The following is a 72,089-nucleotide window of genomic DNA, read 5'->3' as shown; positions in this document are numbered from 1 at the left end:
TCTCAACTGGATTGAGGTCTGGGATTTGAGTAGGCCATTCCGAGATTAGGTGTATTTCAGGTGCAGATGGCAGCACGCCAGGTCTAAAATTGTTGGCGTGGTGTGGGCGGGGAAGCGGACGAGACGGCAGGCCCGTCTCATTTATCATTTTCATCGCTGTCTTACAATTAGAGCTGCCGATGGATGCGCTGAAGTTATGGAGAGGCCGGTGCCTCTTCATAACTCCAGCGGATCCACCGCCAGATATAGGGGTTAAAATGCTGGTCCTAATAAATGTGCCCCTTATTTTTTTGCCTCAAACCACTTCAGTGCACCTTTAGCAGTACATTTAGGGACATTGTCCTGCTGGAAGGTGAACCTCCATCCCAGCCTCAAATCTCTGGCAGACTGAAACAGGTTTTTCTCCAGATTTGCCCTGTATTTGCTGCCACCTATTTTTCTTCTCCAACATCATGATTCACTGTGGGAATGGTGTTCTTGAGGTAATGGAAAGTGTTCGGTTTGCGCCATATATAACATGCTCCATGATAGCCAAAAAGTTCAGTTTTAGGGCCCATTCACATGACAGTATATTTCTTTCCATATCAGTTCTGCATTTTTGCGGATCGGATGCAGACCCATTCATTTCAATGGGGCCGCAAAAGATGCGGACAGCACACTGTGTGCTGTCTGCATCCATATGTCCATTCTGTGGCCCTGCATGTCCTATTGCTGCCTGTATTTGCGGACTAGTATAGGCACTTCTATCATGGAGAAGGATTTTCCATTCTGCAAAATTCTGAAGGCAAAAAGCCGGAATCCATGTCTTGCGGATCTGCAATTTGCAGTCAGCAAAAACTGATACGGTTGTGTGAATGAGTCCTTAATATCATGTGACCAGATAACCTTCCATTAGTTTAGTGAATCTACCACAAGCTGTTTGGTAAATTCTACGCAGGTTCTTGGGTTTTTGTTTCAGCCATGGCTTTTTTTTCTTGGCACAATTCCCTAGAGCTCCATTCTGGAGTTTAAAGGAAATCTGTAACCATTTTTTTTTTTTTTGCCTCTAGTTAAAACCAAATAGCAGCACATATCCTTTTTTTCTAATTGCAGATTTTTTAAATTATATTTACTGAACATGATTATGGGGGCTGTCATCTTGCTCGAACTGTTCTTAACAACACTTAGAAAGCATTAAGAAGCCCCGTGGGCCATAGATACAATGGTCAGGAGGGGACATGATAATGAGATCTGTAGCTGCAGTAAAGTGATCTGTACAGACTAAGATGTGGCACCAATTATTAGGCTTAGTGGCCAGAGGGAAAACTGCAGGATTTTATTTTATTTTTTGTTTAAATATATTGTAATGGAAAATAAGAAAATAAACACCAAAATAAACATAAATAAGTGGTTAGAATAATAGGTCATTTCATGATGACACATTCCTTTAAGGCTTATAGTGGTCAAATAGACTACCATCTCAATTGTGGATCTTTGGAGCTCCTTCAGTGTTATAATTGGTGTCTGATGAATCTCTGATGCCCTTCTTGTCCAATCGGTAAGTTTTGGTGGCTGGCCTTCTCTTGTCGTCAGGTTTGTAGTTGTGCCATATGATTTCACTGCGCTCATTACATGGTCCATCACCATGGTGATGGATCACGTGAGGGACCATGTGATGAGTGCAGTGACGTCACCAAAGGTCCCTTTTCTCCCTTTTGGGTATAAAAAGAGCTTCTCAGAGTGGCAGTGTCTCTCAGAAGCCAAGATGGGTAGAGGATCACCAATTCCCACAATGTTGCGCAGAAAGATAGTGGAGCAATATCAGAAAGGTGTTACCCAGCGAAAAATTGCAAAGACTTTGCATCTATCATCATCAACTGTGCATAACATCATCCGAAGATTCAGAGAATCTGGAACAATCTCTGTGCGTAAGGGTCAAGGCCGTAAAACCATACTGGATGCCTGTGATCTCCGGGCCCTTAAACGACACTGCACCACAAACAGGAATGCTACTGTAAAGGAAATCACAGAATGGGCTCAGGAATACTTCCAGAAACCATTGTCAGTGAACACAATCCACCGTGCCATCCGCCGTTGCCAGCTGAAACTCTACAGTGCAAAGAAGAAGCCATTTCTAAGCAAGATCCACAAGCTCAGGCGTTTTCACTGGGCCAGGGATCATTTAAAATGGAGTGTGGCAAAATGGAAGACTGTTCTGTGGTCAGACAAGTCACGATTCAAAGTTCTTTTTGGAAATCTGGGACGCCATGTCATCCGGACCAAAGAGGACAAGGACAACCCAAGTTGTTATCAACGCTCAGTTCAGAAGCCTGCATCTCTGATGGTATGGGGTTGCATGAGTGCGTGTGGCATGGGCAGCTTGCATGTCTGGAAAGGCACCATCAATGCAGGAAAATATATTCAGGTTCTAGAACAACATATGCTCCCTTCCAGACATCATCTCTTTCAGGGAAGACCCTGCATTTTTCAACAAGATAATGCCAGACCACATTCTGCATCAATCACAACATCATGGCTGCGTAGGAGAAGGATCCGGGTACTGAAATGGCCAGTCTGCAGTCCAGATCTTTCACCTATAGAGAACATTTGGCGGATCATAAAGAGGAAGGTGCAACAAAGTAGGCCCAAGATGATTGAACAGTTAGAGGCCTGTATTAGACAAGAATGGGAGAGCATTCCTATTTCTAAACTTGAGAAACTGGTCTCCTCGGTCCCCAGACGTCTGTTGAGTGTTGTAAGAAGAAGGGGAGATGCCACACAGTGGTGAAAATGGCCTTGTCCCAACTTTTTGGGGATTTGTTGACACCATGAAATTCTGATTCAACATACAGTGGGATGCGAAAGTTTGGGCAACCTTGTTAATCGTCATGATTTTCCTGTATAAATCGTTGGTTGTTACGATAAAAAATGTCAGTTAAATATATCATATAGGAGACACACGCAGTGATATTTGAGAAGTGAAATTAAGTTTATTGGATTTACAGAAAGTGTGCTATAATTGTTTAAACAAAATTAGGCAGGTGCATAAATGTGGGCACTGTTGTCATTTTATTGATTCCAAAACCTTAAGAACTAATTATTGGAACTCAAATTGGCTTGGTAAGCTCAGTGACCCCTGGCCTACATACACAGGTGAATCCAATTATGAGAAATAGTATTTAAGGGGGTCAATTGTAAGTTTCCCCTCCTCTTTTAATTTTCTCTGAAGAGTAGCAACATGGGGGTCTCAAAACAACTCTCAAATGACCTGAAGACAAAGATTGTTCACCATCATGGTTTAGGGGAAGGATACAGAAAGCTGTCTCAGACATTTCAGCTGCTTGTTTCCACAGTTTGGAACATATTGAGGAAATGTAAGACCACAGGCTCAGTTCAAGTTAAGGCTTGAAGTGGCAGACCAAGAAAAATCTCGGATAGACAGAAGCGACGAATGGTGAGAACAGTCAGAGTCAACCCACAGACCAGCACCAAAGACCTACAACATCATCTTGCTGCAGATGGAGTCACTGTGCATCGTTCAACCATTCGGCGCACTTTACACAAGGAGATGCTGTATGCGAGAGTGATGCAGAGGAAGCCTTTTCTCCGCCCACACCACAAAAAGTGCCGCTTGAGGTGGGCTAAAGCACATTTGGACAAGCCAGCTTCATTTTGGAATAAGGTGCTGTGGACTGATGAAACTAAAATTTAGTTATTTGGCCATAACAAGGGGCGTTATGCATGGAGGAAAAAGAACACAGGATTCCAAGAAAAACACCTGCTACCTACAGTAAAATATAGTGGTGGTTCCATCATGCTGTGTGGCCAGTGCAGGGACTGGGAATCTTGTCAAAGTTGAGGGACACATGGATTCCACTCAGTATTAGCAGATTCTGGAGACCAATGTCCAGGAATCAGTGACAAAGCTGAAGCTGCGCCGGGGCTGGATCTTTCAACAAGACAATGACCCTAAACACTGCTCATAATCAGGCATTTATGCAGAGGAACAAGTACAACGATCTGGAATGGTCATCTCAGTCCCCAGACCTGAATATAATTGAAAATCTATAATGTGAGTTAAAGAGAGCTGTCCATGCTCGGAAGTTATCAAACCTGAATGAACTAAAGATGTTTTGTAAAGAGGAATGGTCCAAAATACCTTCAACCAGAATCCAGACTCTCATTGGAACCTACAGGAAGCGTTTAGAGGCTGTAATTTATGCAAAAGGAGGATCTACTAAATATTGATTTCATTTATTTTTTGTGGTGCCCAAATTTATGCACCTGCCTAATTTTGTTTAAACAATTATAGCACACTTTCTGTAAATCCAATAAACTTCATTTCTTTTTTTTTTTTTTAAGTCTTTATTTCAATTTCATAGAAAGAATACATCCATAAAAAACACATTGCTCCAACAATAAGCAAAAATCTAATATTAACAATTAATAATTTCAATTGATTTCTTATTTCTTTCTCCCCTTTACCCTCCCTACCCTCAGGGGGGACGCGAGAAAGAAAAAAAAAAAAAAAAAAAAAAACACAACATCCGCCAACCCTAAAGTAACCACTTTTTCCATACTTGGTCGAGATTTAGTGACCTTTTAGTGTGATTCTTCATCACGCGTTCTTCTTTAATTAGGTTATCTATTACTTTTCTCCACTGTCCCACTGTCGGTGGGTCTGCCTTTATCCATTTTCTGAGTATAAGAAGTCTGGCCTGAAATAATATTTTATTCAAAACCAATCGTATTTTTTTTATTTAACTTCAAATGTTCAGTTGCCCCTAGAATACAGATTACTGGATCATTGGGCAACCGAACCTTCAGGAGCAAAAACACTGTTTCCATTATTTCTGTCCAATATCTATGAAGCCTGGGACATCTCCAAAGGCAATGTATCAAATCTGCTCTCTCCTCCCAGCATCTTGAACACTTATCTGTTTCTCTCACTCCCATTCTTTTCAACATCCATGGAGATCGATGTAATCTATGCACTATGAAGAATTGTGAGATCTTATGTGAGCCCCTATCCGAGATTGTCGCATCGTTTCTAAGGGCATCTCTCCAATTTTCTTCCGTAAAGGAATCTAGATCTTTCTCCCATTTTTTCACAGCAAGCATTGTAATCCTTTTTCTCTTTGCCTCCATCAAAAACCTATATTTCCTTGCGGTTATTCCTCCTCCTTCCCCTTCTGCAGTAAACTTATCCAGCCTGTCTGATTTTTCCCTTCTATACCTGTCCTCCTGTACGACTGTCCGCAGTGCATTCCTAAGCTGGAAATATTTATACATATCGCTGTGGGGATCCCAAATTCCAACACCATTTTGTTAAAGTCCTTCAGCTTATCTTCCTCAAAGATCTGGTCTAGATATTTCATTCCTTTTTTTCCCCAATCTATATAGTCCCTTATTTTTTCCAATTCCTTTAAATTAAGATTTTTCCATATCAGTGTATAATTCAAAAACCCTTTAATCTCCAATATCTTCTTAATTTCCCCCCATACGTATTCTATTAAGTTTAATATCCTATTATCAGTATTTTTTCCCCCAAAAACCTGACTCCAACACCTCTAAGTGGTTACATTCCTCTTTCCATCCCCATCTATTTAATTCTTGCCTACCCACCTGACTATCTAAACTACCCTTTATATTCCCGTATTGTGTTATTAAATAATAAAAAAACAAATTGGGGACCGCTAATACTCCCTCCTGCACTGGAAGCTGAAGGACTTCCTTCTTTATCTGAGCGATAGCACCCTTCCAAATCAAATCCCCCATTAATCTATCAAATAATTTAAAATAGTTCTGCGGTATTCTCGCTGGGGCATTTTGTAATACATAAAGTATCTTCGGGAGAAGGACCATTTTTATTAGATTTACCCTACCTTGTATTGACATTGGTAGTCTTTTCCATATGTGTATTTTAGTTCTTAATTCTTTTATTAGGGGAAGGACATTTAATTTTTCATATTCTTCTATATTTCCGGAGATTTGTATGCCGAGGAATTTAAAATTTTCGTGTTTTTTAAGAACGTGTACCCGTGTGTCTCCCTGTAATTGTCCATCTCCTAATAATAGCATATGTGATTTCCCCCAGTTAATATTTAGGCCAGAAAAAAAAACAAATTTATCTATTATCTCTATCACTTTATTAAACTGATCCCCAGTGTTTTGCAAAAAAAGTAAATATCGTCCGCATACATTAACAATTTTTCTTCCCCGCCCACATATTGAAAACTTTTAATCTCCCTATCATTTCTTATTATATTTGCCAAGGGTTCAATTGCAATAGCAAATAAGAGTGGGGAGAGAGGGCATTCCTGCCTTGTGCCACGAGATAGGGCAAACGGCAGGGACAAGCTCCCATCCACAACCACTTTAGCCCTAGGGTTTAGATATATTAACTGAATCCACCCTATAAATCCCTCCCCTATACCAAACCTCCTTAATACTGCCCATAGATACTCCCATTCAATACAATCAAATGCCTTTTGGGCATCCAATGAGAGTATCACTTTCTCCCCTGCATCTACTCTATTGGCTTCAATGTTAAGGAATAACCTTCTTATATTGGAGTATATTGTTCTACCCGGTATAAATCCTGTCTGGTCTTTGTTTATTATTACTTTGATAACCCTTGAAAGCCTATCAGCTAGGACTTTTGCCAAAATTTTAACATCCTTATTCAACAGGGATATTGGCCTATATGAACCGGGATCTGTTTGTTCTTTTCCCTTTTTTGGAATTAATGTAATAATTGCTTCCTTCATAGAGTTCGGTAGATCGCCTAATTTTCGAGCCTCGTCCAATGTTATTTTTAATTCTGGTACCAAAACCTGAGAGAAGGTTTTATATATTTCAAAAGGAAGCCCATCTCCACCTGGTGCCTTCTCAAGTTTAACCTTCCCCAGAGCTAGATTTATTTCTGCCACCGTTATTTCTTTCTCCAGATATTCTTTTTGGGCCTTAGATATCCTACTAAAAGCAATCTTATCTAAGTATGATTCTAACTCTTGTTTTGAGTATTGTACCCTGGACTTGTATAGCTCTAGGAAATACTCCCAGAACACATTTTTAATACCTTCAGGTATGGTAATTAATTTACCCGTTTTATCTTTAATTGCACCGATCCATGATTTCCCTTTTTGATTTTTCACTATATTTGCTAAATTTTACCAACCTTTTCACCCTCCGAGGCTAACTGGATCCCTTGAAAAAGCAATTCTTTCCTGCTTTTTTCTAATTGATATATCTTCAACTTTTCCTGTTCTTCCTCCCAAACTCTCTTATTAAGTGCGGTAGGGTATCTCATACATGCCATTCCTGCCTCTTGCAATTTTTTCTCCAGTACCTTCCCGTTTTCTCTAGTACTTTTTTTCCAATAGTCTACTTTTTTAAACAGTACTCCCCTCAAAAAAGCCTTGAAAGTGTCCCAAACCACAAGTCTACTGGCAGAACCATTGTTTTCCATAAAAAAAAGTTTTAACTCCTCGGTTATACTCTCTTTATCTGAGATCAATAATAACCAGTGGGAATTGAACTTGAACAACGGCAAAGTATTATTTTTGTTCAAGTCCAGCTCAATTACCATTGCATTATGATCTGACAGAGCCATAGGTATATATTTTATCGTGATCCTGTTTTGAGACATTAAATTTTTATTTCCAAAAGTCATATCTATTCTCGACCAAGTTTGGTGTGTTTTTGAGTAACAAGAATACATAATTTCATCCGGGTTCTGAACCCGCCAGACATCTACCCAATTAAATTCATGGGCTAATTTACATAAATCTACATTTTGTGCTCCTCCCCCTCTGCTAGACATCCTATCCCTGAGTGGATCCATAACCGCATTAAGACATCCTATCCCTGAGTGGATCCATAACCGCATTATAGTCGCCTACCGCAATCAATGTACATTCCTGTTTATTCAACATAAATCTATGCAATTGATACAAAACATCTGGTTTATATGGTGGTGGAATATGTATATTTGCGATTACAGTTTTAATCCCTTCTACATAACAATGTAAAAAAAGGTATCTGCCATAGCCATCGGCCTCGCATGCCAGAACTTCAAATTTAATCTTGTTATGGATCAAAATTGAGACCCCTCTAGAATAAGAAGTGTATACCGAATGATATCCCGCCACCATCCATCTCCTCTCTAACCACCTTACTGATTCCTTATCCAAATGTGTCTCCTGGAGGCAGATGATGGCTGTCAGAAACCTCTTCATCCACTCAAGGATAGCGTATCTTTTAACCCTCTCATATTCAATGAAAGGATCCTAACCATCTAACCGAGGGGGAGGGAGGAAAAAAAAAAAGTTTCCACGTTCCCCCCCCACCCACATCCCATATATACCCTCCCATCTATATAGTCCCCCCTTCTGCTAACCAGCAGTCCGGGCGACTCCATAACTTAGCATAATAACTCCTGTCGCCTCCTCCCCCCCCCAGCCTCAAAGGCCCTCTCCATCCGCCCATTCACTAACTTCCTCCGGAGTCTGAAAGAAAACAATCTTGCCATTGTGTTCCACCCTTAATTTTGCCAGAAAAAGTAGGCTATATTTTATACCTGCCTCCCTTAATCTTTTTTTGACCGATATAAATTCTCTTTTTTGTGCATTAGTACTAAATGAATAATCTGGGAAAAGTTTAACCTTTACACCCTGTATGTGATATTTTTCTGAGGTTCTAGCATCGGATAGTATTCCGTCTCGATCCTTAGATAGTAAACATTTCACCAATATCGGTCTAGGATAATCCCCTGGCACCCTATTTTTTTGTGGGGACTCTGTGTGCTCTTTCAATAGAGAATAAGGGGGAAAGAGTACCTTCTTTACTATTTTCCTTTAACCATTTCTCCATAAATTCAGTACAATTTTCTCCCTCCGCTCGCTCTGGGATCCCCACACATCTTATATTAGACCTTCTTGATCTATCCTCCTGGTCTACCAGTTTTTGTTCCATCTTGACATTTATTTGTTTTAAAAGAGCCACCTCCTTCTCTAGTTTATACACAGATTTCTCTAGGGTGGGAATCCTTTTTTCCATCTCTTGCAAACGCTGCCTTACTTTTTCCATCTCAGCTCGTATAACCATAACATCCGTTTGTACTGTCCCAAGCTGGGTTACTAAATACTTCATTTCACTTCTCAGATATCACTGTGTGTGTCTCCTATATGATATATTTAACTGACATTTTTTATCGTAACAACCAACGATTTACACAGGAAAATCATGACAATTAATAAGGTTGCCCAAACTTTCGCATCCCACTGTATTTTCCCCTTAAAATGGTACATTTTCTCAGTTTAAACTTTTGTTCCATGATTTATGTTCTATTCTGAATAAAATATTAGAAGTTGGCACCTCCACATCATTGCATTCAGTATTTATTCACGATTTGTATAGTGTCCCAACTTTTTTGGAATCCGGTTTGTATTTATTTATTTTTTTAACCCCTCCATCCCTATTTTACTAAGCATTCTGTATTAAGAATGCTATTATTTTCCCTTATAACCATGTTATAAGGGAAAATAAGAATGATCGGGTCCCCATCCTAATCATCTACTAGCAACCATGCGTGAAAATTGCACCGCATCCGCACTTGCTTGCAGATGCTTGCGATTTTCACGCAGCCCCATTCACTTCTATGGGGCCTGCGTTGCGTGAAAAACGCACAATATAGAGCTACAGCGATTTTCACGCAATGCACAAGTGATGCGTTAAAAATCACCGCTCATGTGCACAGCCCCATAGAAATTAATAGGTCCGGATTCAGTGCGGGTGCAATGCGTTCACCTCACGCATTGCACCCGCACTGAATCCGGACCTATTAATTTCTATGGGGCTGTGCACATGAGCGGTGATTTTTAACGCATCACTTGTGCATTGCGTTCACCTCACGCATTGCACCCGCCGAAAACTCGCCCGTGTGAAAGAGGCCTAACAGAGCGAGGAGCCTTTCAGAGTAGGTGTATTTATACTCACATAATGTGAAAGATCATATGATATTTTTATTGCACACACGGAGACCCACAAAAAAGTTAGAACATGCCCTGTTCTTGTCTGTTTTATGTACAGGATAGGAAATTTCCACTGAAGTAAAAAAAGAAAATGGCAGCATGCACATGGCCAGGATCCCCACTTTGTGGCCCACAAAACAGATACGGTCATGTGCATGAGCACTAATTAGAAGACTGACGAAAGATAACGATTATCCAAAACGCTTTGGAGTTATTTTGACACTCCTAGATACCTGTAATTCAGTTTAGTGACATCACAAAGCGCTCTGGCTTGAGCGCCGGTTAAACATGGAGCAGTGCCACCCGCCGGGCACGCTGATCTTCATGAGATTATATAGGGCTCCCTAACCCACCCTCAGGGCCATCTTTAATATTGATTGGACCCTGGGCAAGAATTTACTTGGGCCCCCTGGACCCCGCCTTCCCACACCCTAGCATGCAATCACGCCCTCCACAACACACACAAAAAAAATATAATCCACACACCTTGTAGAGTAGTAAACTTTAATAATGATGAGTGGCCACTAGAGGTGTTCCTTGGCAGTAATGTAAATACTGCCTTTTTTTCTGAAAAGGCAGTGTTTACATTAAAAAGCTTGCAGAGACATGCTATAGACACCAGAACTACTACATTTAGCTGTTGTGGTTCTGGTGACTATAGTGTCCCCTTATATAGAGGGGAAAAAAGAATCAGCACAAAAGTATCAAATAAAAGGGCTGTATCATTATTCTAAAAATTAAAAAAGCACAACTTCTGACACAAATATATAGTATTTTGCAGATACATATTTTTATTTTTACAATTTGCAGATAGTACTGTACTACTAACCCCTCCATTCACCCCTACATACAGGGTAATACAGAACCACATACCTCTTACATCCAATGACGTCTCTTCAATGAAGATGTTCTCTTTCCTCATCCTTTCCTTTCAGACCTTCAGACCAGACCACCATTTTAGCCATTTCTCGTCTCTGCCGTTTGACAAACAAAATCTTGGTTTACTACTTTTCCATCATCCTCCCATCTTCTGGACAAATCATCCTACCACCCCCAATACTGTGCCGCTGTGCTCCCCAATACTATACTTCAGAAACAGATAAACCCCTTGATAATAGTAGTACCATGCAGATAGTACTCCCAAAAGTCCCACCAATAGGAATAATTCTCTTCTAGAGCACACATGGTAGTAATAGTGCTTCTACAGTGCCCCCAACATGTTTCCACTGTGGCCCAGAAGTAATAATGCTCTCATAGTGCCCATACTAGTAATAATGTTCCCCATAGACCCCCAGCAGTAATAAAGCCCATCATAATGCCCCCCAGTAATAAGAATTCTCCTTATGTGCCAGTGCAAAAAATACCCCCTTTTAATGCCCCCAGTTGAGCTAATGTCCCCATAGTGCCCCCATAATGTTCCAGTATAAAATACCCCTATATAGTGCCCCCAGTAAATGCCCATAGTGCTCCTCTCCCCCTTTTTCTAGTGCCCCCTATAATGTACCAGTACAAAATGCCCTATATATAGTGCCCCAGTAGATGCCCTCAGTGTCCCCCATAATTTGCAAGTATAAAATACATAGAAACATAGAACGTGTCGGCAGATAAGAACCATTTGGCCCATCTAGTCTGCCCAATATACTAAGTACTATGGATAGCCCCTGGCCCTATCTTATATGAAGGATGGCCTTATGCCTATCCCATGCATGCTTAAACTCCTTCACTGTATTTGCAGCTACTACTTCTGCAGGAAGGCTATTCCATGCATCCACTACTCTCTCAGTAAAGTAATACTTCCTGATATTACTTTTAACTTCCTAATTTAAAACTATGTCCTCTTGTAGCAGTTTTTCTTCTTTTAAAAATTCTCTCCACTTTTACCTTGTTGATTCCCTTTATGTATTTAAAAGTTTCTATCATATCCCCTCTGTCTCGTCTTTTTTCCAAGCTATACATGTTAAGGTCCTTTAATCTTTCCTGGTATGTTTTATCCTGCAATCCATGTACCAGTTTAGTAGCTCTTCTCTGAACTCTCTCCAAAGTACCAATATCCTTCTGGAGATATGGTCTCCAGTACTGCGCACAATACTCCACTAGCACTCACTAGTGCTCTGTAGACCGGCATGAGCACCTCCCTCTTTCTACTGGTAATTCCTCTCCCTATACCCCCAAGCATTCTGCTAGCATTTCCTGCTGCTCTATGACATTGTCTGGCTACCTATAAGTCTTCTGAAATAACGACCCCTAAATCCCTTTCCTCAGATACTGAGGTTAGGACTGTATCACTGATTTTATATTCTGCTCTTGGGTTTTTACGCCTCAGGTGCATTATTTTGAACTTATCCACATTAAATTTTAGTTGCCAGATTTTTGACCATTCCTCTAATTTTCCTAAATCCTTTTCCATTTGGTGTATCCCTCCAGGAACCTCAACCCTGTTACAAATCTTTGTGTCATCAGCAAAAAGACACACCTTACCATCGAGGCCTTCTGCAATTTCGCTGATAAAGATATTAACAATATGGGTCCCAGAACAGATCCCTGAGGTACCCCACTGGTAACAAGACCTTGGTCTGAATATACTCCATTGACTACAACCTTCTGTTGCCTGTCCCTCAGCCACTGCCTAATCCATTCAACAATATGGGAGTCCAAGCCCAAAGACTGCAATTTATTGATAAGCCTTCTGCGTGGGACAGTATCGAAAGCCTTACTGAAGTCTACATAAGCGATGTCTACTGCACCTCCGCCATATTGTTTTAGTCACCTAATCAAAAAAATCAATAAGATTAGTTTGACATGATCTCCCTGAAGTAAACCCATGCTGTTTTTCATCTTTCAATCCATGGGATTTTAGATGTACCACAATCCTCTCCTTAAGTATGGTTTCCATTAATTTCCCCACTATTGATGTCAGGCTTACTGGACTATAGTTGCCCGATTCCTCCCTACTACCTTTCTTGTGAATCGGCACATTTGCTAATTTCCAATCTTCTAGGACGACTCCTGTTGCCAGTGATTGGTTAAATAAATCTGTTAATGGTTTTGCTAGTTCACCGCTGAGCTCTTTTAATAGCTTTGGGTGTATCCCATCAGGCCCCTGTGACTTATTTGTATTGATTTTAGACAGTTGACTTAGAACCTCTTCCTCTGTAAAGACACATGCATCAAAAGATTCATTAGTCTTCTTTCCTAACTGAGGTCCTTTTCCTTTATTTTCATTCATTTTCCTTCGTAAAGACTGAACAGAAGTATTCATTGATGCAGTCAGCTAGTTCTTTATCTTCTTCTATATACCTTCCTTCTTTTGTTTTTAATTTTGTAATTCCTTGTTTTAGTTTCCTTTTTTCATTTATGTATCTGAAGAATGCCTTATCGCCTTTTTTCCCTGACTGAGCTAATTTCTCTTCTGCCTGTGCTTTAGAAGCTCTTATAACTTGTTTGGCCTCTCTCTGCCTAATCTTGTAAATTAGCCTGTCATCCTCGTTTTTGTTTTTTTTTATAATTCCTAAATGCTATCTTTTTGTTTTTAATGATTTTGGCCACTTCTGCTGAGTACCACAGTGGTCTTTTCCTTTTTTTGCTTTTACTGACAAGCTTAATGCAATTTTCTGTTGCCTTCAATAGTGCCTCTTTTAAGTAGTCCCATTTCTCCTGGACTCCAATGAAACTGTTCCAATCTGATAGGGACTCGTATACCACTAATCTAATTTTAGAAAAGTCAGTTTTTCTAAAATCTAAAACTTTTGTTTTTGTGTGGTGTGACTCAGTCACTGTACTTATAGTAAACCACACTGACTGGTGATCACTAGATCCCAAGCTTTCCCCTACAGTAATATCATATACCAAATTCCCATTTGTAAATACTAAATCTAAAATGGCCTCCTTCCTGGTTGGCTCCTCAACTACTTGTTGTAGAGATAATCCCAGTAGGGAATTTAGAATATCTGTACTCCTGGCAGAACTAGCTATTTTGGTTTTCCAGTTTTCTTGCCTTCTTAGTGCCCTCCATAGATGAGCCCATAGTACTCCTCTCTCCCCTTCCCCATAGCACCGACCATAATGTGCCCCAGTATAAAATACCACTATACAGGGCCCCTCATATAAAATACCCCTTCTTTGTGGCCTCAGTAGAAGCCCCCATAGTTTTCCTCTACCCCCTTCCCCCATATAAAATGCCCCTTTGTGGCCTCAGTAGATGCCCCCATAGTGCCCCCAATAATGTGCCAGTAAGAAGTGTCCCCATGGTGCCACCCAATAATTTGCCAGTAAAAAGTGAAAACAATAATGTGTCAGTAACAAGTGCCACCATAGATGCCCCCACAGTGCCCCCCAATAATGTGCCAGTAAGATGTGCCCCCTTAGATGCCCCCAATAATGTGCCAGTAACAAGTGCCCCATAGATGCCCCAATCATGTTCCAGTAACAAGTGCCCCCATAGATGCCCCCAATCTTGTACAAGTACCCCCGTAGATGCCCCCCAATCATGTGTCAGTAACAAGTACACCCATATATGCCCCCCAATCATGTGCCAGTAACAAGTACCACCATACATGCCCCCCAATTATGTGCCAGTAACAAGTGCTCCCATAGATGCCCCCAATCATGTGCCAGTAACAAGTGCTCCCATAGATGCCACCCAATCATGTGCCAGTAACAGGTGCCCCCATAGATGCCCCCCAATTATGTGCCAGTAATAGCTGCCCCCATAGATGCCCCCTAATCATGTGCAGTAACAGGTGCCCCTATAGATGCCCCCCAATCATGTACCAGTACTAGTACCATATAAAAAAAAATAAACACTTACACTTACCTCCATCAGGCTGGCAGCGATGTGATGCAGGCCTCTTCCGGCCTGTGTCCCATGCTTTACGGCTTAGACGTGCAATGATGTCATCGCACCACCTGCTCCAGTCTCTGTTCCTATCCTTATAGTGGCTCACTGCAATATTGCCATGTATGTGCCTTCATTTATTTTACTTACTAATATAGAACCAACATATGTTGTCAGAAGAGCTTACAATGTAAATTAGTATATTTTTGGCGTGTGGAGGAAACCCATGTAAACGCAGGGAGAACATACAAACTCCATGCAGACGTTGTCTTTGGTCAGATTTGAACCTAGGACTCCAGCGCTAAGCACTGAGACCCCGTGCTACCAAGAGACGTTATATTCTCTCCTATAAGCAATGGTTTCCAGGAGAGAACAGCACCATAGTGTGGTGTTCACTGGAGCATGTCACCATTTCTAATCCATGAGAAGGAATCCTTAGAGTAAAATGTAAGATATGGAATAGGCCCATAGAAGTCTCACAATCGTCTGGCTCTAACTAAAAAGGACCCTAAAAGGTTGATACATTATATGGAAGAGTCACAAATGAAAGTGAGATTTACCTGCTTGTAGATTTTATCTGCAATGACTTACACAATAAAAAGTAAACATGGGAAGGAAATCTCTGCACGGAATTCTGCTTATGATAATAAAATACATTATTCATATTTGGCTTTATGCGCACAATTAGATGCTATGCAGTTCGGTATTTTGGTAACATGCTGGTATTTTAGTATTTTGTATGAGTTAAATGCCGCTATCGTTAAATCTCATTTTAATGCCCCGCTGTGACAAGCTTTTCACAGTTGAGGTCCACTTGATATATCATGTCTTAAAGGGGCTTTGCCATGATTGATGTAAAAAATTAAAATCAGACATCATATAGTACATGAAAATACCTTTCTAACAAAGTTAGAACCAGCCCTGTACCGCACATGGGTTCAGAGATCTCCACATTCACTTCTCCAATTGATCTGTTCGATTTACTTCAGGAAGCTCATGGGTGTGTCCTTTCTGCTGCAGCAACAGTATCTCCCTGTAACTGCCGTAGCTTCTTACAGAACATATGGCTGGTGGTAGCTTAAAATTTAGGGTCCATTCACATTCTTTTCTATGGGGCCGCATGATGTGCAGCCCGGATCCGGAAATGCGGACCCGTACTTCCTGGTCCGCAATTCCGTTCCAGAAAAAAATTGCGGACAAGATTAGGCATATTCTATTATACTGCCGGCACATTGTCCGTGTCCGTGTTTTGGGGATCCACGGATCCGCAAAACACACATGGATGTGTGAATGGACCCTTAACCTGTTACGGACACAAGGCGTGCAGGTACGCCATGATGTACTGGTACTTAAGGACACAGGGCGTAGCTGTACTCCCTGTGTAGTTCCTATCACCGCCGCACGGTGGGCGGTGATTGGAACTGGGTGCCTGCTGAAATCAATCAGCAGGCACCCTGGGTCAATGCCGAGGGGGGTCCTGTGACCCCCCCCCCCCCATATCAGCAATCGCTGCAAACCACAGGTCAATTCAGACCTGCGGCTTGCAGCGCTTTCAGAAGTTTTTTATCCCAGCGGTCAGTGACCGCGGGTATCAGAAATGGCAAAATGCTTTTTTTTTTACATTTATCCCCCCCCCCTCTGCAGCCCTCTTTGTGATGTGCCGGCTGGCTGTGGGGGGGGGGGGGGGGGTGCGATCATCCACCCGCCCCCTCTCTCAGGATGGCCGAGCTTGTAAAGCAGAGTGTCAGCACATTGCTGACACTCTGCTTGAAACGGCTGACATCATCACACAGATGTCAGCCGTTTAACCCCTTCCATGCTGTGGTCCGTAGGGACCGCTGTATGGAAGGAGTTAACAGGGAGGGAGCTCCCTCTCCCATTGGGGGCTGCTGTGCCTTTTCAGCCCCCGATTCTTGACAGGATCACAGAGGGAGGGGGCCCCCCTCCCTCCCCATCACCCGCTGCTCTGTTGTGGCAGTGAGTGATGGGTACCATGGCAACCGGACGCCTTCACAGGCTTCCAGCTGTCCATTGTGTTGATCAGACTTCTGCTAAAGGCAGAAGTCTGATCAGACTAAGTAAAATGAAAATACAGTACAGTACACTATATAGTGTACTGTATTGTATTATACAGGCATCAGGCCCACTGGATCTTCAAGAACTAAGTGGGTCTGGGTCATTTTTTTTTTTTTAAAGTGAAAAAAAAAGTTACAATAAAAAAACACATTTATCACTGATGTGTCCGTAACGATCTGATCTATAAAACGGTCATGTTACTTTCCCCGCACGGTGAACACCATAAAAAATAAAAATAAAAACTATAATGAAATTGAAATTTTGCCCACCTTACTTCAGAAAAAAGGTAAGTGATCACGCCAAAATAGTTCAATCAAACCATCACTTCATCCCGCAAAAAATGAGCCCCTGCATGAGACAATGGCCAAAAATGTTTTAAAACTATGGCTCTCAGACTAAGTTTCAAAAATGCTTTTTTATGTTAAACGTAAAAAAAAACAAAAAACAAGTTGACATATTAGGTATCACCGCATCTGTAAGAACCCGCTCTATAAAAACCTAAACCCTGAGGTGAACACCATAAAAAAAAATAAAATAAAAATGGTGTCAAAGAATCCATTTTTTTGTCACCTTACGTCACTAAAAGTGCAACACCAAGCGATCAAAAAGGCATATGTCCCCCACCATGGTGCCAATCTAACCGTCACCTCATCCCGCAAAAAATAACACCCTACATAAGACAATCGCCCAAAAAAAAAAAACTATGGCTCTCAGACTATGGAGATACTAAAACATGTTTTTTTTGTTTCAAAATATTATTGTGTAAAACCTAAATAAATTTAAAAAAGTATACACATCTGTATTATTGCCACATCTGTAAGAACCTGCTCTATAAAAATACCCCATGACCTAACCCCTCTGGTGAACACTGTAAAAAAAATACAAACGGTGTCAAAAAAGCAATTTTTTTGTTACCTTACATCACAAAAAGTGTAATAGCAAGCGATCAAAATGTCATATGCACCCTAAAATAGTGCCAATCTAACAGTCATCACATCCCACAAAAATGATACCCAACCTAAGACAATCACCTAAAAACTGAAAAAACTATGGCTCGCAGACTATGGAGACACTAAAACAAGATTTTTTTTGTTTCAAAAATGATATTATTGTGTAAAACCTAAATAAATTTAAAAAAGAATACATATTAAGTATTGCTGCGTCCGTAAGAACCTGCTCTATAAAAATAGCACATGATCGTTGTAAATAATAAAAAAAAACTGTGCCAAAAGCTATTTTTTGCCAAATTTTCTATTTTAATACATTTTTTCCCGTAACAAAGCAAGGCTTAACAGCCAAACAAAACTCAATATTTATTGCCCTGATTTTGTAGTTTACAGAAATGCCTCACATGTGGTCGTAAACTGCTGTATGGCCACACGGCAGGGCACAGAAGGAAAGGAACGCCATATGGTTTTTGGAAGGCAGTTTTTGCTGGACTGGTTTTTTGACACCATGTCCCATTTGAAGACCCCCCTGATGTACTCCTAGAGTAGAAACTCCAAAAAGTGACCCCATTTAAGAAACTACACCCCTCAAAGTATTCAAAACTGATTTTACAAACTTTGTTAACCCTTTAGGTGTTCCACAAGAGTTAATGGCAAATGGAGATGACATTTCAGAATTTAAATTTTTGGGCAAATTTTCCATTTTAATCAATTTTTTTCCAGTAACAAAGCAAGGTTTATGTCACGGCCATGGCCATGACCGTGACTCCTGAACCGCATGCGGTTGTCAGCGGTTTACTTTGGTTGTCAATCACAGGTGAGGGCTGTGGTATTTGCCTCACCTGTGGTTGCCGGTGGCAACGGTTTTTATGTGGCAGCATTGCAGCCTGAGCTGAGTCGTGGCTGCTTGCTGTCTTGTGCGTGCGGTTGCACTTGGCAACTTGTGTGTTTAGGTGTGCACTTCCCTTGTCTGGTGTGCACGGGGTTTATTTGTCTGTATTCCCCTTTAAGTTGCTGTCATCCCTCCCCTGGTAGTGGAAGGGTTAGTTCCCTTTCTGTGCTGTGTGAGACACTGGGTGTGTCTTTGTGGGTGTGGCCACTTAGGCCTTCATAGCCTTGGTGTTTGGCATGGCTCAGTAGATTGCTTCAGTCATGCTTGGCTGGAACAGCCTCCTGTGCATTCTACCTGCCAGTGAGAGCCACCCCTGTGGTCATAAACAATCTGTGATTCTCTAGTTTATGTTATGTCCACTTGATGTTTCCCCTGTTATGTTTTGCCCCTATGGATCTGGGTTCCTGTGTGTTTGTGTGTGTGCTGTGTCCACTGGTGCTTGGGTGTGGACACTTGCTGTATTGCACGGGATCCAGTCTGTGTGTCTGTGGCAGGTAGGTGTGGAAGTACTTTTCAGCCTCCTGCCATATCCATAGGCGGTTCATGTTCGTTTCCCAGCAGCTTGGCCATTGAGACCCCTGTCCGTCCGTATCCAGGAGGAACAGGGTGTCTACTCAGCTCCTAGCTCAGGGATCTGCGGAGGGTAAGTCAGGGCTCCGAGGTTCCTGAGCATGGGTCCTCCTACCATCAAGGTCGGCCCATGCAGGTAGGAGTTAGGGTCAGGTTAGGGACGCTGTAGGAGGTGACCTGCTCCCTAATCCTGTTCTCCTGGCCTAGCAGCATAACATCATCTGGCATCGCACGGCTGAGGGTTTCCCCCATCCTCAGCCATGACAGTTTAACAGCCAAAAAAAACCTCAATATTTATTGCCCTGATTAGGTAGTTTATAAAAACACCCCATACAGTGGCATATAAGCAATACGCCAGTCCTGTAGGGTGAGCGATTGTAACAGTTAACAGACCGAGGGTTGCTATTGGTACTCACAGTTTTAATATACCCTGGGCAGGCGTACAGCAGTGATGGAGAGGCTGGCACATAGATCCTCTGGGGCACTCTCTGGGTATAGGGACCAGGCCTGGTGGTAGGTGAGGTGCCCTGGGTGTTGTAGGTTTAGTGTGCCGGTGGCAAGATCCCTTATAGTTCGTGACGCCAGTGCCGGTAACGGTGGCACAACGATTTATTGTAGGAATAATTGAGGTACACACAGTTGTAGTGAACCAGAACTCCTTTTTACTGAACAGTTCAACTATATACGGGCTTCAGTTAGTTCCATATGCAGGGTCTTGGTAACAGGCAGGCTTCACATAAATGGCAGGCAAAGTCTTTGCAAGATACTCAGAGGTAATAACACTCACAGATCAGGCTGTACTTTCTTCAGATACTGTCGGGCTTTCTCCAAGGCCCGTATGCCCTATAGCTGGCTTAATCCTTGGATAGGGAAACCTTCCTCTTGTATAAATCCTCTTGCTGTAAATATCCTTCTGCCCTTCAGCTTTCTACTTGGCTGGATAAAATTAGCACTGCTTTGTACTTTACAATATGCTAGATATCTTCAGGAGGCAACTTCTTCCCCTGGATGCAAGCTAGGAACCTGGGCTATCTAGCTGCATGTTAGAAGCTGATCTTTAGCTGCTTTCTAGCTAAAGTGCACACTGGCTTCTAACCACACACTCCCTCTCCCTGGACTGGACCTGTCTATATATACTAGGGGTTTCCTTAGCTCCCTCTACTGCCTAGGAGGAGGAACTACACCCCTAACAGGCCTGGTACACAGGAGATAACATGACTACATACATTAAAATGCAATACAAAATACCATGACCATGTTCCACAAGAGGTGGGGAACAACGTGACCCAATTGACCCTTGAGTAGTGCCCACATTTACGTAGTGGGACACTACATATATAGGATTCTATTGTAAAAGAAAGTACACTTTTTTGCCGGACTCTGCAGGATACAAAAGCGTGGTGTATTAGTCAAACAGATAGTAAAAAGGTGATGTGAACCCACTCTTACATATGCAATGCCAGGATGGTCATGAAGAGGGGGCCCCGTGCAAAAATTTGCTGTGGGGCCCAGTCAGTTCTAGCTACGCCCCTGGGTGCTACATATTGAATAGCTCACTGGCTATACAAAATTTTCATTATATGCAATTACAAAAGGATTCAGATCTAGGTGCTGGTTTGAAAAATGTAGAATATGCTCCGTGACACAACCTTTTTAAGTTGAAATGTTAAACGTATTATTTTAAGAAATTAAAGGAGATTCCTAGTAAATATTGTTCAATTCTGTAGCCTTAAAATGTGCACAATGGCATAAAGACTTCTGACATATGGAGCAACAGCTGTCTACATGTCACTTGCAGACATTACATATAAGTATTTAATCAGCTGTCTCCTCTGCAATTGAAAGAGTAAAAAATTCCAAACTCTGCAACAGATTGTTATTGGGCGTGTTAATCCTTGTTCCTCTCGTCCTTCAGGCAGTACTGAATGGGTATTGTGGTTCTGCTTCTAATTAGGATAGAAGAAATCAATTAAAAATAGTCAAGCCTGGTCCAGCTGTCCCAACATAACCCCCGATACAGGAAAGAGGAGTGTTTTTATTTCTTCTGTTCTAATTAGGCTTCCTGCTGCTAGCTACTAGCTAATGGCTCCTGTTGTTCCCTCCGGTCTGGGGAGAGGTGCTGCTGTTGACTGTTTGTTCGGCTCCACCAGGTTGTGGCTAGGTTTCTGACCGCAACCCTGTACACGCCGATGGCTCCAGGAGGAGTGTGCCTGCATTGTTATGCCTCAGTATTGCAGGCCGCACCTGAGTAGGTCTCTCCTCTCTTGCAAGATGTGGGAGGAGCTATTAAGAGACTATGGCCTGGAATGTAAATGCCACTTACCTCAGCTTGCTAGGGGGAGGTCCGGCATCTGATAATGTTCTCTGAGCAGGCGCAGTGTAGTTCGCGCCCTTCTGGCTATTGAAACTGGCCTACTGCATTCACACGCTTGCACTTGCCAGGCAGCTGAGTCCTGTAGCTGTTAAGGTATTCTTATCTTGCAGCAAGGGATTGATTACTGGGAGCTCCTCTCTTTTCCATTGTGCCTTATAAAACAGTAATATTTATTTCTGTTTCAGATGGCCAGTGTTTCTCAGGGGAAAAAAATAAGAAAATCCAGACACAGGCTGTGTACCGAATGTCAACAGCATCTATCTAAAGATGCAATGAATATCTGCAGCCAATGTGCTGAGCATGTTTCAGCCAGTGAAGATCTCTTTGGTACCTCTTGGTTCTTGCACTGGTTTCAACAAAAACTAAATAAGACTTGAAGAAAGTCTGGAAAAAATAAACAAAAAATAACATAAAAAGCAGTCTCCCGCTTCCTTCTAGTGTTAAAGTAGTTTCAGAAGGGGAGGTATTTTCTAGTGACTCTGACCATGCTATATCAGAAGATTTCACGAGGACTTTGGATCAATGTTTCACACTATGTATAAAATTGGATCCTAAAGAGTCTGAAGATTGGAATATCTACCTAAAGTAGACATTCCTGTAGCTAAACTAGCTAAACAAAAATCAGCTTTTCCAGCTGATGAATCTTCCCTTCTTAAAGGTTCTCTTGACAGAAAAGCATATTCTCTTTTACGCAGAAATTATCAGCATTCTCTGCTTCACTTTGTAAGGCATCGCAGTTCCTGTCACAAGAGCCCTTAGACGTTGGTTAAAGGGGTTGTCTCATCTTGCTATCATCTCAAGTTAGGGAAAAGGCATATCTTGCTGTGCTACGCTGCTTTCATAGCTCTCATGCACCGCAGGGCTCTGCTGTTTCCTGGCCGGCTGGTGGTTGGGACTGTGTCTCATCTCGTCTTAGTAACGGCGAGATGAGAGCCCCTTCATGTCACATAGAATGTGACCTTTTGGGTGGCACCTCTAGGGAAAACATTTTTGATGACCTTTCATCCCTTAAACTAGTTAGTAAATTCTTCCGTGACTACCCTTGGACATGCTAAGATCATCAGTGAAAAATATGATGCTTTCAAACTCTGCAGTGCCTTGTGGATGAAATCTTGGGAAGGTAATGTGGCCTCTAAACATCACTTCTGTTCTTTACCTTTTTATCCATCAAGGTTTTTTGGAAAAATTAAAAGAAGTTCTAAAAAAGAAGGGGGTTCTTTTCCACAGCCTCCTAATAAACAGAAAACTCAAAATTTCTGGAATCAGACATAGAGAAAGGAGATTTTTTTTTTCCAACAGAGAAAGCAGGCATTCCAGATTAGAAAGAGAAGACTTCAACTCTTTCTCTTTTAAGAAAAATTTGAAAGAAAGAATTCTGACGCTGGTCTGATCCCATCCCCATTAAGCACCAGGTTTGCAGTATTTCATCTTCTTTGGCGCCGCTCAGCGTTACCTCTGACACCTGGGCTCACTCAACAATAAAAGGTTATTCTGAAGAATTTGTTCACCAACCACCAGACAAGTTTGCTGCTGTGTCATCCAAAAAACCTCACGTTATAGATGTCTTAACAGATTTTCTAAAAAAAAAAAAAAAAAAAAAAAAAAGCTCTAGAAGAAGTTCCAGAATTAGATAAAGGAAGAGGAGTATATTCATCAGTGTTCGCAGTTCCAAAACCAGACGGAAGGTTGCGTCCGTTAATAGATTTTCGTTATATAAACAGGTTTATAAGAAAAAGCAAGTTCAAAATTGACTCAAAGTCTGCCACAGCCATTACAGGGAGTGCAGAATTATTAGGCAAATTAGTATTTTGACCACATCATCCTCTTTATGCATGTTGTCTTACTCCAAGCTGTATAGGCTCGAAAGCCTACTACCAATTAAGCATATTAGGTGATGTGCATCTCTGTAATGAGAAGGGGTGTGGTCTAATGACATCAACACCCTATATCAGGTGTGCATAATTATTAGGCAGCTTCCTTTCCTTTGGCAAAATGGGTCAAAAGAAGGACTTGACAGGCTCAGAAAAGTCAAAAATAGTGAAATATCTTGCAGAGGGATGCAGCACTCTTAAAATTGCAAAGCTTCTGAAGCGTGATCATCGAACAATCAAGCGTTTCATTCAAAATAGTCAACAGGGTCGCAAGAAGCGTGTGGAAAACATCACTGGAGTGCCCAAAAGCACAAGGTGTGCAATACTCAGAGACATGGCCAAGGTAAGAAAGGCTGAAAGACGACCACCACTGAACAAGACACACAAGCTGAAACGTCAATACTGGGCCAAGAAATATCTCAAGACTGATTTTTCTAAGGTTTTATGGACTGATGAAATGAGAGTGAGTCTTGATGGGCCAGATGGATGGGCCCGTGGCTGGATTGGTAAAGGGCAGAGAGCTCCAGTCCGACTCAGACGCCAGCAAGGTGGAGGTGGAGTACTGGTTTGGGCTGGTATCATCAAAGATGAGCTTGTGGGGCCTTTTCGGGTTGAGGATGGAGTCAAGCTCAACTCCCAGTCCTACTGCCAGTTTCTGGAAGACACCTTCTTCAAGCAGTGGTACAGGAAGAAGTCTGCATCCTTCAAGAAAAACATGATTTTCATGCAGGACAATGCTCCATCACACGCGTCCAAGTACTCCACAGCGTGGCTGGCAAGAAAGGGTATAAAAGAAGAAAAACTAATGACATGGCCTCCTTGTTCACCTGATCTGAACCGCATTGAGAACCTGTGGTCCATCATCAAATGTGAGATTTACAAGGAGGGAAAACAGTACACCTCTCTGAACAGTGTCTGGGAGGCTGTGGTTGCTGCTGCACGCAATGTTGATGGTGAACAGATCAAAACACTGACAGAATCCATGGATGGCAGGCTTTTGAGTGTCCTTGCAAAGAAAGGTGGCTATATTGGTCACTGATTTGTTTTTGTTTTGTTTTTGAATGTCAGAAATGTATATTTGTGAATGTTGAGATGTTATATTGGTTTCACTGCTAAAAATAAATAATTGAAATGGGTATATATTTGTTTTTTGTTATGTTGCCTAATAATTATGCACAGTAATAGTCACCTGCACACACAGATATCCCCCTAAAATAGCTAAAACTAAAAACAAACTAAAAACTGCTTCCAAAAATATTCAGCTTTGATATTAATGAGTTTTTTGGGTTCATTGAGAACATGGTTGTTGTTCAATAATAAAATTAATCCTCAAAAATACAATTTGCCTAATAATTCTGCACTCCCTGTATTAAAGAAAACTGAGGTTTTGCAAGGATAGACCTATCAGGTGCCTATATATGTTCCGATAAGGAAAAGGCAAATTCTGTCACATTGGAACAAATCCCCAATGACCCTCTCCTCCAATTTAAGGGAAATGAGACCCATCTATATAGCCCTTAAGTTTTTTCTTCCACAATTACAGGGAAACCGTGTCATGATATAGCCAGACAATCTGGTCAGCGTGTATTCTATAAACAAGGGGGTACCAGATCTCTACCCTTAACGAACAAATGTCATAGGATAATTTCGTTAGCAGAGAAGAATATCCTGGATCTCCAGGCTGTCCATATAAGGGGAGATCAGAACGTCAAAGTGGATAATCTCAAACCAGGAGAATGGGCTCTTAACCCCCAGATGTTTCGGCATTTAACCAGTTGGTTTGCATTGCCTCAGATAGGCGATAGCAACCATACAAAAGTCGAAATTGCCAATGTTATGCTCTCTTTACAGGACAGATCACCCTTATGCAGTGGATGGACTATCACTCCAATGGAGCAACCTATGCATCTATATCTTCCATTCATTTACTCTGATCCAGAGAATTCTATCCAAATTGAAAGTGGAGCGTCCCAATGCGATCCTTATATTACCTTTTTTAATCTAGGCAAAAGAGAATTCTGGAAGCTACTAACTTCGCAAGATCTCCTGTGTCAGGGGACCCCTCTTCATCCATGTCCTCAGAGGTTACAACTTACAGCATGGAGATTGATAAAAAAGAAAATGCTCTAGAAAATCTACAAAGACCCCCTAAGGTAAACACATTATCATCAGCAAAAAGACTACCTACCATAAAATCATGTAACAGAATGGAAAAATGTTTTTGCCTGATGCAATGAGAGGTCTGTATTATCTGGTCAATTATCTGATATACTTTACTTCCTGCAAGAAGGATTTGATAAATGACCTTTGGGGGCATTTTTTTATTTATTATTGTATTGTACTCATTCTGAGCTACAAATCATTTTTTCATTAGGTCTTTATTAAAAATATGAAATCCTTTTTTCCCTTTCGTCCTAACCAGCAGCACAAGTGGGGAGATCTCTCCTGTGAAACCGGCAGGACAGGTGGAATTTTTTAAAAATAATATTACTACCAAAGATCAATTAAACAATTAACCCACCCCAATAAAGGGATGCCCGCCCCTAAGACAGTGCTTTTTTTCTGTCCTGTGAACAGAGGACAGGTTTAGGCAGTCTGCCTGGTACCATATTTTTTGTAGTAATTACTGCCAGATCTTTCCTGCGCCCAAGCTTGCACTCGGTGCGGTACATCTCTTACCTGCAGTGTTCGGCTGCTCGCTTTCTCGTCTTGTCGGGTCTTGCCTCTTCCCGCCATGCGGCGGCGGCGTTTGACAGCAACGCTTCGCGCAGAGTGACCGGAAGTACGTCGGAGGACGACTTCCGGGTCACAAGCCAGCCGAACTGCTCCTGCAGGCTATAATTAATTTTAGGGTGGTGGAAGCTCCAGGGGCGCTTCCCTACCCTGTATGTATATAGGTATAGAATATTTCTTACTGTTTTAAAATAATTTTTTGGTGAGCGCTGACCTTACTTTGTTTGCGGGGACGGAGCCTTCTTTGGCGGGAACTGTCGGCTATTTAAATGACAGTTCCCAGGCTCTCCCTATTTGCCCTGCATTGAGTTGCCAGCCAGATTCTTCTGTGCTTGCTACGACGTACAAGTTGTACCTATGTCCTCTCCCAACCCTGATAGACATGGGAAATCTTCCCATAAACAGAGACACTTAACCTGTGACGATTGTGGTGCCCCCCTACCGGATTCCTATGAGTATAATAGGTGTCCTGGATGCCGTCCTCCCCAAACACAACCCACTATGAATGACATGTTTGGGTGGATGAAAGAATTCATGGGTAATTCTGTTATGGGAATTAAAAATGCCCTTTCTTCTAAAAGGGCCAGAATATATTTGCCAGGCCCTGTACCTATGGCTGAGGACGTCATATCCGTGGAAGACCACTCCTCCTCTTCGGGTGAAGAAGATACTATCTACTGTTTTCCTGCCGAGAAGAAACAGACGTTTACGCTCCATCCGATCCAAGGGATCATGATGTTAAACAAGGGGAAGCTCCACCGTCCACCTCAAGGGGGCCAAGGGCCTTTAAAGTGGACAAAAATTGAAGGAAACTGATGCTGACCGAATGGAGGCATCCTGAAAAAGGTCCGGTCCTCACCAAGAGGTTTAAACTGAAGTTCCCCCTCCAAGAGTCGGAATCAAAGCTTTGGATACCGCCTCTGAAGGTCGATATGGCGATAGCAAAGTTATCTAAAAGGACCTTAGTGCCTTCCGATGATCCCTTCAGGACCCCTTAGATCGCAGGGCTGAATGCACTCTGAGACGCAGTTATTCCGCAGCAGCTTCTGCTTCTGTTGCAGTTGCTTGTTCAGAGGTGGCAGATTTTGTTCGGTCCCGCTTCTTTAGAATCCAGTCGGATCTGGAATCTGGTGTTTCCAGAACTGACGTATTGTATCAGTTCAGAACTTTGCTTCTCAGCGTGGATTTTTTGGTGCAAAGCTGCTACTCAGCACCTCAGGCTGGCCGCGAAGAGCATGAGCATTTCCTCGGGTAGCCGTCGGCCTCTATGGCTGCGCCCCTGGGTTACCTATAATACTTCCAAGTTTAATCTCTGTGTCCTCCCATACGAACCAGGGAGGCTCCTTGGCTCTGAATTGGACAAATTAATGGAGAGCCTCACCGATAAGAAGGGGAAATCCCTCTCCCAACAAACCTTTCGTGGTAGGGCCAGAGGAAGAAGGACCCAAGGTTCCTCCAGATCCCAGAGGCGTCAGGATTCATCCAGACGGTTACGTGGTCGTGGGAAAGACCATAAGGCGGATCTATGACTCTCTTGCCTGCCCTCCCCAATCCCCTCCAAACCTTCTGTGCAGTGCACAAATTTTCAGTTCTCCTCTGGTTGGAGGTTGCCTAATTTTATTTCAGCAGGCCTGGCTGCAAAACATCCAGGACCAGTTGGTCCTGGATATAATCACTGTCGGTTTAGATAGATTTCCTGTCCCTCCCCCAAGACAAGTTTGTCCTTACCAAGCCTCTGACTCACCCCAAGCAGGTGGTGTTGGAGGACTCCATTCTCCTTTATGTGCAAAAGAAGGCTTTAGAGGAGGTCCTTCCTCCCGAAAGAGGGTTGGGAGTCTACTCCCCCATATTCCTAGTCCCGAAGCCTTCGGGTGATTGGCGTATGATCATAGATCTTCGCTACATAAATTGGTTCATAAAGCCAAAGCGCTTCAGGATCGAGACTATTTGTTTGCTAATCGGTATTCTAAATCCAGGGGATCTCATGGTCACTATAGATCTGAAGGACGCCTACTTTCACATTCCAGTTCTCCCAGCTCACAGGAAGTTCCTAAGAGTTGCGGTCTCCATAAAGGGCGTGGTAAAGCATTTCCAGTTTGCTGTGCTGCCCTTTGGCATTTCTTCTGCTCCCCACACCTTCACCAGGGTTGTGGCTCCGGTTTTTGCCCAACTCAGGCTTCAAGGACTGGACATAGTCCCATACCTAGACGACTGGCTTCTAAAAGCCGCTACTCTAGACAAGCTTTTATCTCATCTTCAGCTAGCTCTTCAGTCTCTCCAGCGTCTGGGCTGGCTTATAAACTGGGAAAAATCTGAAATCCTTCAGTCTACCTCCAGGATGTTTCTGGGCTTCCTTGCAGACTCCGAAAAAATGAGTCTCTCTCTCTCTCTCTCTCTCTCTCGTCGCTCTGGATGTGGTGCTCTTGTCACTTTGACTCACCCGGTCAAGACAATTATTTAATTAAGTAACTAGGACTGGCACTCTATTCTTGAAACTTGATTGCTTTCCATTCAGAATGCATTAGAATGAAACTGATGCGTTTTTTTTCCGGTATTGAGACCCTTTACCGGATTTTAATACCGTAAAAGAATAATGCCAGTGTGAAAGTACCCTTAGAGGCACGAATCTGTATCTGCAGGTAACACTACTGTCGCTCTGAACAAGGCAGAATACGTATCTAATTAAGTAACTAGGACAGGCACTCACAAACCACCCAGAAAAATGTATCCTTAGATGAGTAGTCAATATTTCACAACTACATTCACGACAAATAAAACCTGTTTAAGAACATAATAACAACAGATGTCTTGTGTAAAAATAAATGGTTTGGATAAATATAACAATAGCTCACCCTCTTGTCACTTTGAAAATGGGGCCCTATCAAATTGACTCACCCCACCTAGTGTAACAATTGATCATATGTAGCTAAATCAGGCACTCAGTATCTAAAACCATCCTACGAAGGTATATATTTCATATAGTTATTTATCATAACACAATTATGTTAACATTTTAAATAAAATCTGTTCAAAAAACATAATAAAAAAATTTAAAAAAAGTAGATCAGATGAAAAATTTAATGAAATGACAAGGTATAAAATCAAAATATGAGTATAAAAGCAAAATCACCCTATAGGTTGTGCGGGCAATAGGTCCACTGAGAATAAAAGTAGAGTCTTTTGTATTTGAAGAATCAGTATTAATGGGAAACAACAAATTAAATGATAGAACAATATCTGAGATATTCAGAACTAGAAACCCTTCTACAGAAACAATTAAAACAAAGATGGGAAATAAGGACATTGAGTCAATATATAGAACATGGCTGAATCCCAAAAGGTCTACTATTATCCAAAACTCAGCACAAGACTTAAGTAGTACAGAATTTAATAAAGAATAGGATTCCTTCTATATGACACAATCAATGGCTTTAATACGGCTGATTATCAAAAGAAGGACTCAAATTCTGGAACAAATAACAGATAAAATAAATCAAATGAAGGATATAATAGATAAACTTAAAAAAAAAAGAGGAATTCAACATATGGCAGGAAAGATTATGCAAATGTTTAGACAATACAGAATAGGAGATCATCAACAAGAAAATTAAAAAATATAGACAACTCAAGAACTGAACAAAAGGGAGAGGAACATGAAAAACAGCATCACAAATGGGAAGATTATAGACAAACACGAGAAATAGAAAATGATAATACACAAACAAGATTCGCTGTCCCTGTCACCAATAGATTTGAAACATTATCAAACCACCATTTTTTAGACAGAACTTCCCCACATCACAAATCATGTGTTCGACAGACATCCCAACAGTCACCGAAACAATCTCACCGTCTATTATCACCCACGAGGCACCAATACAATCTGAGACACAGATATACCAATCAAGAATGAGATTCCAGAGCACAATACCAACACAGTACACCATATTCACGGAATCAACACCATTATTCAACACCAAATCACATAAAGGAAAACACACAGAGAGAATATCACAAAGAATACACTCAGGAAACAGGAAAAAGACAGTACAGAGGGGACAAAGAAAAAAGAACAAATCACAAAAAATAGTAGATATAACAACTGAACATAATGCTAAAGTGAATTTAAGTTCAGTTACATTAACGGAAGCAGAAGTGAAGTTACTTAATAAGGGACAAAAATTTGCACCCACAGCTAGACTAAACATGTTCGACACATATATAGGGGTGAAATTTTTTTTTAGGAAGTTAAGTGTAAAGAAATATTTCCTAAAATAAAACACGACACCGGAGATAAATTATAAATATAAACACACAGATTTGAAACAAAAGTCCAAAATGTACTCAAGACAAGAAATAGGCCAAGAAATTGCCACTTTTCACAAGTGTGTAGAAACTAACACAAGAAGAATGAAAAATACAACAATAAAAAGAAATACCCTTACGACATATGAAATTCGAGCCATAAAACAATTACAAACACAGGAAAATATAATAATTCGGCCAGCAGACAAAGGGGGTCCATCGTAATTTTGAAGGCAGAACGATATAATCAGGAATGTAGAAGACAGCTATCAGATGAAACCACATACAAAAAAATTGAAGGGGGACCCAATAAAGAGTTTGATCAAACACTTGTAGAATATTGTAAAAAAGGACTGGAGAAAAAAATACTCTTACAGCAGGAATATCAGTTCATATTAAGTACAGAACAAAGGCTAACTGTATTCTCTTGCATACCTAAAATACATAAAAGCCAGGATATCCACCAGGACGACCAATCATCTCTGGTATAGGATCATTGACAGCCAATTTATCCCAGTGCATAGATCGGATTTTACAACCAGTAGTAAAAAACACAAGGGCATATATAAAAGATACTACACAGATTATACAGATTATTGAAAATCTAAAGTACGAACCCCATTGGATTATAAGCACATTAGACGTTAACTCACTTTACACTATAATAGACCATGACCGAGGAATTGCAGCCATGAAAATACAACTGGATATGAGCGACCAATTCTATGTGGAACAAATAGAATATTTAGTAGAGGAAGTACAGTATATATTAACCAATAATTATTTTTACTTTGAGTCAGATTATTTTCTGCAAATAAGAGGAACTGCCATGGTCACCAGGTTTGCCTCCAGTTGCGCCAATTTATTAATGGCGTAATGGGAACACCACATCACTCTCAGACTGGGGACAGACCTGGTGCTATGGTATAGATACATCAACGATATTTTTGTTCATCTGGCAAAAAAGTGAAACAGAACTTCAGCTGTTCTTGGGAGGAATAAATAAAAATCCAAACAATTTACATTTTTCAGCAAATATTAATAAATCCCAAATTTAATTTCTGGATTTGCTAATTACGGTTGATAAAGATAGACTGATTTGCAGCACTTATCACAAACCAGTAACAAAAAAATAGCTATATTTTGTATTTTAGCTGCCATTTACCAAGATGGCTCCTCAGCATACTGATGGGACAGTTCAGTTGTATAAAACGCAACTGTACTAAAAATGGATTTGAGGAGTAAGCGAAAGAAATGAAAGAACAATTTATAAAACAAAAGAGTATCTACAAGATATGGTCGAGACATCTTTATCCACAGTGAGAGATATGGATAGGCAGTCCTTTTTCTCAATAGAGACTAATAATATAGATAAAAGACAAGAAGAGGATATCATACGTATTATTTTACCTTACAATGCACCATATAAGAAAATAGAACAAATCATAAAACGACATTGGCATCATATTTTAAAGCACAAACTTATAGGCCCTTTAGTTACTACCATCCCCCTGATAATTTATACGAAAGCCCTAAATTTGGGACCTAAAGTAGCACCATCTATAAAACCAAATGGGGGAGAACACTCTATATGTTTAACTGCCTGAATATACGCTTAAAAGAAATTTTATTATTCATAAATTAAAATCGTGGCGAGCTTGCCACATGTAGAATTCGTCAGGCTAAGCCTGGATGGGTGGCTCACTCCACAATTGTATGGGTATAGCCACTCAGACTAGGTTTGTAAAACGTGCAGAGCTGGAATATCAGTATGGTCCGCTATGGATGCCTCTTCTGATAAATTCACAGATGCACTCCCATATGCTCACTAGAGGTGCTTGGATTCCTAATGATGTATCAGGGGTACCAGCAATAACATTAGTGGCAGCTTCAGTAGCCAGCTGCAACAATGTATCCACGTAGTGAGTATGGGTAGATAGAAGAAGGGATAGGTGAACTGTGGGTGAGAGCTTTATGTGCGAGCTCTACTTACAACCCAGCTGATTTGCATCCCTATTGTCCGATCACTATCTAATAGAAGGACCGTCTCTGCAAGTATATGCGTCTGCTCAAGAGCAGACGCATATACTTGCAGAGACTTTCCTTCTATTAGATAGTGATCGGACAATAGGGATGCAAATCAGCTGGGTTGTAAGTAGAGCTCGCACATAAAGCTCTCACCCACAGTTCACCTATCCCTTCTTCTATCTACCCATACTCACTACGTGGATACATTGTTGCAGCTGGCTACTGAAGCTGCCACTAATGTTATTGCTGGTACCCCTGATACATCATTAGGAATCCAAGCACCTCTAGTGAGCATATGGGAGTGCATCTGTGAATTTATCAGAAGAGGCATCCATAGCGGACCATACTGATATTCCAGCTCTGCACGTTTTACAAACCTGGTCTGAGTGGCTATACCCATACAATTGTGGAGTGAGCCACCCGTCCAGGCTTAGCCTGACGAATTCTACATGTGGCAAGCTCATCACAATTTTAATTTATGAATAATAAAATTTCTTTTAAGCGTATATTCAGGCAGTTAAACATATTTTCACATATATACGCAAAATCCAGTCTATAGTTACACCCTATACGAGAACACTCTATACACAAATGGCTCAACATCAAAAGTTTTCATAGATGTGAAAAATGTAATAATTGCAAAAAAAGCTACATTCCCCCAAAAAAACACTGAAAGTCAGCTCTACACAAAATTCCTTTAGATACGAAATAAGGAATTTTTTGACATGTAGCTCCACTAATGTCATTTACATCATTCAATACCATTGCCAAAAACAATACATAGGGAGGACAAAAAGAACACTCAAAAAAAGAATATCCGAACATATAACAAATATAAAGAATGGTTATGAAAAACACTCCTTATCAAAACATTTCAAGCAGTTTCACAATAAAGATCCAACAGGTTTGACTTTTGCAGCCCTTGAGAAGGTGGAGAGACATTTGAGAGGGGGGAACCACATAACTAGGATGTCACGCCTAGAGTCTAGGAGAACTTTAATACTCTTTTTTACTTTAATACACTCTTACCCGGGGGCCTCAACGCTGAATTGGAATTATTCGGCTTTGTGTAGAAATAAGGGTGGGTGCCCTTCACTGATGGAAAATCGGAGTCAGGCTTTGTTACCAGCACTCCGATTTCCCTTTGGCAGAAGGCCCCCATCCTGTATGTCCATCCCTCGCATTGCTCAAAGCCCAGTAGGAAGAGAAACCTAGAAAATAAAATTTAGTACCAAGAATTCTACTAGAAAGAAAAATAATGTAAATATATATATAAAACAACTACATATTAGTGATTATATCACACAAATATAGGTGGTATTTAATATAGAAAGAGAACAGGCAATTTTAGATGCATACTCCAGTTTGTTGACTGCAATTGAGTGTTTATATCTTTGGGATATAATATTTTTATATTATTTTTCCTTATTTTATTCAATTTGTCTTCACATATTTTCTGTTTTTATGACTTTGCAAATAACTATAAATTGTTATAATGGAAGACAAAAGGCAACTGAATATAGAAAACACATGAGTATGCAAAAAAAAAAAACGCATTGAAAACGCATAGCAATTGCAATGTGTTTTTTTTAATTATGATACGATTTCATCTTAATAAATAAGAAGAAAACTGAAATATCTGAATATGTAGAAGCAAAATTATATAAGATCCACTTTGAAAAAATAATGTTGGCAAAAAGTGAGGTAAAACAAAGAACCCAGTTTTGGGTCTCTATAATGACTGAAAGAGTGCAGTTTGGGTCTTTATGATGATTGAGAAGATGGATATATAAGTGGGTATGATGTCCAAAGGTATACGCCACTGAGGAAGGAGTTAGTTTAAACGCTGAAACGCGTCTAGCGTGAACAGACATACATATAGGATCCGGGACCCACTTACTAAAAACCCCATGGAAATATGAAGATAATATTCTTCTATTAAAAGCTGTGTGGAGCTCTCCACACATATCACAACTTTCTTCTTGCAACTTTCCATCTTTGAAAAGAACCGGGAAGCTCAAGGTTGGAGTGTTGACACGAGACGCCAATCATCGCATAAGCTACAGAGCCCGTAAGACCTCTACCGCGAGAAAGGTAATATTACCCGCACCAAATAAAGAGACACAGAGGTGAGTCTGCAAACCACCACGTGGGATGCCACGGTTGGCAAATACCTACTACTAACAGTGAGTAATCAACATTGATCACTTTTACGTATTGGACGGCTAATACAAGATCCTTGCTGTTCTACTAGCATCCAGTAGACCTATTGCCCACACAACCTATAGGGTGATTTTGCTTTTATACAAATTTATTTTGGTTTTATACCTTGTCATTTCATTTAATTTTTCATCTGATCTAGTTTTATAGTTTTTTATTATGTTTTTGAAAAGATTTTATATAAAATGTTAACATAATTGTGTTATAACAAATGCAACCTGTACCTGGATGTTTTTATTACTGGATATTCAATAAAGTGCTTTTGGAACTTTACAAAGAAAGGCTGGGCAACTTTTCTTCACTTATCCTTATTTCTCCCAGTCCGGGTGAGGGAGCGGTCCGTGTCCTTACGGTTGGAGTTTCCAGACAGGTGAGAGCTGGCTCTAATTATGTTTTACCTTTGAATGGATTGTTTCCAAACCCAGTGAGCGAGCACTCCCTATCCTCTTGCACTACCATTTTTCCTGCGAACTGGTGATATAATGGCGCATGTGCCTTTGCATTCCATGGAGGACGAACAAGAACGATTCCAAAAAATGAATGCCATTTTTGAAAAACCACACTTATGTCTACACTGGAGAAACTATTATTAAAAGAGCTCCGCACATGGTGGGATTATACCTCATTGCAGAAATATATCGAAAAACATATGATCCCAAGGGGCTTACACTTAAAGAAAAATTATTCTACAATATACTCGGATGTGTTTTTAGAAGAATGGGAATCTATCTTATCCAACTGCTCACTAAAATTGATGGACTTGATCATCCGCAATGAAAGACAAACACTGGAGGATCTCAGAAAGGAGATCAAAACCACACAGGACTCCTTTCTTGATTATGTCAACAGCCCTGAATTTCTAAAGTTTGATGATAAATTAAAAGAGGACCTTAAACAAACTGAAGATGCACTCATTCAAATGAAGCAGTCCAAGTTTAACCGTGATTTGTTGGACTATAGTCAAAAAGAAGTTTATACATGGGTAGAAATGAGAGCGAATACATTGCGCTCAATATTAAGAGGCTTACGATCTAAAAAAGCAAATGGCCGCAAGGTTTCTTTCAGCTCTACGGAGGCCGACTCCTTGGAGGCAGAGTGTGACTTGGATCAACCACAGGCAAAGGAAACTACAAATCCCCCTCCACAAGAACCCAGTTCACACAAGCAGGCGGCAAAAAACGCAGGGCGGGCCGAAGACACCACAAATCGCCGTTACCCCTCGAGATTCAAGAGGGGAAAAATGAATTAGAAATAATGAATTTATCTGCTAGCATATTGTCACAACATGAGTTAAATGTATTGGAGAGAGGATTGACATTCTCACCAACATGTCACTTTGATCTTTATAAAACTATATTGGACGTAAACAGGCTGGCCCGTAATCTAACTCTATGGCAACATTTCCAATTATTTAACTCCCATATGGAGAATACAAGTGATGTGGAGATCAGCCCGATTACCTCCAATACAGAAATTAACATCAGTGACGACAATATGCACAATATGATTCAGTAAATATGTAATTTGCAGAGATGATACATGTGTATGATTTGCAGGAATTACAGAACATGAGCTTTCCTTCACATCTAACCCATTGCTCACAGCACTTTCATCCCTCCAACCGGGATTTTTATCCAATCCAGTCAAGATCACATGTGCTGGACAGGTTTCAAGAATTGGTTGAGAGAGATTTAGTGCTGTTGAACATTAAGATTACTTCCCAGAATAAAGATTCCAGATTCAATAACTTATCCAAAAATGAATCTGCAGCACTTCGTGGATTAGGGGATAGGGCTGACATCGTGGTCAAACAGGCTGATAAGGGGGGAGCGGTGGTTATCTTAGACAGTGAACTATATAGGATTTTGATTAATCAGATGTTACAAGATGAAAAAACATATAGGGTAACCCGCTCCCCTCCTTTCAAGTAGAACTTAGAGAATTGTTACTCCGAGGGTTAAATATTGGTGCTCTAAACCAAAAGGATATTATATTTATGTTTACCACCCTGTTATCTCTATTTTATATGCCCTTCCCAAAGTGCATAAACAGACCTTTCCTCCACCCCTCAGACCCATTGTATCGGGAATAGGATCGTATTCTATGTCAATGGGTTGACTCACTATTGCAACTGTTAATTCCCCTCATTCCAGGTTTTTTGAGGGATACTAAATCAGTTTTACAAGCAGTAAAGGAGCTGGAGTGGTCTAATCAATATTTATGGGTAACGGCAGATGTCATTGCACTATATCCCAGTATTCCACACAATCTGGTTATTATCTCCTTGATGTGGTTTTTGGAAAATTCTGGGAACTTCACTGATCAACTGGTAGAATATGTGGTGGCTGTGGTGGCTGTGGTGGACTTCCTCCTTAGGCGGAATTTTTTTATGTTTGATGAAATGTTTTTTCTTCAGACATCAGGGGTGTCGATGGGGCCAAGTTCTCTTCCTCCATAGCCAATATTTTTATGGCATGGTGGGAGATAAACCTTCTCCTCATCGACACCAACCCATTTGTAGATAATATCAGGTGGTATGGCCGTTACATCGATGACCCGATCTTTATCTGGTCTGGTGATGTGTGGGCCATACCCCCTTTCTCCAATTATCTCAACACATGTGTGAACAGTATTTAATTCACTGTTCACCATGATACCTCCAACATAGTGTTCTTAGATCTCTGCTTAGGAGGGGACTCCTCCACAGCCTCCATATACACGAGTACATACAGGAAGCCTACAGAAGGTAACACATTGCTACATGCTATGTTGTGCCACCCTATTCATACAGTTAGAACTATACCTAAAGGGGAACTCATCAGGGCTAGAAGAAACTGTAGCCAAAGAGAAACCTATGCACTTGAGGCTCAAGACATTATCAACAGATTGTCTTGTAGAGCATATTCTAAACAGATGATGACAAAATATAATAAAGAGGTCCCAGGTATGAATAGGGACAAACTGATTTCAGCTTGCCCCAAGAAAACTGATGTAAAAAGAATGGGAACGAATTGTGTTACAAACTATACAAAAAAGAATGTCTTTGTTACACAATTCAGCAGTGAATATACATAGATCTGCAACATATTAAAAAACATTTTCCAGTGTTAGCTTGCGACAAAAATTAGATGGAAGTGGCACTGAATGGTGTAAAATTATACAGTGAGCCCAAGCCTTTTCCAAAAAAACTAAAAAATATTGCCACCACACACCACAAAGTACTTGGTTATCAACCAAAGGTAACTATAAATGTGGGCATTCTGTGTGTACTTGTTGCAAATATATGAAAAGGTCTAGATCCTTTGAATCCTGTGTAAATGGCCAAAGCTTTGCGATGAAATCATTTTTAAACTGCAATACAACTTATGCCATATATCTGATTACCTGTACCAAGTGTTTGTTACAATATGTGGGCTGCACGACGAATGCCATAAAGACACGGATAATGAAACATATCTCTGATGTGCCACACCATGAAAGCCGCAATGTTTCAGCGGCAAGCCTTCACTTCGCGATAGTTCATGGTGGTGACACTTCAGTTATGTGTGTACAAGGTATTGAAAGGGTCAATAAACCAGCAAGAGGAGGTGACCGCAAAAGGAAACTTCTAAATAGAGAATCCAATTGGATTTTCCGTTTAGAAAGTCGGCAACCCCAAGGGTTAAATAAAAGACCTGATTTTACAATACTAAATAATGGATTCCCTATGTCTTCAAGCTATTTGTGATGATATTTTAAGCTTGTTTTACCGTCATGCACCTTTGCAGGAGGGAGTAGCCACATGACCCCTTGATTGTTCTAGGTGTGGTTTTCTCCTCCTATAAAGGTGAAGATTAAGTGTATTTTTTGCAGTCATGAGTAAGGGCTAAAACTGTTTTGCTGCCCGAAACGCATAAACTGATGCAACCTGTACCTGGATGTTTTTAATACTGGATATTCAATAAAGTCCTTTTGGAACTTCACAAAGAAAGGCTGGACAACTTTTCTTCACTTATAATAAATAACTATATGAAATATATACCCTCCTAGGATAGTTTTAGATATTGAGTACCCGATTTAGCTACATATGATCAATTGTTACACTAGACGGGGTGAGTCAATTTGATAGAGCACCATTTTCAAAGTGACAAGAGGGTGAGCCATTGTTATATTTATCCAAACCATTTATATTTACTCAAGACATCTGTTGTTGTTATGTTCTTGAACAGGTTTTATTTGTCGTGAATGTAGTTGTGAAATATTAACTACTCATCTAAGGATCCATTTTTCTGGGTGGTTTCAAGTGTAGAGTGCCTGTGCAGCCAGCCAGTCGCAGGGGGTACACGTGAGGTTCACGGTAGACCGATGAGGGGTCAAATGATATAACACACAGTTCATCAGTTTACTTACGGTTAGCAGAAAGCCTCCCTGGGCTGGCAGCACAGTGTTGAGGTGGACAGCACGAAATCCTCCGGGGCACGCTCTGTGGTAGGAGGCATCAGCCAAGATGGTGGCTGAGGTGCCCTTGATGTTAAGGGTGCTTAGGGTGCTTGTTGCGGCTGAGTGCTTTGATGGTTTTTGTCATGACGCCAGTACCGTTAATGGTGGTACAACCATAGGTAGTAATAATGAGGTAGACAGTGGTAAGATGCAACTCACAACTTTTACTTTAGTAGTTTTTCAGGTGCAGTCTTACAATAATGCAGTCTTTAGATGGTACAGAGACAATTCTGCAAATCCACTGTTAAAGGCTGGTCAGGTTGTTGGTTGGTTTTGGAGCAGTGGGTTAGGTGTACCTGGTTCTTTTAGATGCTTTGGATCCTATTCTTTGGCTTTCCCTACAAGCTGAATATGTATAGACAGGAAAACTCAACTGTCCCTTAGAAGGTTGGTGTGGCTGCCAGAAGCTACTAAACCTCCACCATGCAAAGGTGTCTGTGGCCCTAAATAATGGCTCTTATCACCGATAAATTCCTAGGATTGCTTTTTTCTTTTCCAGGGAGGCAAACTCTTCTCCTACTGGTCAGGGATGCAAGTCTGTAGTCCAGCTACAGAAGGAAAACACTCTTCTGCGCCTAACATCTGAGTAAACACCTCCTAGCGAAGTTGGCTCCACTCACTAATCTGTGTTGCGAAGTCTTCACTCTATCTTTCCTCCCACTAACTTGATCTGACTACCTCAGATCTGCTCACTTCTGAACTACATCCTAGTTAGTCTGGTCTGCCTTGACTAAATCTGTCTCACTAGGCCTGACCTGAGTATATATATAAGACCTGAACTTTATCCCCATCTAGTGGCGGGATGTATAAATTACATCTAATAGGCCTGTTAACAGGGATTTTGCAGTCACACAAATGCAAAATTATACATGACAACCTAATATTCTCAATAATATAAAAAAGTGCTTTTTAAGCAGTGCCCACACACACGTAGTGGGACGCTGCAGCTGTCCTAGTTACTTAATTAGATACGTATTTTCCCTTGTTCAGAGCGACAGTAGTGTTACCTGCAGATAGTTTCATGCCTCTAAGGGTACTTTCACACTAGCATTATTCTTTTCCGGTATTGAAATCCGGTAAAGGGTCTCAATGCCGGAAAAAAAGGCATCAGTTTTATTCTAATGCATTCAGTATGCATCAGGATGTTTTCTATTCCGTCCCTTGTACGGTATTTGACCGGAAAAAATACCGCAGCATGCTGCGGTATTTCTTCCGGCCAAAATCCCGGAACACCACCGCACTTGCCAAATCCGGCATTAATTTCCATGGAGATGTATTAATGCCGGATCCGACCAAGTGTTCATGAAATTGCCGCATTGCCGGATCCGGTTTTCCGGTCTGCGCATGCCCCAGGACATAAGAGGAGCTATTTTACCTTTTGATCTTTGGAGAAAATGAAATACCGGATCCGTTATTCCGGATAATACTGGATGAGACGGATCTGGAAAAAAATGATTTCTGTTTGCATACGGTTTTTCAGATAGTGTGAAAGTACCCTAAGAGACATCACTGAGTGGTCACTCCTCTTTAGCTATGTTGGGTTCACGGTGTCAAAATTTTAGCCAAGAAATTACATTTTTTTCCTATGCCACCTGGGCAAATTCAGCATGAACAAAATTCTATAAAATGCTTAAATACTACTTCTACTATATAGATAGCTTTACAAGCCTAGAAGTGAATAAAGATAAAATTAGCCGGCTATTTGATAGTAAGTCACGTATAATTGAATACCTTTACTGAATCAAGTGTGTAGTCTTCTTTGTTACTGTTATCGCACATCGTGCCTGTTACTGTTATCAAATCTGTATTTGAACTACTGCCAGACATACTATACAGCAGTCCACATTTATTCCAAAGTTCTCTGCTGCCATCAAGTGCTTACATTGGATTATGCTGCTTTACTCCTGTAAATGGAGCAAATTGATTTCTAAATGAAAGTGACAAAAATAAAGATAAAGAACTATTCAGTAATTGCAAAGCTGACTCTATCACTGCGGACGCATTCTTAGAGATCCATCATAATGTACATAGTTAAGAGATATCAGTAGGATTACTTGTAGGCCATTTGTTCATATGGCTGTAAGACTGATGTATTTTGCGATAACAGGGTCAAATCATATTAGAAGGAACTAGTAAAAACATTTCCAGTTTTACAGCAATGCATTTCCCATTAACTTACTGTATTACTTTGTCTAAAATGGGAAGCAGATTTTTTTTTTTTCTTGTTTTATTGTATTTAAAAAGGCCAAAATAGAGAGAGTCCACACCTGACAAGAAAAAGGCATTATTAGTGGGAGTGTGCGCATATATTATAGGCCCATAGTAAAACCTTGTAAGGGCCCTCCTGTAATATTTCAAAAAAATTAATTTATTATTTTATTACAATTAATATTTTATTATTCACGAAGGACACTTTAATTAAAAAGAGGTCTCACTTTCGCACACTTTACTTGACTTTCTTTCTGAACGTCATGAGGGAAATTTATCAAGCATTTAACTCCAGAATTCTGGCTTCAAAAAGCCACAAAATAGATTTTGGGCTTCTTTGTGCAAATATTTTTTTTACATTTTGCATTTTTACACCACACTAAAACTGGGGGAGGAGTATAACTGCAATCTTTTAAAAAGTCCCCAAATTACTGTACTTTGGAAAAATTCACCTCATGATAAATCTGTTCTCATATTTATCAATGTCTTTATACCAGACATCTGCCATAAATACATTGATAAATGTCCCCCATATGCCTATAAATCACTGTATCCATTATATTCTAAAACTAGTTGCCTGCAGCCCAGTGGCATAGCATGTGTTGCCGGCACCCAGGCTAAACCTAGAATTGCGCCCCGTGACCAGTGGGCACATGCCTTTTTATAGAACCACACACCAGGGCATACCAAGGCCAATATTACCAATAACAAGACTATATAAGTGACAAATACCATGAACATGTATTATCACCTCTTAGTGACTTCATATTCCACCATGCTGACACTGCATATAATACAATATAAGATCGATATTACCACCATACAGTGACCATATGGTGGTAGATACCAGTCCGACATAAGTGCATACACAATCAATACAATGTGCGTGTATGTCGCACAGCGACCCAATTCTAATTCTATGGTAGAACTGATACACTGCGATCCTTGTGGTCATGTAGCCGTAGCTAATTCTTCCTCTTTATTAACTCTTGAAAATGTTCTTAACATCACCATATTCTGACACCGATAATTTTTTAATGTTTTGTCTAAATAGCCGTGCGAAGGCTTGTTTTTTGTGGGATGAGCTCTATTTTTTATTTTGGGGGACATATAATGTTTTGATCACTTTTTGCTATTTTTTGGGGAGAGCCAATCCCCATTTAGGCTACATGTCCAGGCTTGACCAGGCTTACTGAGAGTAGTATAATTAAAATTCCCAGTGAGACTGTCAGTGGGGTTTGCCGGAGCATTGGGCCTAAATAAGGGTTGACAATTAATTAATATGGATAATTATTACTGTGGGGGCCTAAGTGGAGTCTGCTACACAGCAGGCCTTTGGGAATTTTACTAGTATTACTCTCTGTGCATACCCCACCAATGCCACCCACAATAATAATCCTCCATTATTAAGCCTGGTCCTGTCCCACTTCCAATATGCCACTGCTGCAGCCACCACTAAGAGGAACTCAGTGCAGAGGAATTTATACAGCTACCAGTGACGTCTATGAAAGCTGGTAAATTCTCTATGCACTGAGCTCTCCCTAGTGGTGACAGCAGGAAAATGCTGTTTTATGTCGTTAAATAGGTGTTCAGTAGGATTGAGCGAACCAAAACTTTAGGATTTTTGGACCCCGGACCAGAACCCGAACTTTTCAGTTCGGGTTCGAGTTCAGTGTTCGGCGATTTAATGGCCCTTTTTGAAAGGCTGCAAAGCAGTCAATCAACAAGCGTTTAACTCCTGTGCCCTTAGAAGCCATCACAGCCATGCCTACTAATGAAAACAGAAAAAATGATGTTACTCCAATCCAGGGGGATCACACAAAATCCAAAAGGAAGAGAAGGAATAAGGCGCCGACAGATGAGGGATGGTATAAAATGGAAAAATAAGAACAGGGTAAGGTAGGCAGCTATAGAAGGGTGTTTGATGTAATCATACACCTAAGACAAAAGTGCTTCAAGCGATTGGTCAGAAGCATGCCTGTATATGCTGCCATCAATCTCTGCCTACTCTACATGCAATCCTGGTCACAGGTGTCATGAGTTTATCCTGGTGACTACCCCCCAGCGAAGTGAGTGCTCACTATTTTTATGTTAATTATCCGCATGTTTTTAATACCTCTTTTATGCATTTTAATCTTATGCTATTTCCTTGGCACTAAAATCATATATTGCACTGGGGGTTTATGATATCCTAACATGTGCCCGCCCCCCTGATCCACCTATTTTATATCTACTTTTATTCATCTCTACCACTTATTGTCTAGTACCGTATTTACCTATGGTTTTAGGTAGTGGCGCTTAGCACTTTTTACCATTTTATGGATCTCTGCCGCCAGTATGGATGAGACCTCTCACTGACGGTGACTGATGCCATATGTCTTGAAGCACTTATGGCTGTGATTGGCCAGTGCAGCATGTGACCCAGCCTCTATATAAGTCACTCTGCTCTTACTAGTGTAGGGATAGGATGCTGCTGCTGTGAGGGAGAGAATAGGAAAGAATCTGTTATCAGAATTTGTTGTCAACTCTGCGATCTACAGCGATATTTTTTTTTTTTTTGGGGGGGGGGGGGGGGCGCAGTGCAACATTTTTGTACCCTGCCCTGAGCCCAGTGACACAGAAAAATACGTTTTATCCGTCTGTTAGTTAGGTGGATGTCGGCGGCCATTTTGTGCAAGTTTAGTGCACCAGCACTGCATATGTGCCAGGGACAATAATTTAATCCTGTTCTATTAGTTCAGTGGGCATCATATATCCATTTTTTAAGTGCACTTGCACTGCATATGTGCCAGGGGAAGGGAAAATAATATAGGGAATCCGTCTGTGAGTTCAGAGACTCTGGGGGTGACATAAAAAGTACATTTACGCCCTGCACTGCATTTGTGATAATGAAAGAAAATCAGTTAAATCCATCTGTTTAATTGTGGGTTAAAAAATCATATTTCTTTTTCCATAAAGTACCTTTGCGGCCGACACTGCAAATCTGATAGTGAAATAGAATCAGTAAATCCATCTCTTTCACTGAAGGTGAAAGAATCTTTTTTTTTTTTTTGGCCAGAAAGTACCTTTGCGGCCTGCACTGCAAATCTGATAGTGAAATAAAATCAATAAATCCATCTGTTTAACTGTGGGTGAAAAAAATCATATATTTTTTTCCATATAGTACCTTTGCGGCCTTTGCTGCATTTCTGACAGTCCAATACAAGTGTTAAATACTGCTGTTATATTCTGGTTTAAAAAAAACACCCATTTTGTGCTAGATACTACCTTTGCGGCCTTTGCTGCATTTCTGACAGTCCAATACAAGTGTTAAATACTGCTGTTATATTCTGGTTTAAAAAAAACACCCATTTTGTGATATATACTACATTTGCGCCCTTTGCTGCATTTGTGACAGTCCAAAACAAGCGTTAAATACTGCTGTTATATTCAGTTAAAAAAAAAAAAAAAAACATTTTGTGCAAGATACTTCATTTGTGGCCTTTCCTGCATTTGTGACAGTCCAATACAAGTGTTAAATACTGCTGTTATATTCTGGTTTAAAAAAAACACCCATTTTGTGCAAGACACTACATTTGCGGCCTTTGCTGCATTTCTGAGAGTCCAATACAAGCGTTAAATACTGCTGTTATATTCTGTTTAAAAAAAAAAAAAACATTTTGGGCTACAGTAGATACTACATTTGCGGCTTTTGCTGCATTTTTGACAGTCCAATACAACCAGTCAATACTGCTGTTACATTGTTGGTTGACAAATTCAAATTTTTTGTGACTGTGAAGTAATTGTATAAAATTTGCCTGTCAGACTGTTGTGTGACCTCAATAAATGTTTCTTCTTTATGACACCGGCACTGCCCAACTGCCAATGTTGACTATTGGCAGTTACATTGTCGCCTGACATAAACCATCTGTTAGTTTGGTGGGTGAACGCAAAGAATGAGGAGAGCGTCAAATAAGGGACGTGGCCCTTGTCGTGGTACTGCTGCTGTTGGTGGAGCTCCTGTTGCAGGGAGAGGACGTGGTTGATCTGTGCCAACTACACGCACAAGTGAAACACCTTCCTTAGGTGCGAGTAGGTGACAGAACCTTCAGCGTTATTTGGTAGGGCCGAATGTGGCTCTACGAATGGTGAGGCCAGAACAAGTACAGGCGATAGTAGTTTGGGTGGCTGACAGTGTCTCCAGTTCCTTCACATTGTCTCCCACCCAGTCTCCTGCTGAAAGATCAGAGTTGGCACCTGCAGCCCATGGCCATCAGTCTTTCACCTCACCACCTTGCAAATCAGCCAAGCAGTCTGAGTCCCAAGTCATGCAGCAGTCTCTTCTGCTTTTTGATGACTCTGCTAGCAGGGTTTCCCAGGGCCATCCACATAGCCCTGCCCCAGAAGTGGAAGAGATTGAGTGCACCGATGCCCAACCACTTATGTTTCAGGATGCAGCACGTCTCGGATGATGACGAAACACAGGTGCCAACTGCTGTGGCTTTCTGCAGTGTGCAGACCGACAAGGAGGGCAGGGGTGAAGACTGGGTGAAAGATGATGTGGAGGACGATGAGGTCCTCGACCACACATGGAATCAAGGTCATGCGAGTGACCTGTCTACTTCGGAGTTAGAGGTGGTGGTCGCAAAGAGCCACCAGCACAGCAAAAGAAGGAGCAGGATGCAAAGCGAAGCGGCCATCCCCTAGACAGTACGCCTGCTACTGCCCACCGCACCAAGGGACCGAGCACTCCAAAGCCAGCTTCAAGGAGTTCCCTGGCGTGGCAGTCTTCAGACAATGTGCTGACGACAAGACACGAGTAGTTTGCACTCTGTGCAATCAGAGCCTGAAGCGAGGCATAAATGTTCTAAACCTGAGCACAACCTGCATGACCAGGCATCTAAGTGCAAAGCACGAGCTGCAGTGGAGTAGACACCTCAAAAACCAGGAAAGGTCTCTGGCTCCTTCTGCTTTCTCTTCTGCTGCAGTCTCGGCCTCTTCATCCACCTCTAGAGTGACAGTGGCACCTGCCATCCCGCAAACAGAGGATGTGCCAGCAGCGCCACCACCTGGGTCACCAAGCATCTCCACAATATCCCATGGAAGTCTGTCCCAAACACTGGAGCGAAAGAGGAAGTACCCCCTACCCATCCGTGATCCCTGGCCCTGAATTCCAGAATTTCAAAATTCCTGGCCTTTAAAATGCTGTCATTCCATCTGGTGGAGATGGAGAGTTTTAAAAGCCTTATGGCGGTGGCTGTCCCACAGTACGTCGTTCCCAGCCACCACTACTTTTCCAGACGAGCCATCCCTTCCCTGCACAACCAAGTGGGGGACAAAATCAGGTGTGCACTGCGCAATGCCATCTGTGGCAAGGTCCACCTAACTACGGATACGTGGAACAGTAAGCACGGTCAGGGACGTTATATCTCCCTAACAGCACACTGGGTAAATGCAGTGGCGGCTGGGCCTGAGGCGGATAGCAGTTTGGTGCACATCCTTCTACCACCGAGGATTGCAGTGCGTTTCTCTTTGCCTCCTGTTGCTTCCTCCTCCTACTCAACTTCCTCATCCTCTACCTCCTCCTCATAACACCTTCACCACCAACTTCAGCACAGACAGGGGTAAACGACAGCAGGCAGTTTTAAAACTTATTTGTTTGGGGGACAATCCCCACACCATGCAGGAGCTGTGGACGGGCATGGAACAACAGACCGATGAGTGGTTGGTGCCAGTGAGCCTCAAGCCCGGCCTGGTGGTGTGCGATAATGGGTGAAATCTCGTAGCAGCTCTGGGCCTAGCCGGTTCGATGCACATCCCTTGCCTGCCGCATGTGTTCTGAATTTGGTGGTGCAGAGGTTCCTGAACAATTACCCCAATATGTCAGAGCTGCTGCAGAAAGTGCAGGCCGTCTGTGCGCACTTTCGGCGTTCTCACTCTGCTGCTGCTCGCCTGTCAGAGCTGCAGCGTAACTTCGGCCTTCCCGCTCACCGCTTCATATGCGACGTACCCACAAGGTACCCAGCAGACGATGGTGGAGTTTCAGCTGCAGCATGCACAGGTGAGATGCTCTGAGGAACAGCACCACTTCAATGAGTAGGAATCCATGTGAGACCTGCGTGCCTTGTTGCGCTGTTTCGAGTACTCCACCAACATGGCCAGTGCCGATGACGCCGTTCTCAGCGTTACTATCCAACTTCTATGCCTCCTTGAAAAAACGCTTTGGGCGATGATGGAAGAGGATGTGGCACAGGAGGAGGAGGAAGAGGAATCATTTGCAAGGGTTTCAGGCCAGTCATTCACAAGTGGCTCCGAGGGTGGGTTCCTGCACCCACAAACGCCAGGTACACAATTGTCCAGCCAGGGCACAGTTCTGGAGGATAAAGAGGTAGAGGATGTGGAGGAGGAGATGGAGGAGGAACAGCAGGGTGGCACCCAAACCAGCTCATGGCCATCACTGGTGCGTTGCTGGGGGGATACAGAGGACACAGACGATACACCTCCCACAGAGGACAGCTTGTCATTGCCTCTGAACAGCCTAGCACACATGAGCGATTACATGCTGCAGTGTCTCCGCAACGACCGCCGAGTTGGCCACATTCTAACTTGTGCTGATTACTGGGTGGCCAAGCTGCTGGATCCCCATTACAAGGACAACGTACCGTCCTTAATGCACGAGTACAAGCACACGCTGGTAGACGCGCTGCTGATGGCATTCCCACCTGACAGCGGGGACACAGTGGAAGCACAAGGCGAAGGCAGAGGAGGAGGAAGAGGTCGCCAACACAGCCGGGGCACTTCCAGCACCTCAGAAGGCAGGGTTAGCATGGCCGAAATGTGGAAAAGCTTTGTCAGCATGCCACAACAACCAGCACCACCAGCTGATATGGAATGTCTTAGCAGGAGGCAGCATTTCACCAACATGGTGGAGCAGTATGTGTGCACACGCCTACATGTACTGACTGATGGGTCTACCCCCTTCAACTTCTGGGTCTCCAAATTGGGCACATGGCCTGAGCTTGCCGTTTACGCCTTGAAGGTGCTGGCCTGCCCTGCAGCCAGTGTATTGTCTGAACGTGTGTTTAGCACGGCAGGGGGCGTTATCACAGACAAGCGCAGCAGCCTGTCCACAGCCAATGTGGACAAGCTCACCTTCATTAAAATGAACCAGGCATGGATCCCACAGGACTTGTCCATACCTTGTGCAGAATAGACATGTATACCGGCCTCACCCAGCCGTTGTTATACTCCAGTGCACTTTCTCATAGTTTTATTTTATATATTTCCCAATGTTTTGGGGTGTACCCTAATTTAAACAAAAAAATAAATAAATTAAAACCAAAAACCAGTGTTGGCTACCTACTCCTCCTCCACTGCCGATTCCACCTACACCGCTATGTCCACTGCCTCCTCAACCTCCTTCTCCATATGGACCTCCACCTCCTAGATCAAGATTATAATTTTTACTAATTTTATGTTATTTTAAGACATTTCACTAATGCGTCTGTTACATTGTTGTGTGACATTCACCATTTTTGGCTGTGATATACCCCTGCCCTACATTGTGGACAGGGAAATATATTTCACTAATTCGTCTGTTACATTGCTGTGTGACATTCACCAATTTTTGGCTGTGATATACGCCTACTCTACATTGTGGACAGGGAAATACATTTCACTAATTCGTCTGTTACATTGCTGTGTGACATTCACCAATTTTTGGCTGTGATATATCCCTGCTCTACATTGTGGACAGGGAAATACATTTCACTAATTCATCTGTTACATTGCTGTGTGACATTCACCAATTTTTGGCTGTGATATACCCCTGCTCTACATTGTGGATAGGGAAATACATTTCACTAATTCATGTGTTACATTGTTGTGTGACATTCACCAATTTTGGGCTGTGATATACCCCTGTTCTACATTGTGGACAGGGAAATACATTTTACTAATTCGTCTGTTACATTGTCAGATGAAATTCATCAATTTTTGGCTGTGATATACCCCTGCTCTACCTAGTGGACAAGGAAATACATTTCACTAATTCGTCTGTTACATTGTTGGGTGACAAATGCTCATCTTTTGCGCTAGAAAGTACATTTGTGGCCTACACTGCATTTAGGACAGTACGAATGGTGATGCAAGAACAAGTACGGACGATAGTAGATTGGGTGGCTGACAGTGCCTCCAATTCCTTCATATTGTCTCCCACCCAGTCCCCTAGTGAAAGATCAGAGTTGGCACCTACAGCCCATGGCCACCAGTATTTTAACTCACCCCCTTTCAAATCAGCCAAGCAGTCTGAGCCCCAAGTCATGCAGCAGTCTCTTATGCTTTTTGATGACTCTGCTGGCAGGGTTTCCGTGGGCCATCCACATAGCCCTGCACCAGAAGTCGAAGAGATTGAGTGCACTGATGCCCAACCACTTATGTTTCAGGATGAGGACATGGGAAGACCACCGCAGCACGTCTCTGACGAAACACAGGTGCCAACTGCTGCGGCTTTCTGCAGTTTGCAGACCAACAAGGAGGGCAGGGGTAAAGAGTGGGTGGAAGATGATATGGAGGATGATGAGGTACTAGACCCCACAGAGAATCAAGGTCATGCGAGTGACGTGTGCAGTTTGGAGGAAGAGGCGGTGGTCGCACAGAGGCACCAGCACAGCAAAAAAGGGAGCAGGGTACATTTTCATCTTTTACTCAACTCCAGGAAGAGTTTGGCCTACCCAAAACGGCATTCTTCCAATTTCTTCAATTAAGACATGCATACCAAACCCAATTTCCAGGAAACATAGTAATTGCCGCCTCTCCTCCTGTGGTGACACAATTACTGGAAGTTAGGGTTACCAAAGGCCTGATATCCCAACTTTATAAATATATTCTTGACGCTAGTACCCCCTAAACCTCCCTGATGGTAAAAGGAAAATGGGAGCAGGATGTTGGAACAATATCTACAGACCAATGGAATGACATTCTGGCTTTAACTCCTAGTCTTACATTGAATGAATCTCAGAGACTATCCCAGCTGTAACTGCTACACAGAGTGCATAGAACCCCTAAACTTCTATTCAAAATAGGTGTGCAAACGGACTCCACATGCCCTAGATGTGGTGCAACGGAAGCGATTCTGCTTCATATGGTATGGAACTGCAGAGAGTTGGGAAAATCCTGGGAAGAGATACAAGAAATCATAGCCGTAACAACTCAGATACGTTTGCCCAATGATCCCAGAATCTGTGTGCTGGGTATACTTGACTCCATAGGATTAAATGATAAACTATCCTTATGTATTCACAGAATGTTGTTTCAGGCAGGGGTCTTAATTACTAAGCATTGGAAAAGAAATAGGCCTTCTAGCAAACAGGAATACATAAATAGGATGAATACGATTCTACGTCTTGAAAGAGGGGTATATGTAAAAAAAAAATGCCCAAACAAATTTTGGTCAATATGGCAGGGCTGGATTGAATCTGGAAGCTTTGCTTCGTTGGCACTGACTAGGGATTGTTTGAGAGGACAATTGTCCTTAATGGGACGCCTATCTTAATTTAAGCTACATTTTTATGAAGATCTAGTGTTCAACTTATTGTTAACTTAGGTGGATATGACATCCTTTGTGAAATGTTTAATAAAATACAGTAGGGATAGGGTGGTGTAATCATCTCTCTGCAAGTCAAACTCTGGGGGGGGGGGGGGGGAGTTGGGTGAAAGTAAAATTTGTTATTTATCAAACTTTGTATTACTCTGTAATGTCAACACATCAGATTTCTGTCCACTGAGGAAGGGGTGTAGAACACCCCGAAACGCATCTGGTGTAAAGGAGAAGTGCCCATCAAACAAACAAGACCTCCACTGACCTCTTCGTTTTATTATTGCATGGCCATGCAAAAGCAACTTTAAGTCAAGTTATCGGAATATCCGAACCTGCCTAAGAAGTACCCGCCTCCGATAAGGTTCAACACCTGACCGCGTAATCCCGCGATACTGTGACGCTGCTAGTCCAAGGTGTGTGACGCAAGACGCCTGATTGTTTCCCTGCACCACTCGCCCCTCGTGTTACAAGACCGTGAGCGTCTTAACAGGAGTCAGGTAGGAACTTGAGCACTATTACAGCTAATAACTTAGCATTTAGTGACAAACAGTCACCGACAAATGTGGATATAAGGATGAAATAATTTGTCCCAGAGAACTGACTCATGATGCGGCTGCGGCAGCGGAACAGAGGCTGCAGTCGATAATTTCATACTATTTATATATATTAACTACTATCTACCGCCGAGTACTCACAATAGTCACTGGTGGAACAGCCAATCGTGACCTGCAAAAGAAATAAACAGAGAATCGATTTTTAAACATTACCTTGTATACTGAGGCATTTCCACACAAAGCCTGGTGTACTGAGGTACTATTGACTCACTAATACGAACCTCCTATTCTAAGACAGGGAGTAAGTTCCCTAAAGAGACATTCGCAGCTACATCAGTGACTCTTGGTATATATATTGTGGGGAGCAGAGCGTTCCATACTACTCTATATTAATTGAATTCACTGCTCGGGATTATTTGAATAATTTTACAATTTTTAGGTTATTTTTGTATATATATTGTATGTATTTTATGCGTATTATTTTATTTGTAACCTTTCTAATAAATTTTTCCATTATAGTGCCAATGTTGTGAGTGCTCACTCACCTTCTATTTACTTCTATATCAAGTTATCTAGAGTCAACAAAGCGGCAGCAGGGCCTCTCCTGTCTAGCATTTCCAAATCCAAAATACCGCAGTGACATTCCCTGTAATTTTTATTAATCATTACAATAACAGGGCATCTTAAGAATCCTGAGTGGGTAATTGCCGCGCTCCGCCTCCTTTACTTGGATGCTTCTGTCTCAATACCTTGTCCCACATTTCCGCCCGATCACATTTCAGCCATTGACCTCTCTTGGATATGGTATCCCTTTCTCACGCTCTCTCTCCGGCATGGAACCCTGATTCCCGTTACCCGTGATCACCATGGTAGGAGCATAAAATAAATCCAATTGGATCGTGGACATCACGGGGACGTGCGACATGGTGGAGCAGTATGTGTGCACATGCCTACAAGTACTGACTGATGGGTCTGCACCCTTTAACTTCTGGGTCTCCAAATTGGGCACATTGCCTTAGCTTGCCCTTTACGCCTTGGAGATGCTGGCCTGCCCTGGAGCCAGTGTATTTTCTGAACGTTTGCTTAGCACGGCAGTAGGGGTTATCAAAGAGAAGAGCAGCCGCCTGTCCACAGCCAATGTGGACAAGCTTACGTTCATTAAAATGAACCAGACAGGGATCCCACAGGACTTGTCCGTACCTTGTGCAGAATAGACATGTATACTGGCCTCGCCCAACCATTTTTATACTCCAGTGCACTTTCTCTCTGTTTTATTTTTTATATTTCCAAATGTTTTGGGGTCTTCCCAAATTTGAACAAAAAAATAAAATAAAAAATAAAAACCAGTGTTGGCTACCTCCTCCACTTCCACCTACACCGCCACATCCACTGCCTCCTCAACCTCCTACTCCATATGGACCTCCTCCTCCAAGATCAAGATTTTTTATTTATTTTTTTACGTATTTTATGTTATTTTAAGTAATTTCCCTATCCACATTTGTTTGCAGAGCACTTGCCATGCTCGTAACCACATTTTGATGCCATTTGCGGCCCTCTAGCCCTTTCCATAACTATTTTAGAGCCATTTTAGTGCTTCAAAGTTCGGGTCCTTTTTGACTTCAATGGGGTTCGGGGTCAGGTGTCCACTCTAGTGTTCAGTCTTTTTCCATTGTAAGTAAGCCATTGACTAGTAGCATGTTACAGACATATGAGGGCACATAGTCCCATAATTGGTAGGTACAAACTTATCCCCTATCCACAGAATAGGGATGTGTATCTGATTGGCGGTGGTCTAACCAATGGAATTGCTAGCATTCACAAGAACAATAAAAAAAATACAGTTAAAAAATATAGTTATTAAAAACTGGAAAGAAGTGCCATTTCATTTTATACATAGGACATATGTTTTTAATTTGCCCCTTGAAAAATATATTCCAGAACATGTCCCCAAGTATAGCTTTCTGTGGGCCATGTTATACCATACATTTTGTGAGTGCCTGCAGATAATGTGCTTTTGGAAACAAATTGCTTTGGTTCTTTATCAGTGGTCAGTGGGTACCAAAATTGAACAAGCTCCTTCTACATATGTACCTGATACAAGTCTCTTCACAGGTTCAGCAATGGTTCCGCATAAGAATATAGTAGACATAATATTACTGGCAGCCAAAAGGTGTATCCTGAACTGTAGATCCATGCCTGACCACCTAACAGGGAAATGTTGATGGAATCATTGTAGAAACTCATGTACTTTTAAAAAGTTTCATAAATACGGGGGACCCTAAAGTAGGAGATATCAAAGTAGGAAAGATACGATCTGTCTTACCTGATCCACACCGCTGGGTTACGACTCCATCGCTGCCCTATTGGATCTACATGTCCCAGGTCTACCCTTGTCAACATCTAGTTTTACACTGGTCAAGTGACTGCTGCAGCCAATGACTAGGAACAGCAGTGATGGAGATGTTTATTAGACTGTAAGGAAAATAGACTAGATTGGTTAAGGCAGGATATTTACTATCACAAGTGTTTGGGATTTGATGTATAAAAAGATAAACTTTATGCAATATAAAAATAAAAAAATCAAGGGACCTGTGTACTTGTTATAGATAGGAGCAGCTGGTCAAGCATGCACCTGCTGCTCCACTGAATCTCTACGGGACTGCTGGAGACAGCCAAGTGGCCAACACCAGCAGTCCCAAAGGGAATGTAACAGCAGCATTCATACAGGGACAAGGTACACCCGTTCTTGTGCTTTGTGGAGTTTTTAGCAGATGGCTCCCTCAGATCAGAAGCTTATCCCCTTATCATAAGCTTATCTTGGGACAACCCCTTTAACAATGCCCTTGGTGCGTAAAGAGATTGTCAGTATTAAAGTTAGAAAGAGAGCATTCTTTATTTTATAATGTGGGAAATAGAAGCTTACAGAAGTGGGAAGCTGTATGGAAAGTCAATTCTTGGTCACCATGCAAAACAAATGTAACAGGTGTCCAATCTGTACTGGAGCCCTTTTAAATGTAAGTGCTGGAGTAAGGCTTCGAAAGATGAACTCAGTAGAAGGGTCTGTATAGGCAGATTGGGGTGGAAAGAAACTGGTGTTCCATTAAACGCAGAGAAGGCAATTTTAAAGCTTTTGCCAGAAGGATATCATGCAATTTGGGATTTTACAGGCAACTGATGATGCCCTGAGCCTTGTAGGGTCTGCAATTTTTTGGGGCCGTAAAAAAAAGCTAAAAAAAATGTTTGTGTAGAAATAAAATAAATCACCTTAGAATGCAGTATTTCAAAAGGTGTAACTTTTCTCAAGGTATCAAGACCACAGAAAAGAAGCAATATCAGATTTGCAGTAGTCCAAATGACGGAACCCCTGCCAGTGTTCCCTCTAAGCTTCTACAGTGCCCCCGCAGGTCCGCTCAATGCCGCAGGTCCTGCCTCTAATGCTCATAACATCCTGATACTACACTCACCAAAAATATAAATGCAACACTTTCGGTTTTGCTCCCATTTTGCATGAGCTGAACTCAAAGATCTGAAACATTTTCTACATACACAAAAGACCCATTACTCTCAAATATTGTTCACAAATCTGTCTAAATCTGTGTTAGTGAGCATCTCCTTTGCAGAGATAATCCATCCCACCTCACAGGTGTGTCATATCAAGGTGCTGATTAGACAGCATTAATATTGCACAGGTGTGCCTTAGACTGCCCAAAATATAAGGCCACTCTAAAAAATGTGCACAGTTTTGCCTTACTGGGAGGAAAGGGGGGAGTCAGAAAACCAGTCAGTCAATCTCCGTTGCACATAGAGTTGATCAGGTTATTGACTGTGGCCATGCAAGAACTGGAATATATGCAGCTTCCAGGAATTGTGTACAGATCCTTGCAATATGAGGCCGTGCATTATCATGCTGCAACATGAGGTGATGGTCGTGGATGAATGGCACAACAATGGGCCTCAGGATCTCGTCACGGTATCTCTGTGCATTCAAAATGCCATCAATAAAATACACCTGTGTTCGTTGTCCATAACATACGCCTGCCCAAACCATAACCCCACCGCCACCATGGGCCACTCGATCAACAACGTTGACGTCAGCAAACCGCTCACCCACACGACACCACACACGTTGTCTGCCATCTGCCCTGTTCATCTGTGAACAGAACAACGTGCCAGACACTATCGAATGTAAGCATTTGCCCGCTCAAGTCGGTTACAACGACGAACTGCAGTCAGGTCCAGACCCCGATGAGGACGACGAGCATGCAGATGAGCTTCCCTGAGACGGTTTCTGACAGTTTGTGCAGAAATTCTTTGGTTATGCAAACCGATTGCTGCTGCAGCTGTCCGGGTGGCTGGTCTCAGATGATAATGGAGGTGAACATGCTGGATGTGGAGGTCCTGGGCTGGTGTGGTTACACGTGGTCTGCAGTTGTGAGGCTGGTTGAATGTACTGCCAGATTCTCTGAAACGCCTTTGGAGACGGCTTATGGTAGAGAAATGAACATTCATTGCACGGGCAACAGCTCTGGTAGAGATTCCTGCAGTCAACATGCCAATTGCATGCTCCCTCAAATGTTGCGACACCTGTGGCATTGTGCTGTGTGATCAAACTGCACATTTCAGAAAGCACTTTTATTGTGGGCAGTCTAAGGCACACCTGTGCAATATTCATGCTGTCTAATCAGCACCTTGATATGCCACACCTGTGAGGTGGGATGGATTATCTCGGCAAAGGAGAAGTGCTCACTAACACAGATTTAGACAGATTTGTGAAAAATATTTGAGAGTAATGGGTCTTTTGTGTATGTAGAAAATGTTTCAGATCTTTGAGTTCAGCTCATGCTAAATGGGAGAAAAACCGAAAGTGTTGTGTTTATATTTTTGGTCAGTGTAGTTTCTGGATGTCCTCTGTAGGGCTCGAAACTGGCGCCGCCTCCTCCTTTTGCCATGCTGCTGCTACTGGAAGAGGAGGAGGTGACAGCTGCAGTGTGGTAGGATAGAGGAGGCGGTGCCACATGGTGTCATAAATCCCATAAATCAGTACATAAAGACAACACACTAATTATCATTAAACTACTTTATTTGTATGGAAATAATAGGCCACGGTGTTCGGTATGTTACCATCACTGAATAATACCATTAAATTAACTTCATAACTGAATATCTTAGAATAATAAACCATCATATAGTCCACTTAAACGTGACTATTAGCCCCATACTAAACACCGTGACAAATCTTATAGGGAGGGGGGGTGGGGTTTTCTCCTCTGCCGCTCAGCATGCGCAGATAACTGACAACCTCTCTCTTATATAGGTACTCACATGCATGGACCGTTGAATTCTTCTCCAATCAACATCAAGATGGGTCCCTCCTGCAGATCAGACTGCACCAAGGCATCTGTTACCATGAAGATCAGACTGCACCAAGGCATCTGTTACCAGGTAAGAAACACTATCTTTTAATCCACCACACATATGCAATTAAACGGTATCATGACACCATGTCACCCCTTAATTGCATCCGCAATTAGGTCTGTCCATGGTGTCATAAATCCCATAAATCAGTACATAAAGACAACACACTAATTATCATTAAACTACTTTATTTGTATGGAAATAATAGGCCACGGTGTTCGGTATGTTACCATCACTGAATAATACCATTAAATTAACTTCATAACTGAATATCTTAGAATAATAAACCATCATATAGTCCACTTAAACGTGACTATTAACCCCCAAACCGCCATATAGCACAGCTAAATGGCACATACCGTACCGCAGCCTTTTTCAATTAAATTCTGAAAGCCTACATTAAGTATGTCAAAACCAATTGAAGACAAAGAACATTTATTCTCAACATAAAGGCCTTCTGTGTAACCCTCTAACTCTATATGCCTGTATGATAACTTGCCGTGTAACGCCATAAAATTCTCCATATTTTTGTTAACTCTTATTCTTATTTTCTCCATAAAAGATAATTGTTTATATTTCCATTCCCACTTAGGGACTATTTTTGAGAATGCTAGCTTTGTCAAAGGCAAAATGTTTTGTACTTTGAAAATTGTCTCCCTCATCTCTTTTAAAAGAAGATGAGTGCTCAATTTACCTAGATCGGCTCCTATGTGAAAAATAACTAAATCTGGCATTGGCCATGACACAGAAAGAGAACAACAAAGCGAATATACTTCACTTAATTTTAAATTAATAATGCCCCTCCAAAATATAATGACTCTGTTTCCAAAACCCAAATTATCCGAGGAAAATCTCATTCTTGAACGTTCGGAAGCCGAATTCACAAGTTCGTTTCCTAATATCCAAATAATCTTTAAATCTGCAAAAGATTAACACAATAAATCAGGTCTTACATAAATTTTGTACCGGTCGGACTTCCATCTACCTATCCGCTTTATATCCCTTGCCTTGAGTCCCAATTTATGCGCATACGTAGCTGCGCCTATCCTGAAAGAATGAGCCGAAATTTTTTCCCCGTTTAAATTAGATTTCTCTTTACATTTAGACAAAATAAAATTAAATTGGAATTTAGTGAGAGGGGTATTATCTATGTGAACGAATAAAGGGCCATCGACCACTCCCCTATTTTGCAACCAGTTTTTCATGTTTAAAATTGGGCATAACTCCTTTAGATAAAATTTATTAAGATGACACCAAGTACCTTTTCTCAACTGGTCGGTCTTAGATTTTTTTATGAGAATACTCATACTGTCTTTATGGAATAGTAAATCCTTTAAAAGTAATGGAGCTTAAGAAATTCTATTTGCAGATGTAACTTCACTGATCCGCAATGCGCCAAAAAAAGAAGTTACAAAAACCGCTTTAAATAACGAGACCTCATAAGATGACGAACAAACCGATGGTAAGCAGTCAATAAAGTTTTTGAGATTCTCCAAAGATAATGGTCTGGTTCTAATAGACTCTTGTTTAATTCTTTTGGAACCTTTTAATAATTGCTTGCCTAAAAAAATTTCTGAAAATGGGGTGATATTAAGTGTCTTTTGAAAAAATGAAATGCCATATATTATCTTTTGTATATAATCCCCTTTTTTTCCTTCCTTTAATAATTTCTGAATAAAAAGCAATAAGTGCGAAGTATCGCCATCCTTGTCATCGATGTTGTTGGCCACGCAAAATTGCTGCCAATTAAGCCATGCAGCTGAATAATCAGCCCAAGTTGTTGTTGCTAGCGAATTCTGTAAAAGTCCTCTTAAATATCCAATATCAAGTTCCATAGATTTTCTGGACATGGAGTCCCCTCTTTGTCTGCTTGTGGGACGATTCCTCTGAACACTGCGAAATTCTGCCGGGACAGAGAGTCGGCTATTAAATTATTCCTACCTTCAATATATTTGGCCTTCAACCAAATATTATTACGCAAACAAAGTAAGACTATTTGCCGCAATAATATTATTACCACTGGTGACTGAGCGGACAGGCAATTTATGGAAAAAACCACGCCCTTGTTATCAGAATGTAAAAGGATTCGTCTATTAATGAAACTATCCACCCATATGGTTAATGCTACTAATACCGGGAAAAGTTCCAAAAAATTTATATTTTTCATAAATGGTCTATCCAACCATTTATTAGGCCATTTTTCGGCCGACCAATGAGACTTGAAACAAACTCCGTATCCTACAGATGCAGCAGCATCTGTAAATAACTGTAAAGAATCAGAGTCTATAAAATCCTGCTGCCAGATGGTCCTACCATTGAACTCTTCCAAGAAAATTAACCAAATATGTATATCCTCTTTTAGTTGCTTATTTAATCTGATATGATCATATGGATTTTTAACACCTGCCGTAGCAGCGTAGAGCCTTTTAGAAAAAATTCGTCCCATTGGAATTACTCTTGAGATAAAATTTAAAGAACCTAAGACTGATTGTAATTGTTTAAGGGTAGTCTTTTTTTGTCTAAGTAAATTATTTAATTTGGTTTTGGTATCCTCAATTTTTTCTTCAGGAATTTGGAATTCCATATTTTCAGAATCCACCAAAATCCCCAAAAATTTTATATGTCTAGTCGGGTAAACCGTTTTCTCTTCAGCTAACGGAATATTTAGGTATTCCGCTATTTTCCTGAAAGTATCCAATAGATTAATACAATCATCTGTACCCTCTTTTCCAATGAATAGGAAGTCATCAAGATAATGTATTATATAACCCATACTATAGTGCTCTTCCACTAACCAGTGTAAAAACGTGGAAAACGCCTCAAAATAGAAGCAGGAAAGAGAAAACCCCATTGGTAAAGCCTTATCATAATAAAATTTCCCATTTAAATGGAAGCCTAATGAATTATAGCCACTAGGAATAATTGGGAGTAAACGAAAAGCAGACTTGATGTCTGATTTAGATAAAAGTGCATTTCTCCCTGCTTTTCTTAATAATGATAAGGCTAAATCAAATGAAGAATAATGTACAGAAGTCAAATTTTTATCTATTAAATCGTTTAAGAAGCATCTTTTAGGGAATGATAAATTATGTATTAAACGAAAACTGTTAGTCTCTTTTTTTGGAACTAGGCCTAGGGGAGATATTCTGAAATTTTTGAATGGAGGGTATAAAAAAGGACCAGCTACTCTATTTTCATAGATTTCCTTATCAATCTTTTCCTGAACTATCTTTTTATTATCTTTAACAGATTTAGCATTATCAACAATTAAACATCCAAAACCTTCAAAACCAGGAACGTAAAATCCATGAGAAAAACTTTCAATTAGTAATTGCGCCATCTGTCTGTTTGGATAGTGCTTTAAGTAATGTAAAATTCTTTGTAGTCTCAAAGGAGTCACCAGTTCGATGGGACTCCTTATTGGGGTATCCATGTTTCTTAAAGCACTTGGAAACGGAGTGGTTCCCTGAACAAAAGCTGCATTCATGTTTATATTTGCAGTTTGTTTGCCAGCGGCAAGATGACTCATTATAGGCAAAGCATATGCCCTTCCTAATGGGTTGCTGTCGAAAAAGATAATTTCTTTGTGGCAACATTAAATTCAACCACAATCCTACATCTTTTTCCCCCCAAGATAAATTGGGATAAACTGACATTTTCTGTCTATAAGATTCATCATAATTTAACCAGGCGGTACCACCAAAGCTTTTGTGAGCCTCCAAAATGCTGTCTAAATAATAGAATAAGCTGCTGCAGTGTAACGGTTGCTTTTCACCTAGTACAGCAGCGTAAATGCAAAACGCCTGAATCCAGTTTAGAAACGTTTTTTGCTGACTACGTTTCCTATCTTCTTCTTCCTTTTTCTCACTTTTCACCACATCTTTATTAGATGGCAATAAAGTGAACATGTCTACATATTCTCTCCTCCAGATTTTCTCCTTAGTCAGATTGGACAGGTGGAAACCTAGCGGAGAGATCTGACATGGCATGACATCTTTAAAAGATGTCTCTTTAACTCCTATAATAATTTTCAATAGACGGTACAGTACTTTTTCCTACATTGGATTTCCTATCATCTATAGGCACAATCACCTCATTTACATTGGGTGTTTCATCAACAATGGACGCAGAATCGCTATCCATCACTGACCAAACCGACTCTGCTTTATTCTGTGTATCACTCTTTGATAGGAATGAGACAAAGTCCTTAAATAACTGAATCTTCTCCCTATCAAAGAGTTCACCAGGTGTATGATTAATAACATTACTAAAATTAGTGCCCTGCGAGAAGCAGTCACTATGTAGTGTGAGTGCAGGTGCAGGCAGTTGCTCACCAGCACTTGTTTTCAATGTAGTCTTGTGCTTGTCAGTTGAAGACTTGGCAGTTGATTGCTGCGGCAGTTGAGGTCTCCTGCGATGCTTGTTCTTTATCCTCGCGGTAAATTTCGCAGCAGAATTACTATTCCTGCGCTTGGGAGAGAAAGTAGATGGTGAATAACTTATCTTTTCCTTTCTAGGTCTTTTCGATCCTGGCTGATGGGGGCGGAGCTTCTTCCTCTAGAGGGCATCTTTGGATGATGTCAGTAGCAGACGGCTCTGTGCTCCTAGGAAGAAAGGCAGCACAGACCGTGTCAGAAGATTGCCAATCCGATGGATTACTGGAACAAACAGGATCCTCTTGTAAGCAGCGTCGCAACCATTCTTCTCCTCCTGAAGTTTCAGCCTTAGCGATCAATTGCTTCAGTAAATTCTCCATGCTGGTCTCTTCTCTCCACAGGTCCAGGTTTTCTCCTCTGCCGCTCAGCATGCGCAGATAACTGACAACCTCTCTCTTATATAGGTACTCACATGCATGGACCGTTGAATTCTTCTCCAATCAACATCAAGATGGGTCCCTCCTGCAGATCAGACTGCACCAAGGCATCTGTTACCATGAAGATCAGACTGCACCAAGGCATCTGTTACCAGGTAAGAAACACTATCTTTTAATCCACCACACATATGCAATTAAACGGTATCATGACACCATGTCACCCCTTAATTGCATCCGCAATTAGGTCTGTCCATAGTACTACAGGTATTTCTACTACCTTATTTGTACTCAGAAAGTTATCACTGTATTATCTGTGGTGTTACATAAAACTGCAGGTACCATCCATACCTCCCAACCATCTGAGTTCGGTTGCTGTCCTGCTCTCAACTGTCTCTGCATCCTTAGGATGCAGAAACAGTTGATTGCAATGGTGAAGCAGGGAGTCAACTGCCATCACTCTCATTATCCACGATTTCTGTGCTAAGGTCAGCAGGCTGTCACAGATGCGGTGTGGAAAGGGGACAGGAACTAGGCCTTTAAACTAGGGTAAAGGAGAAGGTAACCTCCTAGAACAACCCTAATCCAAGCCCTGACTACCTATCAGTATGAACTGACCTCAATGGTAGGAAAGTTCATACACAGCAACCTAGAGCCCTAACAGACCTTGTAGTGCCCTGGTATAGTGACAGGACTTAAAACAACCTATTCCTCCACCAGAAGGATAACCAGGAGTCTCCCTCAGGCGTAGATACAAGAGACAGGGAAATACAACAAACAAAATATAAATAGGGAAAACGACACTTAACTTCACGTGGAGCAAAGGCAGCGCCAGGAGCTCAACTGACATCCAACAACCAGCTAGCCCAGAGTCCAGAAACTGAAGCTATAAACCACACCCCAGTAGGGGTAAACAGTAATAAATAGGCGCGGTTAAATGACCAAACCATCAACACCTGAGGCAAGGGGTGTGGTCATTACCAAAACAACACAGATGCAAATGATCCACAAGGAACCAGTCAGATTAACCCACGTGTTGCCAGTCTCTCTAATCTCTTGGCCAGTGATGGCCAGTTTTCAGTGTTTGCGACGAACACATGCGATCTGCCATCTTTATTCCCAAGTACGGCGATGCAGAGGTAAGTCCTTACCTGTGCCTGCGCAGCTCCCCGCTTTGAAACACATGCAGTCACCAGGAGCAGGCAGTTCCGAGAACAGCCCGATGAAGGCTGCATGTGTTTCAGAGCGACTTGCGGCGCAGGCACAGGTAAGGATTTACCTCTGCATCGCTGGACTTGGGAATAAAGATGGCAGATCGCATGTGTGGTAGGTGAGGTGCCCTGGGTGTTGTAGGTTTAGTGTGCTGGTGGCAAGATCCCTTATACTTCGTGACGCCAGTGCCGGTAACGGTGGCACACCGGTTTATTGTAGGAATAATTGAGGTACACACAGTTGTAGTGAACCAGAATTTATTTTTACTGAACAGTTCAACTATATACAGGCTTCAGTTAGTTCCCTATGCACGGTCTTGGTAATAGGCAGGCTTCACATAAATGGCAGGCAAAGTCTTTGCAAGATACTCAGAGGGAATAAACACTAACAGATCAGGCTGTACTTTCTTCAGATCCTGTCTGGCTTTCTCCAAGGCCCGTATGCCCTATAGCTGGCTTTATCCTTGGATAGGGAAACCTTCCTCTGGTATAAATCCTCTTGCTGTAAATATCCTTCTGCCCTTCAGCTTTCTACTTGGCTGGAACAAATTGGCTCTGCTCTGTACTTTACAAAATGCTAGATATCTTCAGGAGGCAACTTCTTTCCCTGGATTAACTTTTGAGCTTCACTTGCTCAGCACTTCAGGTAGGCTAGACTGCACTACCCAGCCTCCTGGACTAGACTGGACTGACCCTTTCCTGTTTGGGCCTAACTATATGTACTAGGGGGTTCCCTAGCTCCCTCTACAGCTTGGGAGGAGAAACTACACCCCTACAGGCCTGGTACACAGGAGATAACATAACAATATACATTATAATGCAATACAAAATACCAATCTCCCACAGGAGGTGGGGGCAACATGACCCTTAGTAGTGCCCACCTTTACGTAGTGGGACACTACATTATTACTGGCACATGGGGGGGGGCTTTTATTACTGGCACATGGGGGGGCTGTTATTACTGGCACATGGGGGGGCTGTTATTACTGGCACGTGGGGGGGCTGTTATTACTGGCATGTGGGGGGGCTGTTATTACTGGCACGTGGGGGGGCTGTTATTACTGGCACATGGGGGGGCTGTTATTACTGGCACATGATCAGATTGTGGCACAAAGGTCCTTAGCACCGCAATCTGCATATTTTTCCTGCTCATGCCAGGTCTAAAAAAGGATGGCGTGGGCAGGGAAAGGGATACAGTTATGGCCATCAGTTATTGGATACCACCGCCATACATTGATCGGATAACACCTCTGTACAGTGACCGGATAACACTGCCATACCGTGACCGGATAAAAGGGTATAAGAGGGCACAGTACAGGGAATGACTAGGGGCACTGCACAGGATGTGGTAAGAGGGCACATTCACATGACCCTGTGACATTAGAAGGTCAATATGGTGAATGCGGTTCATACGCCACCATAACGAGAGGCAGAGGAGTGAGACAAGGGTGTCATTATGTGGCTAGAAATAAAAAAAATGTAACTGTCGGCCAGTACAGGCCCTAAAAATTAGGCAATAGGAATTCACCTGACAGCAAAGAACTTTGGATTCTGTGGCTGGAGGTACACTAGGAGGTCACAGGATAAATATGTAACTGTCAGCCAGTACAGGCCCAAAAAATTTGCCAATACTTAGTGCACCAATCAGTAGTCTGTAGTCAGACCAGCTAAATTGTGAAGTTGCACGTAGTACAAAATACTATTTTAATCACTGCCGATTAGCGCAATCGCGAATATATTGGAGCACTTGACTCTATTTGCATATAAAGCTATTGTAATGTTCTGCCGTGCTAACCATTTTCTCCAGTCTCAGGAGAAACTTATGAAACTTTTAGCAGCTTGAAAAATGTAGCCAAAGTGACCCACGCCTGTATTTCGTGTTACGAATTCGCATTACGCAATTTTTACACTGCTGATTTTTCGCATTTAATAAAATAATCTCAAATTCTTGAATTCACGAATATATGCCGAATATTCTACAAAATATTCATGAAATATCGCTAATTTGAATATAGCCCCTGCCTCTCATCACTATACATTAGACGGTCACAGGATAAATATGTAACTGTCAGCCAGTACAGGCCCCAGAAAATTAGGCAATAGGCATTCACCTGACAGCGAAGAACTTTGGATTCTGTGGTTGGAAGTACATTAGGCGGTCACATGATAGAAATTTAACTGTCAGCCAGTACAGGCCCCAAAAATTAGGCATTCACCTGACATAAATGGCCTTTAATGCCGCTGTATATACAGTCAGGTCCATAAATATTGGGACATTGGACAAAATTCTAATATTTTTGGCTCTATACACCACCACAATGGATTTGAAATGAAACAAACTAGAAGTGCTTTAACTGCAGACTGTCAGCTTTAATTTGAGGGTATTTACATCCAAATCAGGTGAACGGTGTAGGAATTACAACAGTTTGCATATGTGCTTCCCACATGTTAAGGAACCAAAAGTAATAGGACAGAATAATAATCATACAGTAAATAAATCTTTCACTTTTTAATACTTGGTTGCAAATCCTTTGCAGTCAATTACAGCCTGAAGTCTGGAGCGCATAGACATCACCAGACGCTGGGTTTCATCCCTGGTGATGCTCTGCCAGGCCTCTAATGCAGTTGTCTTCAGTTCCTGCTTGTTCTTGGGTCATTATCCCTTCAGTTTTGTCTTCAGCAAGTGAAATGCATGCTCAATCGGATTCAGGTCATGTAATTGACTTGGCCATTGCATAACATTCTACTTCTTTCCCTTAAAAACTCTTTGGTTGCTTTTGCAGTATGCTTTGGGTCATTGTCCATCTGCACTGTGAAGCGCCGTCCAATAAGTTCTGAAGCATTTGGCTGAATATGAGCAGATAATATTGCCTGAAACACTTCAGAATTCATCCTGCTGCTTTTGGCAGCAGTCACATCATCAATATATACAAGAGAACCAGTTCCATTGGCAGCCATACATGCCCACACCATGACACTACCACCACCATGCTTCACTGATGAGGTGGTATGCTTAGGATCATGAGCAGTTCCTTTCCTTCTCCATACTCTTCTCTTCCCACCACTCTGGTACAAGTTGATATTGGTCTCATCTGTCCATAGATTGTTGTTCCAGAACTGTGAAGGCTTTTTTAGATGTCGTTTGGCAAACTCTAATCTGGCCTTCCTGTTTTTGAGGCTCACCAATGGTATACATCTTGTGGTGAACCCTCTGTATTCACTCTGGTGAAGTCTCTTTTTTGACTGTTGACTTTGACACACATACACCTACCTCCTGAAGAGTGTTCTTGAATTGATCTGGCCAACTTTTGTGAAGGGTGTTTTCTTTACCATGGAAAGAATTCTTCTGTCATCCACCACAGTTGTTTTACGTGGTCTTCCAGGTCTTTTGGTGTTGCTGAGCTCACCGGTGCATTCCTTCTTTTTAGGAATGTTCCAAACAGTTTGGGTTTGTTGTGTTTTTTCAGCCTAATGATGGTTTGCTTCACTGATAGTGACAGCTCTTTGGATCTCATCTTGAGAGTTGACAGAAACAGATTCCAAATGCAAATAGCACACTTGAAATGAACTCTGGACTTTTTATCTGCTCATACACTAAACTGTGTAAAGTAATTAACACTGAAGAGGACAGTATACTACTACAGAGAGATCTGGATAGATTGCAGGCTTGGGCAGATAAGTGGCAGATGAGGTTTAACACTGACAAATGTAAAGTTATGCACATGGGAAGGAATAATGCAAGTCACCCGTACATACTAAATGGTAAAACACTTGGTAACACTGACATGGAAAAGGATCTAGGAATTTTAATAAACAGCAAACTAAGCTGCAAAAACCAGTGTCAGGCAGCTGCTGCCAAGGCCAATAAGATAATGGGTTGCATCAAAAGGGGCAGAGATGCCCGTGCTGAGAACATAGTTCTACCACTTTACATATCATTAGTCAGACCACACATGGAGTACTGTGTACAGTTCTGGGCTCCAGTGAACAAGGCAGACATAGCAGAGCTGGAGAGAGTCCAGAGAAGGGCAAATAAAGTAATAACTGGAATGGGGCAACTACAGTACCCTGAAAGATTATCAAAATGAGGGTTATTCACTTTAGAAAAAAGACGACTGAGGGGAGATCTAATTACTATATATAAATATATCAGGGGTCAGTACAGCGATCTATCCCATCATCTGTTTATCCCCAGGACTGTGACTGTGACGAGGGGACATCCTCTGCGTCTAGAGGAAAGAAGGTTTGTACACAAACATAGAAGAGGATTCTTTACGGTAAGAGCAGTGAGACTATGGAACTCTCTGCCTGAGGAGGTGGTGATGGTGAGTACAATAAAGGAATTCAAGAGGGGCCTGGATGTATTTCTGGAGTGTAATAATATTACAGGATATAGCTACTAGAGAGGGATCGTTGATCCAGGAAGTTATTCTGATTGCCTGATTGGAGTCGGGAAGGAATTTTTTTATTCCCCTAAAGTGAGGAAAATTGGCTTCTACCTCACAGGTTTTTTTTTTGCCTTCCTCTGGATCAACTTACAGGATGACAGGCCGAACTGGATGGACAAATGTCTTTTTTCGGCCTTATGTATAGGGATGAGCGAACTCGAACTGTATAGTTCGGGTTCGTACCGAATTTTGGGGTGTCCGTGACACGGACCCGAACCCGGACATTTTCGTAAAAGTCCGGGTTCGGGTTCGGTGTTCGTCGCTTTCTTGGCGCTTTTGTGACGCTTTCTTGGCGCTTTTTGAAAGGCTGCAAAGCAGCCAATCAACAAGCGTCATACTACTTGCCCCAAGAGGCCGTCACAGCCATCCCTACTATTGGCATGGCTGTGATTGGCCAGAGCACCATGTGACCCAGCCTCTATTTAAGCTGGAGTCACATAGCGCCGCCCGTCACTCTGCTCTGATTAGCGTAGAGGTTGCGGCTGCGACAGTAGGGCGAGATTAGGCAGATTAACTCCTCCAAAGGACTTGATTATTGATCGATCTGCAGCTGTGGGTCATTGAGCTGCTGATACTCAATTGCTCACTGTTTTTAAGCTGCCGAGACCGTTTGTCAGTCACTTTTTTCTGGGGTGATCGGCGGCCATTTTGTGTCTTGTGGTGCGCCAGCACAAGCTGCGACCAAGTGCATTTAACCCTCAATGGTGTGGTTGTTTTTTGGCTAAAGCCTACATCAGGGTGAAGCTGTCACACCAAGTGCATTTAACCAGCAATAGTCTGTTTATTTTTTGGCCATATACTACATCAGGGGCAAGCTGCGCCTGTCACCAAGTGCATTTAACCCTCAACGGTGTGGTTGTTTTTTGGCTAAAGCCTACATCAGGGTGAAGCTGTCACACCAAGTGCATTTAACCAGCAATAGTCTGTTTATTTTTTGGCCATATACTACATCAGGGGCAAGCTGCGCCCGTCACCAAGTGCATTTAACCCTCAGTAGTGTGGTTGATCAAGCTGTCACACCAAGTGCATTTAACCAGCAATAGTCTGTTCATTTTTTGGCCATATACTACATCAGGGGCAAGCTGCGCCCGTCACCAAGTGCATTTAACCCTCAGTAGTGTGGTTGGTCAAGCTGTCAAACCAAGTGCATTTAACCAGCAATAGTCTGTTCATTTTTTGGCCATATACTACATCAGGGGCAAGCTGCGCCCGTCACCAAGTGCATTTAACCCTCAGTAGTGTGGTTGGTCAAGCTGTCACACCAAGTGCATTTAACCAGCAATAGTCTGTTCATTTTTTGGCCATATACTACATCAGGGGCAAGCTGCGCCCGTCACCAAGTGCATTTAACCCTCGGTAGTGTGGTTGGTCAAGCTGTCACACCAAGTGCATTTAACCAGCAATAGTCTGTTCATTTTTTGGCCATATACTACATCAGGGGCAAGCTGCGCCCGTCACCAAGTGCATTTAACCCTCAGTAGTGTGGTTGGTCAAGCTGTCACACCAAGTGCATTTAACCAGCAATAGTCTGTTCATTTTTTGGCCATATACTACATCAGGGGCAAGCTGCGCCTGTCACCAAGTGCATTTAACCCTCAGTAGTGTGGTTGGTCAAGCTGTCACACCAAGTGCATTTAACCAGCAATAGTGTGGTTATTTTTTGGCCATATCCCAGTCTAATTCTGTCAGTAAATCCATACCGGTCACCCAGCGCCTAAATACTAGGCCTCAAATTTATATCCCGCTAAATCTGTCATTACCGCTGTACTGTTGTGGCTGGGCAAGTTATTTAGTGTCCGTCAAAGCACATTTTTTGTTCAGGGTTGAAATACAATTCCCAATTTAGCAATTTCATAATTTAGTGGTTTCTGCTATATCAGAGCTATTTGAAATCTATCCCTAAAAGGGTATATAATATTCAAGGTGCACATAGGGTCATTCAGAATAACTTCACACACACGCTACTGTGCATTTCCAATTTTAATTCTGTCAGTAAATCCATACCGGTCACCCAGCGCCTAAATACTAGGCCTCAAATTTATATCCCGCTAAATCTGTCGTTACCGCTGTACTGTTCTGGCTGGGCAAGTTATTTAGTGTCCGTCAAAGCACATTTTTTGTTCTGGGTTGAAATACAATTCCCAATTTAGCAATTTCATAATTTAGTGGTTTCTGCTATATCAGAGCTATTTGAAATCTATCCCTAAAAGGGTATATAATATTCAAGGTGCACATAGGGTCATTCAGAATAACTTCACACACACGCTACTGTGCATTTCCAAGTCTAATTCTGTCAGTAAATCCATACCGGTCACCCAGCGCCTAAATACTAGGCCTCAAATTTATATTCAGCTGAATTTGAATACAATACATTGGGCCAAATAATATTTTTGTTGTTGTGGTGAACCATAACAATGAGGAAAACATCTAGTAAGGGACGCGGACGTGGACATGGTCGTGGTGGGGTTAGTGGACCCTCTGGTGCTGGGAGAGGACGTGGCCGTTCTGCCACATCCACACGTCCTAGTGTACCAACTACCTCAGGTTCCAGTAGCCGCCAGAATTTACAGCGATATATGGTGGGGCCCAATGCCGTTCTAAGGATGGTAAGGCCTGAGCAGGTACAGGCATTAGTCAATTGGGTGGCCGACAGTGGATCCAGCACGTTCACATTATCTCCCACCCAGTCTTCTGTAGAAAGCGCACAGATGGCGCCTGAAAACCAACCCCATCAGTCTGTCACATCACCCCCATGCATACCAGGGAAACTGTCTCAGCCTCAAGTTATGCAGCAGTCTCTTATGCTGTTTGAAGACTCCGCTGGCAGGGTTTCCCAAGGGCATCCACCTAGCCCTTCCCCAGCGGTGGAAGACATAGACTGCACTGACGCACAACCACTTATGTTTCCTGATGATGAGGACATGGGAATACCACCTCAGCATGTCTCTGATGATGACGAAACACAGGTGCCAACTGCTGCGTCTTTCTGCAGTGTGCAGACTGAACAGGAGGTCAGGGATCAAGACTGGGTGGAAGACGATGCAGGGGACGATGAGGTCCTAGACCCCACATGGAATGAAGGTCGTGCCACTGACTTTCACAGTTCGGAGGAAGAGGCAGTGGTGAGACCGAGCCAACAGCGTAGCAAAAGAGGGAGCAGTGGGCAAAAGCAGAACACCCGCCGCCAAGAGACTCCGCCTGCTACTGACCGCCGCCATCTTGGACCCAGCACCCCAAAGGCAGCTTCAAGGAGTTCCCTGGTATGGCACTTCTTCAAACAATGTGCTGACGACAAGACCCGAGTGGTTTGCACGCTGTGCCATCAGAGCCTGAAGCGAGGCATTAACGTTCTGAACCTTAGCACAACCTGCATGACCAGGCACCTGCATGCAAAGCATGAACTGCAGAGTAAACACCTTAAAACCAAGGAAGTCACTCAGGTTCCCCCTGCTACCTCTTCTGCTGCTGCCGCCTCGGCCTCTTCTGCTGCTGCCGCCTCGGCCTCTTCCTCCGCCTCTGGAGGAACGTTGGCACCTGCCGCCCAGCAAACAGGGGATGTACCACCAACACCACCACCACCTCCGTCACCAAGCATCTCAACCATGTCACACGGCAGCGTTCAGCTCTCCATCTCACAAACATTTGAGAGAAAGCGTAAATTCTCACCTAGCCACCCTCGGTCCCTGGCCCTGAATGCCAGCATTTCTAAACTACTGGCCTATGAAATGCTGTCATTTAGGCTGGTGGACACAGACAGCTTCAAACAGCTCATGTCGCTTGCTGTCCCACAGTATGTTGTTCCCAGCCGGCACTACTTCTCCAAGAGAGCCGTGCCTTCCCTGCACAACCAAGTATCCGATAAAATCAAGTGTGCACTGCGCAACGCCATCTGTGGCAAGGTCCACCTAACCACAGATACGTGGACCAGTAAGCACGGCCAGGGACGCTATATCTCCCTAACTGCACACTGGGTAAATGTAGTGGCAGCTGGGCCCCAGGCGGAGAGCTGTTTGGCGCACGTCCTTCCGCCGCCAAGGATCACAGGGCAACATTCTTTGCCTCCTGTTGCCACCTCCTCCTACTTGACTTCCTCCTCCTCTTCTTCCACCTGCTCATCTAGTCAGCCACACACCTTCACCACCAACTTCAGCACAGCCCGGGGTAAACGTCAGCAGGCCATTCTGAAACTCATATGTTTGGGGGACAGGCCCCACACTGCACAGGAGTTGTGGCGGGGTATAGAACAACAGACCGACGAGTGGTTGCTGCCGGTGAGCCTCAAGCCCGGCCTGGTGGTGTGTAATAATGGGAGAAATCTCGTTGCAGCTCTGGGACTAGCCAGTTTGACGCACATCCCTTGCTTGGCGCATGTGCTGAATTTGGTGGTGCAGAAGTTCATTCACAACTACCCCGACATGTCAGAGCTGCTGCATAAAGTGCGGGCCGTCTGTTCGCGCTTTCAGCGTTCACATCCTGCTGCTGCTCGCCTGTCTGCGCTACAGCGTAACTTCGGCCTTCCCGCTC

Source organism: Bufo gargarizans, chromosome 4 (genome assembly GCF_014858855.1).
Source record: "Bufo gargarizans isolate SCDJY-AF-19 chromosome 4, ASM1485885v1, whole genome shotgun sequence".
Classification (NCBI taxonomy): domain Eukaryota; kingdom Metazoa; phylum Chordata; class Amphibia; order Anura; family Bufonidae; genus Bufo; species Bufo gargarizans.
The sequence above is the reverse complement of the archived record's forward strand: the minus strand, read 5'-3'. Positions refer to the sequence as shown.